This window comes from Thamnophis elegans, chromosome 8 (genome assembly GCF_009769535.1).
Source record: "Thamnophis elegans isolate rThaEle1 chromosome 8, rThaEle1.pri, whole genome shotgun sequence".
Taxonomy (NCBI): domain Eukaryota; kingdom Metazoa; phylum Chordata; class Lepidosauria; order Squamata; family Colubridae; genus Thamnophis; species Thamnophis elegans.
The window spans coordinates 74,765,048-74,837,136 of NC_045548.1; the positions used below are offsets into that span (position 1 = coordinate 74,765,048).

At 40.4% G+C, this 72,089-nt stretch overlaps 4 protein-coding genes and 1 pseudogene across 4 annotated transcripts; all 5 read left to right on the forward strand.

The window, feature by feature from the left end:
- Positions 1-8,035: 8,035 nt before the first annotated feature.
- On the forward strand, positions 8,036-20,805 carry LOC116512746 (mas-related G-protein coupled receptor member H-like). Its single transcript, XM_032223381.1, has 2 exons — positions 8,036-8,144; positions 18,609-20,805. Exon 2 carries the CDS (start codon positions 18,652-18,654, stop codon positions 19,594-19,596), a length of 945 nt encoding a protein of 314 aa, XP_032079272.1. The 5' UTR covers positions 8,036-8,144; positions 18,609-18,651; the 3' UTR covers positions 19,597-20,805.
- Positions 20,806-31,027: 10,222 nt separating this feature from the next.
- LOC116512034 lies at positions 31,028-33,353 on the forward strand (annotated as a pseudogene).
- Positions 33,354-44,194: 10,841 nt separating this feature from the next.
- On the forward strand, positions 44,195-45,112 carry LOC116511942 (proto-oncogene Mas-like). Its single transcript, XM_032222202.1, has one exon. It carries the CDS (start codon positions 44,195-44,197, stop codon positions 45,110-45,112), a length of 918 nt encoding a protein of 305 aa, XP_032078093.1.
- Positions 45,113-53,429: 8,317 nt separating this feature from the next.
- Positions 53,430-54,413, forward strand: LOC116512035 (mas-related G-protein coupled receptor member H-like). The gene has a single exon (XM_032222310.1). It carries the CDS (start codon positions 53,430-53,432, stop codon positions 54,411-54,413), a length of 984 nt encoding a protein of 327 aa, XP_032078201.1.
- Positions 54,414-67,387: 12,974 nt separating this feature from the next.
- Positions 67,388-68,326, forward strand: LOC116512036 (proto-oncogene Mas-like). The gene has a single exon (XM_032222311.1). The coding sequence runs from the start codon at positions 67,388-67,390 to the stop codon at positions 68,324-68,326; it is 939 nt and encodes a 312-aa protein (XP_032078202.1).
- Positions 68,327-72,089: the final 3,763 nt, after the last annotated feature.

A 72,089-nucleotide genomic window follows, 5' to 3' on the forward strand; every position in this document is an offset into this window, starting at 1 on the left:
GAAAAAGCACTTTTGGGCAGAAGTTACTTCTTTCTACTTTATTTCCCTTTCATTTCTGCACCTTTGTCTTGAATATTTTCTTCTTTCCTTATTCCTTTTTTCATTGTAAATATTAGTTCTTGTTAGTACTTATTACGTATTAAATTTTTAATAAAATTAATTTTATTTTTTAAAAAATAATTGTAATCCTAATAATAATTCTGTGGTCCTTTTTGTTCTAGGCAAATACTTTTTATTTGTTTAAAAAGTTTTTAAGGTTATTCTAAAGTCTGCAGAGGTTGGAAGTTTCAATTTTCTGTTAAGGATACTGTTTCATCATTGTATTTTAAATTGTCTTTCGTTTTCCATGGTTATGGAAATTCTTTAAATTCTACGAGAACTATATGAAGTGCATAATATATGTCTTGAGAATATGAACATCAATATACATATATAAATATATTGTTTCATAAATAAAAATGTAATGGTAAAAAAAATAGTTCTCTTCTCTGGTACCCTATTGAATTTTTATAGATCAGATCTAAATGAGGAGGTTTTGGAGATAGGTTTTAAATAGAAAATGAAATATAAATGTAAGAAGAAGTAATTTATGCTGGTTTATTAGATAAAGTTTGCCATGATTAGATTAGATTTGGGCATACTTACTTTGGAAGGGGACCAGTGAGTTGCAGTTCAAGAAGCAGGAAATTAGACACTATTATTTATAATATTTTTCTATCTATCTATCTATCTATCTATCTATCTATCTATCTATCTATCTATCTATCATCTATCTGTCTGTCTGTCTATCTGATCATCTATCTATCATCTATTTTTCTATCTATCTTCTATCCATATCTATCTATCTATCTATCTATCTATCTATCTATCTATCTATCTATCTATCTATCTATCTATCTATCTATCTATCTACCTACCTACCTACCTACCTACCTACCTACCTACCTACCTACCTATCTATCGTCTGTCTGTCTGTCTGTCTGTCTGTCTGTCTATCATCTATCTATCTATCTGTCTGTCTGTCTGTCTGTCTGTCTGATCATCTATCTATCATCTATTTTTCTATCTATCTTCTATCCATATCTATCTATCTGTCTGTCTGTCTGTCTATCTTTGATCATCTATCTATCATCTATTTTTCTATCTATCATCCATATCTATCTATCTATCTATCTATCTATCTATCTATCTATCTATCTATCTATCTATCTATCTATCTTCTGTCTGTCTATCTATCTATCATCTATCTATCTATCATCCATCTCTATCTATCTATCTATCATCTTTGATCATCTATCTATCATCTATTTTTCTATCTATCTTCTATCCATATCTATCTATCTATCTATCTATCTATCTATCTATCTATCTATCTATCTATCTATCTATCTATCTATCTATCATCTATCTATCTATCTTCTATCATCTATCATCTATTTTTTCTATCTATCTATCTATCTATCTATCTATCTTCTGTCTGTCTCTCTGTCTCTCTGTCTCTCTGTCTCTCTGTCTATCTATCATCTATCTGTCTGTCTGTCTGTCTGTCTGCCTGTCTTTGATCATCTCTCTATCATCTATTTTTCTATCTATCTTCTATCCATACCTATCTATCTATCTATCTATCTATCTATCTATCTATCTATCTATCTATCTATCTATCTATCTTCTGTCTGTCTGTCTGTCTATCTATTTATCTATCTATCATCTATCTATCTATCTTCTATCCATCCATATCTGTCTGTCTGTCTGTCTGTCTGTCTGTCTGTCTGTCTACCTACCTACCTATAATCTACCTTAGGGATGTCAAACTGGCAGCTGGCAGGCTGGATACGTCACATGCAGGCCGCACCCACCCCAACTCCACAAAGGGGGAAAATGTCGTGAAATATCACATGATGGCAACATTCCACAAGTTTGACACCCCTGATCTATCTCATATTCTTAACAAAGAGCGACAATTGTGGCACTTGACTCTGCGATTCAAATCCTTTCTAACATTGTTAAAATAGTTTAGAATTGCTTGTTATGGTTCATTTCTCATCAACAATGTACTATAGGAGTTTATTTTTATGTAACAACTGACAGCAGAAGTTAGAAAGAATAACAAGTAGAATTGATTTCATTTGGAGAAGTGAAAAAGAGAGAGACGGAGGAAGATGGAGACAGACAGAGACAGAGGCAGACAGGAACAGGGGCACCAAAAAAAAAAGGAAAAGAGAAGTTGCATCGAATAGCAGTTTCTGTATTACATTCTTGGTTATTACTGCATCAAACTATTTAAAATAATCTTTAAATACTACTTTAAATATGTTTAATCTAGTAAACAATGCTTGGTTAGTTTAAATGATGAAGAATACTGGCTAATTATAATAGGTGATCTCACTAGTTGATGGTATCTGATCTATATTTCAGTTTGAAAAAGCTGGAAGAAAGATACCCATCCAACCAAAGTGACTCCATTCTCATTTCTCAAACTAGTTCAGATGTCAAACATCTTCATTCTAAGTTGATTATACACCGCCCCCCCGCCCCAAAGTAGCAACTTTCCTCTGAGAATAGGATGAAGTCCCAAAAGCTTTTGTGCATACTCTCTTAAAAAAAAATTGGGGGACTATTTAATGAAAAGGATATTCATGGGTGGGTTTTAAAGTTTTGGACAAAAGGACAGCGTTAAAAGTTCCAATTGCTCACAGAAGCTGCTGCAACTTTTCCTAGACATTGTTCCTATCCTTGACCTTAAAAAATCCATAATATCCATTTCCTACCCCCACCATCTCAAAAAAAGAGGCTAAAGCCATATTGCTGAAATTAAGATATCCCTGATGATCTCAAGATATTTAGGACTAAATTGTCAACAAAGCACTGCGTGCATCTTGGCCAACCTATGATGAACAACGAAAGTTGGACAAGGAGATCCTCTCTATGTTTCAGAGAGGGGGAAAGCCACAAAAAGTGGAGTGATGCAAGGAGTCATGTTTTAGACATGTAATAAGCTATCTTTTCCTGGGATTTTTTAAAAAAAATCTGGATTGAGTGGGATTCTTTTCCATTGTTCATTAAACTCCATCAAACCTATTTTAAGGATTATATTAGTGAGGCCTTTGAACTATGATGCTGGAGAGGACTCCTGCGAGTCCCATGGACTGCAAGGCGATCAAACCTGACTGCTTTACAGTGGTAGAGACTAACTTGATTCTGCACCTAATAACGGCAGCAAGACTGTTGGTGGCGCAACACTGGAAGAAGGAAGACTTGCCTACAACTCAAGAATGGACATTGAAAGTCACAAATTTAGCCGAGATGGCTAAAATATCGGCATATCTTAAAGATCGCTCAAATGAGAGATATAAACGAGACTGGGAAAAAGTGGATTGATTATATACAAAATAAATATGGGACCAAGAAATTCCAGTTAGCCTATGCTTAAGATCAGAAATGATTTAAACTGTTTAAAGTTAGTTCAGCAAGAAGAAGCTAAGGTCAATGTAGAATGTCATTAATTTCTTTATTTCTTTTTTCTCAATAGATTTTAGACTGTGTTTGTTAAAAATCCATACCGTGTACGGATTCTGGGAAGTCGGGGGAGGAGGAGGAGAGGGGTTGGGGGGTGGAGGGAGGGAGGGGTATACATTAGGCTAGAAACTAGAACTACAGGGCGGGGCATAACCTTTTCCTAGGGGGTCACAGCAACACTTGTAATAACAACACAAATAATTCATACACCATTCGAAAGCCCATCAAAAACTGAGTTATTGACACGATTTAATAGTCAGTATGACCACCATTAGCCCTTCGAACAGCATTCAAACGAGGTGGATAAGAACACAACAAATCTTCAAACAGTTCCATTCGATTTTCCAGATTTTTCAACACAGTTTCCAAATTCATTCTCAAAGTTTCAACCGAATATCGATTTTGACCTTGCTCCTGAATCATCAGAGCTTCCACTTCATCCTTAATTATGGCCCCAATGTTCTCTGCTGGATTGAGATCTGGCGAATTTCCGGCCAGACGTCATTGCCCCAAAATTCGACATTGTTTTCCTTTAACAATTGCTGAGTCGCATTTGCACGCATGCAAGGAGCTTTGTCATGAAGAAAGACAGCCTCACCAACCACCAAGACATTGTCTGGATCACTGAGAAATGGAATGACATTCTCCAATAAAATTTTCTCACGGAAATAACTGCCATCCCAGGATTCCCTTTATCCTTCAAAACCCAATGCAGTTTCTTGGCTGTGAAAATGACGAAAATCCCGATGCAAGTCGGATTGCGAACGATTTGTCGATATCGTTCATGTTTGGCGATGTCGTCGACGTCTTTAGCCCAAATTCGATCGTTCTGGAAATTCGGTTTTCGAATGGCATAAACGAAGAATTCGTCAGATGGCGCCAAATGAAGAAAATCTTCCTCGGTCCATTCAGACAACCAATCGCACAACCAAAGCCGATCTTGAACGTGTGTTTTGAGTTTTCAATGGTTTGCAAATGACGTGGAATGGCTTCAAACCTTCTCGTTCTCGATATCGGCCGATTGTCCTTTGATCAACTCGTTTTCCACGAATTTGAAGGATTTCTTGGGCCACTTTTCGGTTTCCTTTTCGTTGTTTGCGACTGCCAGTTGCAATGATGGCTTTGCTTTCTTGGGGACAGTTGCAGAGGACGCCCTTCTCCAAATTTTGTGAAACATTCTTGGGCTGTTTGTTCCAATTATCAGTAACCCAATCCGGATGACGTTTCAATTTGTTTGCAATCCATTTTCGATTGATAAACGTCGCTCCAGCATCGCGAGCCTCTCGAAAGGCAATGCATTTTATTCTGTCAATGATCCTTTGTTCTTCCGAATCGAATTTTCCAGCCATTCTTAAAGCAAATTTAACATTTAATAGCTCATTCAATTCAGTTTTTTATGGGCTTTAAAATGAGGGTCGCGGGAAGTTGTAAACTGCTGTCGATCTTGCTGTGACCCCCTAGGAAAAGGTTATGCCCCGCCCTGTATCTTGACATACAAAAAATTGTACTTCGATGTTTTACTGATTGAGGAATGATGAAATGTTTGTTTTAAAAGAAATAAAACTTTTGAATTGAAACCTGACTGCTTTTTAGAAGGCCAGATCCTGAAGATGAAACGCAAATACTTTGGCCACCTAATGAGAAGGAAGGACTCACTGGAGAAGAGCCTCATGCTGGGAAAGATTGAGGGCAAAAGAAGGAGGGGACGACAGAGAATGAGGTGGAGTCCCTGAAGGAGTAGGCTTGAGCTTAAATGGACTCTGGGGGATAGTAGAGAACAGGAAGGTCTGGAAGAATGTCGTTCATGGTTTCTCAATGGGTCGGACACGACTTCACAACTAACAACATTACTGTTGCAATAATGAAAAGAAATTGCAGTTCTAGTTCTCGGGGCACTAAAGTTGGCGAAGCCTCTGGGGGGGGGACATCAAGAAATGTGAGGTCAAATTGGTAATAAGCAAACAGGGATTTCAATCTTGAGTTGATTCCTGTAAAAGCAGCAAATTTCCAATAAAGGAACTGATTCTGCATTTGTACACAACGTTTTGCCATGCTTCTTCTTTTACTCAAAGAGGTTGCATGAATTTGGGGAAAATGTACATTAGCTCAATATAAGGAATACTGTATAAATTTGTGTACATAACAAATTACGTAGTAATTCCAGAGAGATTTCTGGAGGGATCCATGAGATTGTTCATGATTTCCAAACCTATCAATATTAAGCATTTTTCATCCCTATTCAAGATGACAACCTATTTGTTAAATTGAGCTAGCCCTTTTTCACTCATTATCTTTAGTGAAGATCTGAGCTTTTTCAGTGTTAATTTGATTTCTCTCCAGGGATGGTCAGCAGGAGGTTCTTTAAAAGCAATTCTGCAATGCACTTTTCAAATCTATTTTTCAATTCCATCACACCAACATCTCCATTTTATGATTTTATCATATTAAGGAGCAATTCTGTTTTGCATTTGCTCAGAAGTGCTATTAGCTTTCTTATTGTTGTTGTTGTTATAACAGATTTAAGTACACGATGTACTGCCAGATTTAAAATCTCATTTCTGGGGTGGGGGGAGATAATGGAGAGGTAAACCAGCATATTATTTTCCAGCCCACCAAGTGAAGTTTTCCCCTCTCCCTCAAGGCACAGTTACAGTGTACAAGAAATCAGTGTCCATCCAAAATCCTGAACAAGGACAAAGAACTGAAGAAGCTCCTTGGATAAGAAGTGAAACATTTTCAAGGAAAAACCAAGAAAGTCCAGTTGCCTTTTGAAAAAAACACTTTTGGGGCAACTATGGCCTGAACAACTGAGAATCTCCATAAACACTTAATTTCATTGGCATCTTTTCTCCTAGGACATTGCAAAACTTGCCGTCAGTTCATTACAGTCCACCATCTTCCCTCAGTGGCACCAAAATTTAAGCTGAATTTTGTGCTTTTAATCAGAGTTTCAAAAATCTCCTCCAAAAGCCTGTGCTGTCCATAATAATTTCAGATTATTGATGTTTGCATAACTTTTCGAGCTTTAGGCACTCAATTATTTGATTATCGTATGCAGCTCATCCCATGCTTGAGTGTCTAATTGAAATCCTCCCCAACCTGGTATGTTCCATCTAGCTCTGTCTTTCACATTCTTATTATTGTTGCTTTGAACTTATTGTCTGTAGAGATTCTCCATCATCCAGGTCATGGTTATCCCAAAGGTGCTTTTTGTGGAAGCAACTGGACTTTCTCGTTTTTTTTTTCTTTTAAAGACATTTCACTTCTCATCCAAGAAGCTTCTTCAGCACTGACTGGATGGTGGGGAATGGAAGGGTTTATATTCCTTGCAGACAAAGCTGGTCATTTGCATCCTTTTAGAGGGTCGTTGAGGCCACTTGGAGGTTTATGTCTGCCCTCAGGGTCACCTGAGTAGTGCAAATGGTTCCTGCAGTCTGCAATTTTTCTTCTGGAAATCTATTCCTACTCCCACGCCGTTCAAAGGGTCTCCATCCCAAATTGTACAGCTGAAAGTCTGTAGAGATTGTCAACCACCAAGATCATGGTTGTCCCAAAGATGCTTTTTCAAGAGGCAACTGGACTTTCTTGGGGGATTTTTTCTCTTTTGAAGATGTTTTGCTTCTCATCCAAGAAACGTCTTCAGCTCTGGCAGCATGGTGAGGAATGGAAGGATTTATATTCCTTACAGACAGCTGGTCACCTTTATCCTTTTATCCGAGTCGTTGAAGCACTTGGAGGTTTATCTTTGAACTTATATTTATTGGTTCCACCACAAAACCGCGGACGACAAAATCGCGGACGACGAAAGCGCGTATGTGACGTCATCACAGCGCGACGAAAAAGATCGAAAATGTAAAAATAAAGCGAAAACCTTACCCTAACCCCCCCAAACCTAACCCTAAACCTAACCCTAAACCTAACCCTTAACCTAACCCTAAACCTAACCCTAAACCTAACCCTTAACCTAACGAAAAACCTAACGCTAACCCTTAACCTAACGCTAAACGTAACGCTAATGCTCTAAACCTAACCCTAACCCTTAACCTAACCCTTACCTTTATGTGAATCAGCTTGCTGTCATTTAATTTTTATTTCAATTTTTCGATCTTTTTCGTCGCGTTGTGATGACGTCACATACGCGATTTCGTCGACCGCGCTTTTGTGGAACGCGGTTTTGACGGGTCACGATATTTATTTATGTAACTTATTATATTTGAACTTATTATTGTTTGTTCTTATTATTCTGGTATTGGTGGCACCTGTCATTCCGATTTTTAAAAAAGTATATTGACAATTTCTTCTATTAGCACACTCAACCTGACAATATTCATTGCTTTTAAAAGCTCACTGAAAAAAAGAAGTTCTTCATTCCTGGCAGGAACTATTTCAAAAAAGGATGCACTCATTTCTTAAGAGTTGCCCCCCCCCACCTCCTAGATGTGGGTGTGTCTCTTGTGCGCCACCTCTCCCGAGCATACATAAAGCAGTTCTGTAACATTTTCTCCACAAGGATGAGAGAGTGGTCGTACTTTTTCTGAAGCCAGCGTTGAAAAACCTTGACATCTAGAAGACAATCTTACGGCAATCTAGAAGGAGACCTTTTTCTAGTTGTCTTCTTCAAAGAGAAGGTAAGACTTCCATAGAAACTTTTCGTATAGTTGCTTTTTACATCTTCTATCTGTAATAATTCATCATATACAACCTTTCTCCAAAGATTTGATGGCACTTCTGACCAAAAGGTGTCAAAATAACCCTAAATTCTTCTGTTCATATCGATTTATCTGTCTTTCTATTACCATTGCAATGATGCCCACTATGGAAATCTAAATATTACCTACTCATCCTGATAATGATATACTTCCATTGAATAAAGGTACTTAAGTGGAATAAATAATTAATAAACCCATTATAAGACGGCTTCCCTTATTTCCTAATATGCACGAGGGACATTTGGCTTTTTGTTTTAAAAAAAAAAAATCATATTGCTTTTTTTTCCACCTAAAGGTTTATCTCCCCCATTTCATATTCAGACTCAGATTATTTTAAACTATTGAAATCCATGTATCATCATTATCCATGCAAATAATTTTATAAGCTTTGAATGAGTTCCTGTTAATGTATACACTTTATACATTTCTCTTTATAAACATATTCATCCGTACTTTTTCCTGATGTAGGTATTCTTCCAGGCAGCACTTAATACATATTTTTTTAGCTTTTCCCTGCTGTGCACATTTACAAATTTCTGCAAACTGTACCACAACATTCAGAAAAGGGAAGCTTTTAATACATACATACATATATACATACACATACATAAACATGCACACACATATGCACATACATACATACATACATACATACATTTGCTGAATTGGCATTTTAATGGTAATGTACCCAAATGCCATCTCACAAGCTTTTTCTACTTCCTAACTTTGGAATCTTTGCCCTTGTTCTTAATTTCAGTTTTTTAGAAAAGACTATAAGCATTGTAAACACCCTTCATTTTTTTCCATGCTCTTCTATCACCAAGAAACTTGCCTATCTCACTAGAAGAGAAACCCTAATAGCAAAGGGTATTTTTCTTTGGGGGGGGGGGGGTTGTTATGAGCCAAAGAGCAAGAAGTTTCAGTCCACAGGTTGGGAAAGAGAAAGCATTTCAAGGTTGCATTCGGTTATTTAAAACATTTGTGGATGGGCAGATGGTTCCATGTCTTCTACTCCATCTGAACTCCTAGCCACTGCATGGGCAAATCCATGAAGCTTCCTTGCCATCAATCTCTGATTTGCCAGCCTTCCAAGGGCTGAGAGAGAGTGACTGGCCCAAGGTCACGCAATGCTTTAAGCCAGTGGTTCTCAACCTTCCTAATGCCATGACCCTTTAATACAGTTCCTCATGTTGTGATGACCCCCAACCATAAAATTATTTTATGTTTTCCATATCTTTTTGAAAATATGTGTTTTCCGATGGTCTTAGGTGACCCCTGTGAAAGGGTCATTCGACCCCCCAAAGGGGTCCTGACTCGCAGGTTGAGAACCACTGCTTTAAGCTTAAGAAAAACCTCATGGTTTTATGGTTTCTAGCCTGATGCCTTAATTACTCTACCAAGCAGGTTCTCAATATGTAAATATTATGCAAACTATAAGCCAATGTTTTGAATCAGAACTTTTGGGCACAGATCTCACTCTAAACTAACATGTAAGCTTAGACTGAATGGGAGAGAAACGTTGCATCATTTTGCCTAGAGAACTGAGTGGTGATGATGATGGACTTTGCTTAGCTAGGTGATCCAAAATTCTCCTGAAAATGAGTTCATTTAATCCAGAATGAGCACCACAACTCATACTTATAACAACGAGCAGAAAATATGACAGTCGTGGATTTTGCATGGTGCGTGAAATGGACATTTGCAAAAAGGGGAAGGGGACTTATAACATAGTTGTGAATAATGACAGTTTTTTTTGGGGCAGAAGCGTAAGAGTTGATTGAGAAATGCTCAGTGATTTGATATTGCTAAAAACATGTCATGTGTTAATGACGTGTGATAAGGAGCAAATGTTCTATCTGAGAACATTGTGTATTCTGATTTATTACATGTAAGAAACAGGAGGTTTGATGTTGCAAAGCAGGTATTTTGCAAGTTTAACATTTCCAGTTGGAGTGAATGAACTTTCAGCATCTGCAGTGCTGACAATGCTAGTATTAACTATTGAAAGTACTTCAGTGTTTATCAAAAAGCCACTGAAAAGAAAAAAAAATATTTCCCCAGATTTTAGTTGTTGCAAGGTTTCACTGCAGCAGAGGCTCCACCACCTGCCCAGACACTTATGCGCATGCGCAGAAGCATCACGTGAGCGTGTGCGCACAAGCAAACCGGTAGTAAATAAATTGAAAACCACCACTGCACTGCAGGATAACTAATTTGGATACAAAAGGTATCATTTTCAAGGTGACCACCCATGTCAGTACTTCTGTAGAGAGAAATGCAAATAGCTTGTCAAAATGTTATCCTTACTTTTTGTTTTTCCTACTGTGCAATTGTCAATATTCTAAAGCATTGGAGACATTTTTCCTCAGTATAGAACTTATAAATGTAGGAACTCTGGAAAAAGAAAAAAGAATTGGGAGTTCTCAATTAAAAAGTTTAAAGGGTTTCCGAAGTCAAGCAACTAGCATCAGATGTAAAGAGATGTGAAGTTGACGTCATAATTTCTGTTAAATTTCTAAGAAGTGAGGGGTAAGATTTTGACAACTAGGTGTTCAAGCTGGAATCTTGCAATTACTGAGCCTTTAAAAGGATTTTGTAATATGATACAAGGCACATTTCAATGAAGAATGTGGCATTGTGGTGAGTTGTTAGTTCTCAGTTGCTAGACAAACCAGAAGTGATATCGTGTGGGTGTGTGTGGTGTGTGTGGTGTGTGTGTGTGTGTGTTTTCCGAAGTGGTCCAGGATCCATTAGATTAGAGCTAAGGAGAAATTTCCTGACAGTGAGAATCATTAATCAGTGGAACAGAAGTTGCCTCCAGAAGTTGTGAATGCTCCAACACTGGAATTTTTTAGGAAGAGATTGGACAACCATCTATCTATCTGAAATGGTGTAGGGCTTCCTGCCTGATCAGGGGGTTGAACTAGAAGACCTTCAAGGTTCCTTCCAACTCGGTTATTCTGAGTTAAGATACACCATCTTCTACACCTATCTCAAATGGGCATTGACTTTTTGTAAGACTGCAAAGAGACATGTGGGGGGGAAAAGATCCCGGACCAAAGAAAACTAATATAGAGTATTAGGAAAGGCAAGAAACAGTAACTTGGATCTGGCAGGTTTGGTGCAACAATATCTAACTTTCATCTTTAATGTTCTTTGCTTTGTTACTGTTGCTCGTCATAGTGCATTCCATTGTAGAGAGACGAGTAAAAATACTGAGCATTACTACTTTCTTTCTTTCATCACAACTCCCTTTCACAGAGCATGTTAAGGGCCACCCTATCACCTGCCTGCTGCCATGCCTATTTCTTCTGCCCAGTTGCCTCCATTTCTTGCTCAACTAGCATCTGTGAAAGCCCTTTCTTTGTTTCTTGCACACAAAAACAGACAAGCACAAAGAATAAGGGAGATGCTATGAAAGAGGGCTGCCGAAGAGAGGGCGGGGGGAAACAGTTCTCCTTCGTCTATCCCATTTTGAACTGATAGTTTGAAATTTTCATTTTGCCGCGTTAAAGATGGAGAGCAAGTACACAGGGAAAGTGAAGGGCCCAATCCTGAGATGACATTTCTTAAATCAGCCCTGACAGTGAGCTCCCAGTACATGGTCCAATACATAAAAGCTGCAATTCCAGACAACCTTTTATTTTTCCTAGATTTTCTTGCATTTCTGAGGCAGTTCACTTCTTCTTTTTGGTTCCACCACAAATGCGCGAACGACAAAAGCGCGTCTGACTAAACCGCGGTGACAAAACCGCGCTGACAAAACCGCGCTGACGAATGAGCGCTGAAGCGCGCCGACAACAGCGCGCCGACAGAAGCGCGTTGTAACATAACCCTAAACCTAGCCCTAAACCTAACCCTAAACCTAACCCTAACCCTAACCCTAAACCTTACCCTAAACCTAACCCTAAACCTAACCCTAAACCTAACCCTAAACCTTACCTTAACTTAAATCGTGCTTCTGTCGGCACGCTGTTGTCGGCGCGCTTTTGACATCGCGGTTTTAGCGCCGCGGTTTTGTCGCGCGCTTTTGACGTTCGCGCTTTTGTCGTGCCACGCTTCTTTTTAGCATCCTAATTGGACAACAGATCAATGAATGCCATTGCCACTGGTTTTTGTGTATAGAGGAAATAATGTTGATTAAGTGAAGTTCTTAGGGTAAATAAAGTGCCCCATTGCCAAGATGAAGTGTTTTGCACTCTTTGCTAACTGCAACAATGAAAATTGCTAGAAATCTCTCGACTTTGCAGATAATGCACAGGAAACATATACTCAAATGATCTGCTCAGAAATTAGGTGGAGATTTTCAAAAGACCTCTACCTTATTTACTAATAGCTTTGCAATATTCATGGTTTATTGCATTACTCTACAAAAAAGAAAGCACACATTAGAAGGACATATATGGCAATCAGAAGAACTTTCCCATTATGTGCAGCATTGTTTACTTTTGAGTAAACCTGAATAGAATTGGAGAATGGGAAACTCTTACCATTAGATTTACACTGCATTCCCTATCAAGGATTTATCTGCTAAGCAACATTGAGAAATCAAACTCATTTACTAGCAGTTTTGCTGAGTTTTTGCTATTGTGACATGATTGTAACAAGAAATGCCCACCATACCTTTACAACATTTCATTTCATTCATTCATTTCCTTTATTGAATTTCTAGGCCGCCCAATCCTGAAGGACTCCGGGCGGCTTACAGAAATGAAATATTAAAAAGAATTAAAACAATAAGACACAACAAAATTAAGAAGAAGCACAACATACACCCAATCAAAGGGGGAGCTGGACCTCAATCAAGAGGTCAACAGCCCTAGGCCTGCCAGAAAAGCCAAGTTTCAACAGCTTTACGGAAGGCCATGAGAGTGGGTAGGGCCCGGATCTCTGGGGGTAGCTCATTCCATAGGGCCGGAGCGGCAACAGAGAAGGCCCTACTTCCGTGGTATTGCCAGCTGGCATTGTCCCGCTGAAGGCACACGGAGAAGGCCCATCCTGTGCGATCTTATTGGTCTTAGGGAGGTATGCAGCAGAAGACGGTCTTGCAGGTATTCAGGTCCTAGGTAAAGGTTCCCTCGCACATATGTGCTAGTTGTTCCTGACTCTAGGGGGCGGTGCTCATCTTCGTTTCAAAGCCAAAGAGCCAGTGCTGTCTGAAAATGAAGATGACTAAATGCCAAAAGTGCACGAAATGCTGTTACCTTCCCACCAAAGGTGTTCCCTATTTTTCTACTTGCATTTTATGTGCTTTCAAACTGCTAGGTTGGCAGAAGCTGGGACAAGTAACAGGAACTCACGCCGTTATGCAGTGCTAGGGATTCGAACTGCCAAACTGTTGACCTTTCTGATAGACAAGCTCAGCGTCTTAGCCACTGATCCACCACGTCCCTTTATATGGATATGGATCCAACCTTTATAAAGTGCCCAGTGTTCATATTGTTTCACCATCTTACTTCTTAAATAAAACTTGAATCAAGTTGATTAGTAAACCATTCTTCTTTTTTAAGAAGCCCAACTAGCTTTGGGTCATCTTGAAAAGCATGCAACACCAAATGTGAAGGGAGATTACAGGGAAATTAAAGACAACGGGCAGAAAGGCAGTGGTTATGTTGTTGCTATGAAAACGAGTCAATATCACCATGAAATCATCAAGGCATTAATTTGACTCAGAGAGGACTTAACCTTACACATAAGAACATATTTGGTTGGTGTTTTTTGTTGTTGTTCTAAGCAAATTAGTTAAATTTCCCCATTCTTAACTAATCTGGAGAGCTCTTCCTATTGTGCAATTCTCCAAATGTTGACTAATTTCAAAGACTGCATCCAGCAAAGCTTAATTTGGGGGAAGTTGCACATAAAATGCTTTATTTGCTGGGAAGTAGGGGACAACTAATGGTTGTTCTGGAAAACTGCTTATAAAAAATAAAGATGGATATTTCTGAGCTTAAATAGCCATAGATGTATAAGCCACACAAACATGGAGCTGATTTGAATAGATTTATGCATGAATAGCGATGAAACTTCAAACATGCTTCTTGCTCAAGATTAATTTAGTTCAAGGTTTATTCATTTTTAAGGTTGATTTGTTTATTTGGTTTGCATTCATTTCCCCCTCATTTGCATTTATTTAAATGGCAGCATACATTTGTCAGAGACAAAGCAAAGAGTTTCTCTGTGTCTATGCACTTATTATTTGTATGTTTGCTTTGTCTTAGTATATTGTTTTTTAAAAAAATCTGGGATTTGAGTTTCTGTAACTAATGTATTACAGTGCATGTGTGCATATTTCTTTGATGGCTCAATTCCCATACAAATATACAAAATATGGCAGTCAACAATGATACTAATCACAGGCTACAAAACATACTTTTTTTAAAATATATATATATTATTCATTTTCACATTCCATTTTACAATCACCTATATACAGGGCACCTGCTACAAGAAGAAAAATAAAAAATAAAAATAAATAAAATAAAAAGAAAACACACTCATCATTCACAACCCCACCTGACACTTCCATCCTCCATACACCCATCTGCCCCCTCCAACTTTCCTTTCCTCCCTCTAACGCTCCCCTCCTACTTCCCTTCCCCCTCAAACCTTCCTTCTCCCCTTACTCCCAACACGCCCTCCTTACATTCCCCTTACTCCTTCCTTACTCCTCCCTCCTCTTTCCCTCTACTCCCTCCTTGGTGTATTCCTTTATTCAAGTGTTGTTTATTATAATCTGATAAAAAGTAAAATAAACCAAGGAAAAAAAAATATAAAGAAAGAAAAGAGAAAAAAAAGGGAAAAAAAAAGAACAACCGTATAAGTGCATTCTTGTTCTTATTGAGACTATGTTAACACCCTCCCACCACCCCCCAAAAATCCCCATCCCTACTCCTCCCGACTTCCCAGGGCCCACACCTGGCACTGCCTTCCATCTAAAGCATCCTATGTTCGTATGGATTAAAAATAAAAGCAATATTTAAAAGAAAAAAAAAAACAAAAAAAAAAGGAAAAGAACAAAGAAAAAAGAAAAAAAAAGAAACTCTTTGTGTTAAGCTCAGCCCCCACCTTTATCCATGCCCAAACAGTATAAGTCATTCTATCTATATTTTATTCTCGTCTTGCTTCTTTGTTATCTACCCCGACCTCCTGTAGACTCTCCCATTCCTCCTCCCCAACCTTGTATTCAGATAAACATTTATCCAAATTTGTATAGACATCAATATACAATCTAGCCCAAAAATAATCCCTTCTAGTAAAATTTAAGCAGCGTGGGTCATTCCACATATTCAAATATTACTTTACAGAAGAATAATCAAACTTTCCCTTCTAATAGGATTCAAACAGCGTAAATAATCTTTCTTAACCTTAATTTCAAACAGTAATTCAAAATAATCTGACCAAACTTTCCCTTCTTAGTAAAATCCAAGCAGAGTGGATCAAGTATTACTTTACACAAAATCAATTGCATTCTATCTTAAAATGATCCGACCAGCTTTACCTTCTAATAGGATTTAAACAACGTAAATCATTCCGCATGCCTTTTGCCCTCATCCCTTGCTTCTCTGATATTTACCACTATCAAATTTATGCAGACATTAGTTAAAATTTAGCTCAAAATAATTTCACCAAGCTTTCCCTTCTAATAAAAATTAAATAGCATAGATCATTCCACATATTCAAATAATACTTTCAACAAGAATCAGTTTACCTTCTGTTTTAAAATAATCTCATCCAGCTTTCCCTTCTAACAGAATTTAAACAACATAAATCGTTCTGCATTTTTTACATATATACATTCAGTATCACCCCACCAATATACGTAAATCATTCCGCATGCATTTTACCTCATCCCTTGCTTCTCTGATATTTGCCACTATCAAATTTATGCAGACATTAGTTTAAAATCTAGCTCAAAATAATTTCACCAAGCTTTCCCTTCTAAAAAATTAGATAGCATAGATCATTCCACATATTCAAATAATAGTTTCAACAAGAATCAGTTTACCTTATTTTAAAATAATCTCTTCAAACTTTCCCTTCTAACAAGATTTAAACAGCGTAAATCATTCTGCATGCATTTTACATATATACATTCAGTATCACCCCACCAATAAATTCCGCTTTTTCTACCGGGGAGAGGTCGCAAACCCCCCTTCAATCCACAACTTTAGCGAATATTTACACGATCTTGAAAACCTGCGGGTTATTCGGTGGGCGGGTTATTTGTGGGCGGGTTATATGGGTGAAATATGATATATTCATGTATGGGTGGCTGTGAATTTGTGCATTGAAGTCAACCTTGAGTCCTGGGAAATACTTGGGAAAGTCCTTGCAGTTTTCTTGCCAACAGTTTGGAAATGATGTCTGTGTGTATCTGTTTGTGTCAGTGGTGGGTTTCCATTATTTTTACTACCAGTTCATTCGTGCGTGCTCACTCATGCGCGTGGTGCTTCTGATCGACCTTCCTGATCAACAAGCTGAGCGTCTTAGCCACTGAACCTCTGAGTGGGTTAGGAGATTGTAAACCCTAAGCACAATGCAGAGTTCATTGAAATTGTCAATAAACAGTCAAAAAAGTGATAGGTACACACAGTAAATTAATTTAAGGGAAAAAATGTTGGCTAATTTGTAAAAATACCATCATCCTCACTTCTGGAAGGAGAGTTTTCTATAGAATGAAAGCCACTACTAAGAAAGCCTGAAGCTTGGTCCACACCATGTGCTGGGGCAATTTGCAAACAGGCTTTTGCAGGCCAAAAATGTTATAAACCAAAATCCAAAAATGAAGAAGCAACAATAAATGCAAACAAGGGCATATTTATAGTACAATATTTAAATGCACCTTAACAGAAAGAAGACTGTCAGCAAACTGGCTTACTTCTTCCTCTATTCTTCTTAGATCCTCAACCTCATTGTTTGAGAAGACACCACTTAGTTTTTGTTATTTATTTTTAAAAGTGTAATTAGTAGATTGTAGGAGATGAAACAACTGGAAAGAGAATGTGGTGAGTGTAAAGGGGAAATGATCAGTGATTTGATATTGCTAAAAACTGGACATGTGTTAAGGACGTGTGTTAAGAGGCAAAAGTTCTATCTGAGACTACTCTGTATTCTGATTTATTAAATGTAAGAAACAGGATGTTTGATGTAGCAAAGCAGATACTGTGCAAGTTTAACATTTCCAATTTAGAGTTGAATAAACTTTCAGCATATGCAGTGGTTACAATGCTAGTATTAACTATGGAAGCTACTTCAGTGTTTATCAAAAAGCCATTCAAAAAAAAAACAATATTTCGCCAGAATTTGGTTGTCACAAGGTTACATTGCAGGACAACCTAATTTGGATGGAAAAGATATCATTTTCAAAATGCACCACCACAAATTCTTGTGTGTCCAATCACACTTGGCCACAATAAAGAATTCTCTTCTGTTCTGCTCTGCTCTCTTCATTCTATTCTATTCTATTCTATTCTGTTCTATTCTGAAGGGTTTAAAGGGTTAACCAAGTCAAGCAACTAGTTTGCAAGTAGACTTTTCAAAAGCTAAAATGGCCTGGCCAAAAACATTATCAACCGAAATCCAAAAATGAAGAAGCAAGAGAAAATGCAAACAAGGGCGTATTTGAGATGACACATCTGGAAAGAGAATGTAGGAAAAAGTGAACGGAGGCAGGATCCTTATTTTAATCCATCAGACCATTTTTATCTTGTACATTTTCCCCTTTCTTTTATCCCTCCCTCCCGCCCTTCTTCTTCCTTCCCCTTTCATCTTCCCTCCCTTCCATTTGTTAATCCATACTCCTTACTATTTACCACTCTTAATTTGAAGTCACAATCTTCTGTGTTCTGTGAATTCACCAGATGGGATCACATATACTAACTTCCACCACCCAACGTTGCTTTGATGAAGCAAGGTTTTCGCATAACCATTTCATTCAGACAAACAAGGCCAAATTATCGCCCTTCATTCCAACCATATAACCTAATGATGAGGATAGGATTGATCAGTTTTAGCAATTTTGGCCAGTTTACGACAAGTATAACTAGTGGTGGGATTCAGCCAGTTTGTACCACTTCGAGAGAACGGGTTGCTATCTTTCTGAGTAGCTTGGCGAACTGATTCTTGGAAGAAACCATTAGGGCAGAGAACCGGTTGTTAAATTACTTGAATCCCACCATTGACTATAACCAAAAACCAATTTGACTTGGTGTGCTCATTATCCAATTGTTAATACAGAGGTGATCTTGGAAACCAACTGCTGTTGCCACACCTCAGCAATTAGCCTATATGCAATCTTCTCACATACTCTGACATGCAATCAATATGCATTTTTAGGAATTACGCTAGAGCCTAACACCAACTGTTTCTCTTTTGTCCCAACAGGAGTATCTGCAGCCATAGAAGGAAGAGAAAAGAGTGGAGCATAATGGATATGGCATCCCCCACTCCTTTCATTGTCTTACCACAAATCAATGCAACATTCACTGGCAAAAACAGAACCTGTTATGATTCTGGCATAAACGAAGAAGTGCTTATTTTCGCAATCTTCACTATACTTTTCTGTGTGTTGGGAATGTTGGGCAACGGCCTCGTGATCTGGTTGCTGGGCTCCTCCGTTAAGAGGAACACTTTTGCCATTTATATTATCAACCTCTCTGTTGCAGACTTTGGTTTTCTCACCTTTGAGCTGATTATCGAAATCCACTGGCTTTTTACACATCTGTATTGTGACTTTCCCTACGAACTCTTCCAAACGGGCCTGCTGTTAATGTACAGCACGGGGCAATTTCTCCTGACAGTCATCAGCATCGACAGGTGTCTTTCGGTCCTCTTCCCAATTTGGTATCGATGCCACCGGCCAGTCCACATGTTCACGACCGTGTGTGCTGTCATCTGGGCCGTTTCCTTCATCCTCTCTTCAATTCACTTCACAATTATAGCAGTTGACGGATTTGGAAACAGTTATACGCTGATGTATCAGTTCATCGTTAACGCTGTGCTTTGTCTCCCACTGATGACCATCTCCAGTGTCACCTTATTTGTTAGAATCTGCTTCGTATCCAAAAGCCAAAGGCGGAGGAAGCTTTTGACAGCTATTTTGCTCACGCTTTTCTTCTTTTTAGTCTTGGCTTTTCCACTAAATGCCTTCTATTTTATCCTGTATGTTTTCAAATACATACATCCCAACCTTGTGCATTATGGCTACTTGTGCACCTGTATCAACAGCGGCATTAACCCCGTGATCTATTACCTGGTGGGGAGGCAGAGGGGTAAAGCTCGGAAAGGCATCAAAGAGTTGTTTCAGAAAGTTTTCAAGGAGGAGGAACTATCTACTGATGAACTGGAAACTTCGGAAGGTTCCAAGATCTGAATGCTTTGCTTTCACTCTTGTCAATCAAAAGACACATTTGTTCCTTTCCAAGAAAGCCCTTCTTTATTTAAAAGAAACTGGTTTTATGCTTATTAATTTCTGCACGTCCAGAATTTGTGCAGATAATTAACTTTGTGGAAAAGAAAACATTTCTCACGTTGGATTAATCTATTTACCAAGTATTAACTGAAGTCTAATTGACTTTCTCCAATTCAGCTGGGCCCGACTTGAGTGGCCTCCAATTCTGTGCATTTGAATTTCAATGTTCAGCTAGTGGGATCATTGCTGAGAATTTTCAAAGTGGTCATTCGCACTTTTGGAAGGTGTCCATCCAAAGATTCCAAAATCTGAACTTTAATGTCACCATTGTCATTCAAAAGATACATTCATTTTTTTCCAAGCAAGACCCTGATTTCCTCTCTTTTTATTTAAAAGAAACTGTTCGTATTCTGAATAATTTGTGCAGATAATTATCTTTGTGGAATTTCAAAATGTTTTTCGAACAACCTATTTACCTAATATCTACCCCCTGAAGATTAATTTGCTTTCTTTTGTTCAGCCTTTCCCGACTTCAGTGGTCTCCAATTCTGTGTGGTTGAACTTCAGTGTATAGCTAGTAGGACAAGTGTTGAGAATTTTCAAAGTTGACACCTTTGGAAGGTGTCAATCATAGAAAGGTGAAGCCACGGAGGCACACATGTGGCTTTTTAAATGTCCCAAGTTATATCAGGTACATGACCAACGGTGAAGGATAATGGAACTGTAGCTCTACACTAGTTGGAGAATCCTAAATCTGTATCTCCATGAGACCAGGATTTATCTACTCAATTGTATCAAAAGGTGGGCAACTGTTACAAGAAGAAAAACATGTTTAAATGAAAACATTTTTGGCTGATTCCAGAAGAAAAGAATCAGAGAAAGACTGAAACAATTTCAAGTGGAAATATCTACAAACTGATCTCTCCTACGTGTGGGGTGTGTGTGTGTGACCATTTGTTATAGCTTTATGGTCTGTGCATACACAAATGAGATTTAAAGGTTCATATTATTAGGACAGATACAGAAGCAACTGCAACTAAAACAATGCTGTACTTTTATAGAAGGTAAAAACAAAGAACATTATTTACTCAGTGTATTCCTTCTAAAGAGCAAGCAACAAAGCATGTCTGAACTTTTTTTTCTTGCTTTCTTGTGAAAGTGACTATTTTAGACAGAAAAAAAAATTATGTCTGGTTCATTTGCTGTGGCTCAATGTAGAGAAAATGAATCTTGCTATGCTAGAGTCACGTGAGGCTACCCATAAAGACATAACATTTTAAAAATTATGAGTGGCGCAGGGGGTGGGAGCAGCCACTTGGTGTTCTGATGTTGTTATATTTATTGTACCATGATGTCAACGGCTGCCTATTCAACTCGAGAGATAAGTTGTAGATATCAAATTACTAAATGGTTCTGGGTTATCATATATAAGAAAGCTTTTGCTTAAGAGCCGAGGTGGCACAGTGGTTAGGGTGCAGTACTGCAGGCCACTTCAGCTGACTGTTATCTGCAGTTCAAATCTCACCGGCTCAAGGTTGACTCAGCCTTCCATCCTTCCGAGGTGGGTAAAATGAGGACCCGGACTGTGGGGGCGATATGCTGACTCTGTAAACTGCTATTCTGCTCTCATACCAACAGAAGGCAATCTGCCTGCCTTGGGGAATAAAAGGAAACATTTTAAGCTTTGTGGTTTCATGTTCAAAATTTCACAAGCATCACAATTACAGAAATAAAGAGTTCTTTAAACATGGGCTTAGCGAAGTTATTTTAGCCTCAAGCAACTTCATTTGCACCAAGGGGATTTTTTTCTCTCCTTCCAGTAAAAGCTGATGATATCTTATCTTTATATTCTTTTATATTTTTATTTATAATCTTCTGGTATTGGATCTGGGTACTTGAGAGACCGCCTGCTGCCAATTACCTCCCACAGACCCATTAGATCTCACAGGGTTGGCCTCCTCCGGGTGCCATCTACCAGCCAATGCCATCTGGCTATTACCCGGGGGAGGGCCTTCTCTGTGGCAGCTCCGGCCCTCTGGAATGAACTCCCCGCAGGGATCTGGACCCTCACCTCTCTCCAGGCCTTCCGAAAAGCCGTCAAAACCTGGCTTTGCCGGCAGGCCTGGGAGTGATGAGTTCCCTCCCCTCTCGACATGTATGATTGTGGACTGTTGTTTACTTTTATTATTTGTATTTTGTTTTTATGTTCCCCTTTTTCCCCCTTGAATTGTTCGCCGCCCTGAGTCCTCCTGGAGAAGGGCGGCATACAAATAATAAAATTCCAATTCCAATATGGTTAAATAAAAGTTATACCTTCAGATGTATTAGTGTTAATGCAGCCCTACAATAAAGTAGATGTAGCTCATCAAGTCATGTTTCCTGTCTGGTTTACCCAGGACAGAGGAAACAGGACACCTGACCGATAGCTGAACATACAGCAATTGAATGCTAGATGAATTGAAGACAAGCCATGCCTGAAAAGAATGTGGTCTCTTTGCTTCTTTGTCCTATCTCCCCAAAATGGGTGTCAACAGGGGTGGGATTCTACCGGTTTGGACTGGTTTGGGTGAACCAGTAGCTCTGACGATCAGCTAGGAGCCAACTGGTTCACTCCAAGATCAACTCGCCCCATCCACCCGCCCATACTCTACCCTGTGCTTCGTTTCCTGCTTTCTAGCTCATCTCAATTGCTCAGCACAGCTGATTTTCCCCACCCAGCTGTTTTATTTACCATTGCTGACTTGGAAGGTAAGCAGCTGAGCTTCTAAATGCTCCATTTTCAGTGCTGTGCACGTAAAGTACACATACGCGCAACGCACATACTCATTGAATTGGTTGTTAAACTGGCAGCATCCTACCACGGGGGGGGGGGTCACCATGGCTGGTAACATTGCATTGGGGGCAGTTACAGGAGCTGCGGGAGGGGGGGCAGAGGAATTGCTGATAAGAGGAATACTTCAAATATCTGGGGCAGGCACAGTGCTGATCCCAACACAAAAACTCAAGTTGATTTCTTCCAAGGTGGACTTCACTCTCTTCCCAATTGGTATCTCCCAAGAATGGGGGAGATGCAATTAGTCACCGCAGGAGGGTATAGTGAACAGAGGAACTTGGCATAAATTGGGAACTGGAATTTTGCTAGGTGCAGCTTTCTTTAAGAGCCGAGGTGGCGCAGTGGTTAGGGCGCAGTACTGCAGGCCACTTCAGCTGACTGTTATCTACAGTTCAGCGGTTCTAATCTCACCGGCTCAAGGTTGACTCAGCCTTCCATCCTTCTGAGGTGGGTGAAATGAGGACCCAGACTGTGGGGGTGATATGCTGACTCTGTAAAGCGCTTAGAGAGGGCTGAAAGCCCTATGAAGCGGTATATAAGTCTAACAGCTATTGCTATTGCTATTTTGGACATTCACATTTATTTTGTGATTTGGAGACATTAAAATATGGTGAGTTTTGAGAGAACTGTCTTCTTTAAAGACAGTAAGTTGAGCTTTTGAATTTTTAGCTTTATTCAGAGCTTGCCATAGTTGTTTGTGACATATATACACATAGAATGGAATGGAATGGAATGGAATGAATAGAATAGAATAGAATAGAATAGAATAGAATAGAATAGAATAGAATAACAGAGTTGGAAGGGACCTTGGAGGTATTTTAGTCCAACCCCTTGTCTAGGCAGGAAACGCTACACCACTTCAGACAAATGGTTATACAACATCTTAAAGACTTCCAGTGTTGGAGCATTTACAACTTCTGGAGACAAGTTGTTCCACTAATTATTTCTTCAAACTGCCAGGAAACTTCTCCTCAGTTCTAGGTTGCTTATCTCCTTGATGAGTTTCCATCCATTGCTTCTTTTCTACCCTCAAGTGCTTTGAAGAATAGTTTGACTCCCTCTTCTTTGTGGCAGCCCCTGAGATTGGAAGACTGCTATCATGTCTCCCCTCGTTCTTTTCATTAAACTAGACATACCCAGTTCCTGCAACCTATCTTCATATGTTTTAGTCTCCAGTCCCCTAATCATCTTTGTTGCAGCATTGCAAGTGTGGACGTACCAAGGCATTATAAAGTGGTATTAATGCTTTATGTGATCTTGATTCTATCCCTCTGTTGATGCAGCCTAGAACTGTGTTGGCTTTTTTGGCAGCTGCTGCACATGGCTGGCTCATATTTAAATGGTTGTCTACTAGGATTCCAAGATCCCTCTCACAGTTAGAACTATCGAGCAAGGTATCACTACACTGTACCTGTGCATTTTGTTTTTCTTGCCTAAATGTACTTAAATTAACCTGAGAAGCATTGCAAGCTTGTTCCAACATCACAACTGATTGCTGTGCTAGTGAACTAGAGGGAGGACACTTCTCATGAGCCCAGCTTAAAGCTCATTCCTAAAACTTGGTTGCATAGATGTGTGGAAAAGTGGAAGTTAGGCCTTGGGCAAGACAAGTGGTTGTGTTCCCTTATATGGATGAATGTGTGAATGGTTTGAGAAATATAAAGTCTTGCCTCACCCAAACCCACTTTTAATTGCGTGGTGCAACAATTGGGCAACGATACAAGCTCTGGGTTGTGTTAAGAAATAGTTTTGAAATTCAAAATAAAAAAACCTCTAGGTAAAGAAAAACCAAAAGTTGAGAATTCAGAGGACTTTGCAAGGAGATTCAACTTGCAACAAGCTGAAGCACTTAAACTCCGTCTAGCCCAACAACATAAGGAGGTTTCATTCCCAGAGTGACGTATGAGAAAACATCCTTAACACCTTAATACCCTGTGAACCCTATGAAGGAAGAGTCAGAAAAGAAGATCAGTTACAGGAATTGGACTAGGAGTCACATGATAGCACTCTTCCAATATTAAGAGCCACGGTGGTGCAGTGATTAGAATGCAGTACTGCAGGCTACTTCTGCTGACTGCCAGCTGCCTGCAATTTGGCAGCTCAAATCTCCCCAGGGTCAAGGTTGACTCAGCCTTCCATCCTTCCAAGATGGGCAAAATGAGGACCCAGATTGTTGGGGGCAAGAGGCTGACCCTGTAAACTGCTTAGAGAGGGCTGTAAAAGCACCGTGAAATGGTACATGTCTAAGTGTTATTGCTATCTAAGGGGCTATCACAAAGAGGGGGTCAACTTATTCTCTAGCCCATCTCTCCCTGTTAAAGGCCGGCTCAGAGATAATACAGTGAAATGTAATCAAGTTCAATCCTTTACTTGCTTACCCCTAACGGTGCCATCCAAATACTGAGCAGATCTAATCCCGTTTAATCTTTTTTCAAGAACAGCTACTTAAGCACTGTGAAATGGTACATGTCTAAGTATTACCCACATTCTATGGCTTAGGACAGTGATGGCTAACCTTTTGTCATCGCATGCCGAAAGTGTGTGTATGTGCATGCAACACACCCACATGCCCACCATCACCCATAATGCAATGCACATGCAACCCCACATCCTTCACCCCGGGGCATGTGCAAGTGATTCCCATGCATGCATGCATAACCCCCTGTGCTCCCCCCTGCACATGCACCCCCCTTGCCCATTTTTGCTTCCAGGTTGGTGCAGGAGGCCTTCCAGGCTCAAAACAGGGGCACAGGGGCCCTTCTCTCTCTCCTCTCTCTCTCTCTCTCTCTCTCAATCTCTCTCTCAATCTATCTCTCTCTCCCCCCCCCCCCGGCTAAGCTAAATGAGTCATCAGCCTAGAATCGTTACATTCTCACAAATGGTCCAACCCCTCATAAATTCTATTAACCCATATCTGGTGCCAATTTAATATTCCTTAGTTCTTGTGCAAAAGCTTAAGCAATAAATTGCCTGCAACTTAACGTATGGTTCTGATTCTTTGTGCCTGACAAAGAATTATCTAAATGTCTTTTCTCTTCTGGATTGCACACCCTCCTCAGGGGAATCCAGACTACATTCCACCCCACTTCTAGCATTTCATAAGCTGGTCCTAAAGAATGCTAGAAAAATCTCTCTCTCTCTCTCTCTCTCTCTGTGTGTGTGTGTGTGTCTGTGTGTCTGTGTGTCTGTGCATGCACACAGGCAAGCACATGCATGTGTTGAATCATTCTTGCGGAATTGTCTTAAAAGAGCATATCTCAAGTTTCACCAATCCCAAGCTTGGTGAAAGTTTTCTTTCTAATAAGGCTGAAGCTTACTAGAACTGTGGCCCGAGCCTGCTCAATCTCTGAGCAAACTCCTTTTGGCAGAGATCCTGAAAGTAGATGTTTTCATAGTTATTGGTTGCTACAGGTAGAGATTGCGATCTCTGGGGTTTCCTGTAATTTTTATTTTTTTGTAATTTTATTAGAATTTGTAGGCCGCCCTTTTCCCTGAGGGGACTCAGGGCGGCTCACACAAAAACTGGGAAGGGGGGGAATACAGACAGTAGGACAACATGTAATAAAATAGCAAGCAACATACATTCATCATTCGGGAGGGGCAACTATCCTATCCCCAGGCCTGACGGGCGAGCCAGTTCTTCAAGGCTATGCGGAAGGCCTGGACGGTGGAGAGGGTACGAATCTCCACGGGGAGCTCGTTCCAAAGGGTCGGGGGGTTATCTGTGTATCTCTCGTGGTATCTCTGTAGTAACCATCTCCAACACAAGAAAATAATACAGTGGGGAAGTACACTGACAGATATCAAGACAGATGAAATAACTCATTTGCTTTCTCCCTTCTTGGTATCAATTTTGAATGAAACTGTATGTATATATTTATCTGGGCTTAAATGGAAATGTAAGAGTTTGAAACTTGGGTGTAATAACAAAGGTGCTAATAGCTACATTGTGTAATATTACTACTGTGTATTACAGGTAGCCCTCGACTTACAACCACAATTGAGTCCAGAATTTCTGTTGCTAAGTGCCCCATTTTATGACTTTTCTTGCTTCAGTTGTTAAGTGAATCACTGCTGTTGTTAAGTTAGTCACACAGTTGTTAGGTGAATCTGGCTTCCCCATTGCTTGTGAGAAGGTCACTAAAGGGGATCTCATGGTCTTGAGACACAGCAATGGTCATACATATGAACCAGTTGCTGAGCATCTGAACTTTGATCACATGTTCGGGGATGCGGCAAATGTCATAACTGTGAAAAACTGTCATAAGTCATTTTTCTCAGTGTCATTGTAACTTTGAACAATCACTAAATGAACTGTTCTAAATTGAAGACTAATAGCGTAGTGTGGTAGGGTAGGACAGAACAGGACAGGATAGTATTCAAATACTATACTGAATACTAAATGCTTTTTAACTTGCAACATATCAGTGGTGGGATTCAAATAATTTAACAACTGGTTCTCTGCCCTAATGACCAGCTGGGTAGGTGTGGCTCGATGGTCATGTGACTGTGTGGGCGTGGCCAACTCAATGTCACTCCGGTCGATATGGGTGCTTCATTAGCTGTTACAATGGTAATAAGGGTTAACCGGAGAGGCAGTTTCTGTAAGGAGGGCAATAAAGATTAGGCTAGAAACAACACCAGAATGTTTCCCTCCTGCCTTCCTTATAGGATTAGCCCTGTAAAGTGGGGAAAAACAAAAGATTTCTTCCAACAACCGGTTCTCCAAACTGCTTAGAAAGTTAACAACCGGTTCTCCCGGATAGGTGTGAACTGGCTGAATCCCACACTGCAACATATTTGAAAATTTTAATAAAACGTTTCATGGGTCAGCCACAGTTTGCATTCAATCCAGGGGTAACACCCTGATGTAGATGACAGAAGTTGGGACATCCAGTTGGATGGACTGGGATCTGGTCTGTTGTTTCCAGATGTGAAAAAAGAGCCTGGTTTGAGAATTGCAAACTTGGTGGAGAAGGCTGAAAGGGGAACGAATATAAGAAACTTAGAGATGATGGAATTGATGAGTTGATGGACTGCATTTTCTTGGGAAGATGGATGGACTTTGAAGGATGGACATTATATTTAACTAGAAAACAATTTCTTATAGGGAGACTTTCAAAGCAATGGGCGCTGCAGAGATATTTACAACAGAGGCTAATGATTCTGGAGAATGGGCAATTGTTGGGAAAGATCCAGTGGTGGGTTGCAGGCGGTAACCCCGGTACTGGAATACCAGAGCCTGCCCGGAGCCCCAGATACCATTCCAGTATTTGATTAATTTGATTTGATTGTATTTCTATGCCGCCCTATTCCCAGAGGGACTCAGGGCGGCTCACAAACCAAGTAAGGGGGGGGGGAATACAAAGAGGAAAAAAAAAGACAACGGACAAACAACACAACAATTTAAAAACAATCAACAGCCACACAATTCGAGCGGGGACGGGAACTCATCAGCCCCAGGCCTGTCGGAACAGCCAAGTTTTAAGGGCTTTGCGGAAAGCCTGAAGGGTGGTGAGGGTCCGAATCTCCACGGGGAGCGCATTCCAGAGGGCCGGCGCAGCCACAGAGAATAGCAGTAGACTTATAATCCAACTTCATAGGACTTTCAGCCTCTCTAAGCGGTTTACAGAGAGTCAGCATATTGCCCCAACAATCTGGGTCCTCATTTTACCCACCTCGGAAGGATGGAAGGCTGAGTCAACCCTGAGCCGGTGAGATTTGAACCGCTGAACTGCTGATCTAGCAGTAGCCTGCAGTGCTGCATTTAACCACTGCGCCACCTCGGCTCGGCCCTCCTCGGGTGGTAGCCAATCGGCATTGGCCGGTGGATGGAATTCGGAGGAGGCCTAGTCTGTGGGATCTAATCGGTCTATTGGAGGTAATTGGCAGCAGGCGGTCTCTCAAGTATGGTGCTCCGGAGGGCCCACTTGCCGCCCAAGCTCCTTACGGTCTTTTAAGTCTTTGGCACTTCCGCGCATGCACACAGCACATACAGTGCCTGCGCGACACTCCATTGAGCTACTGGAGCATCACGGAGTCTTGTGGAAGCGGTAAGACTCATGCGCACACTGCACATGTCCATGTGGACGCTGCCGGAACCCACCACTGGAAAGATCCCAATTAAAACATCAAGGAAAATATTCATTTTAAAGAATCAAATGAGAATATTTGATGCTGGATAGACCTTCTCTGTACAGACAGAGAGGTTGATTGCGGTGATTTGTGGTAACTGTTGTAGACTTTCTACGAGTTAAATACACTAATAGACTATTAACAGTGGAGTTTGAAGTTTAATTCTGCTGTTGATTCACCTATTAACCAGCCTTTTTTTATAAACAGTAGATAGATGAGGTGAGATAGGTTCACATTGAGACATAAAATTTTATAATGTTGGGAAGTTTCGTAAAGGAGCCACTATTATTGTGCAATACATTTAAGAGAACCAGCTAGGGCACAGGCGTCAAACTCAATGTGTCACATCATGCCTCATCATGTATTGCAACATGTTTTGGACTTTTTGGTGCGGGCTGAGCATGACCTCGCGCATGACCTCTAGACTGCCAGCCACCATTTAATACCCCTGATGTTGTGGAACAATACATCTACTCTTTAGGCACAGTCATCCTCACGAAGAGGTTTTCAGAGTTTACTGGAAGGAATGATTTTGAAAAATCTACACTTACTTCCAGTATATGCACCACCCTACAGCTGTGGGTGTCTCTTTCTGCACAAATACCATGAAGCAATTCTATATAATTTCTGCTGAATGAATAGTCACAGCTCCTCTGAAACCAGAACTGAACTGAGTTTAGGACGAAAAATCTTGTCATTTAGAAGAAGACTTGCCTTGATCCAGACGGAGATTTTCTAGTGCTCTTCTTCAAAGGGAAGTAAGATATTGTTAGAAAAAAAATTCTTGTTACTAAATTCTCTCCTATCTCTGATCCTTCTCATATGCAGCTTTCTTTCCAAAGAATTCGATGGAGCCTTCTTTGAATACCTAAATGTTCGAAAGTGTCAGAATAACTACTGTATATGCTTTTGTTGGTTACTGATCTGTCATCTTCCCTTTTTGTTAGCGCTGAAGTGATGCTGGTCATTGAAGTCAGAATATTACCCAGGAGTGAGCTTCAGAAATTTCAGCAATGGGTTCTCTGCCTGGTTGCTGGGTGGGCATGGCCTAGCTTTCCTCGAGCCTCTGGGAGGGCGAAAACTGCCTCCCCTGGGTTGCCAAGCTTCCCAGAGCCTCATTTTCACCCTCCCTGAGCCTCCATGCTGGCCCTGCCCTTACCTCACATCCAAAATGGACTGCATGAGATTCCTGGGGGGGAGGGATGAGGTGGGAGGGGTGGGGCAGTGTGAGTGGCGCCAGCAAGGGGTGGGATTTGGAGGTTCTCCGAACCAGCCCTAATGTTAGCTATGGAACGATCTCCCCGTAGAGATCCGGACCCTTACTACTCTTCCGGCCTTCCGTAAAGCTACTAACACCTGGCTGTTCGGCAGGCCTGGGGCTGTTGATTTATCCAGCCCCACTCTAAGCTGTATGCATGTTGTGTAATTTTAATGTTTGTATTCTATTTTAATTTTATATATATATGTCCCCTGTTTATCTGTGAGCCCCCAGAGTCCTTAGGGAGTGAGTGGCATACAAATGTTAATAAACCTGGCAAACCTAGCTCAGAGTTCTCCCAAACCTGGGGGGAAACCGTAGCAGCCGGACTCCTGATATTATCTGTTCATCTGGTAATATTTCATCTCTCCGCTGAATACAGATGCTTTATGGAATAATTAGCCTGATGAGATAAACCCTTACAAAAGTGCTTCCTGTTTCTAATATGCAGAGAGAGAATAGTTTTTCTTATTATTATTATTATTATTATTATTATTCTATTCTTATTATTATTTCCTGCCATTTCTTCTTTTTTCACCCTCAGATTCTATCACCCCATTTCATATTCAGACTGAGATTGCTTTTTTAACCCATGCCCTCCATGATGGTGATGATCATCATCATCCATGCAAATGATAGTACATGTTTTGAATGAGTGTCTGCTATGTACACATTCTGTATATGTCTCTCTTTTTTAAAGATGTTCATGCACACCTTTCCCCCAAAGTAGGTATTTGTAAGTACTGTTCCATAACAAGATATTTTTTTTCTCGTTTCTGTCTGCTGCACATATTTCTGCAAATTGTATACCGCATTCAGAAAAAGTAGCTTTAATGTAGAATGCAAAAAAAAGTGTATAGAGGGAAAACAAATGCCATAGACAACAGGGGTGTCAAACTCGTGGCCTGCGGGCTGGCCACCCCCACCTCCATTTTCCAAGACTTCTTGAAAGATATTCTTCTAAGCTAGGGCTGTTAAATCACAGCTCGCAGGCCGGATGCATCCCGTTCTGGCCACACCCACATCCGGTTTAGCCAAGGGGGAAAAGAGTTGTGATATGTCACATGACGCCGCCATGATGTTGTGAGTTTGGCACCCTTTGTTTCTGAGCTATCATGGTCTTCCATGATAAAAACTATTCTGGAAGGAAATTCAAAATATAGACAATGATCCTCAGTAGAGCATTATTAGTAGGAAGCCTCAGGAAAAGTAAGAAGGACGAGTGGGGAATAACCTCACTTTCATGTTCATTGGAATCACTGGTGAGACCAAGAATACTTGCCTTCTCGGGAAGGATAGAGTAAATTGACGGTGAATATAGTTTGAAAAAGTAAGCATATAAAAGGATTAAAGACAAGTGAAATTGAGTCTACCACATATGTTCCTGAAGACAAAGAACAACTTCACCGTGATTTAGATAGGACAGTGAAAATGTCCTTAAGAGATAAATGGGAGGTCCTGAAAATAAGATTGGAAAACGTTTGAAATATATTGAGAAATATTGATCATATTGATGCATGATTGGATGCGTGATCCATTTTAATTAGTAAAATGAACTACACTCTTCTTTGGTCCTAATCCCTGCATGTATACATCGACACCAGAAACTTAGAGCACCTTCATTTTTATCTTGTACATTCTTCCCCTTTCCTTTAGTTTAACAAAATCAAATTATCTCCTTCCTTCCTTCCTCCCCCACTCTCTCCCTTCCATCCCCATTTTTTCTTTCCTTCTTTCCTCCCTTCCTCCCATTCATAATCCATGTTGGTTACAATTTGCTACTCTTAGATTTGAAGTCACAACTGTGTGTGTTCCATGAGAACACCAAATGAACAAAGATGAAGACGACCCATCATTGCTTTGATGAATCAAAGTTTCACATGACCCTTTTTTTAATGAAGTAAGGAGGCCCAGATTATAACCCTTATTCCAACTCGTGACCCGACAAATGCGCGCCCGACAACAGGCGCACCGACAAAACCGCGGCAATAAAACCGCGATGTTGACAGCGCGCCCACAAAGGAGTGCGACAAAAGAGCACTGACAGAAGGGCGATTAGGGTTAAGGTAAGGTTAGGGTAAGGGTAAGGGTAAGGGTTGGGTTGGGGTTGGGGGTTGGGGTTGGGGTTGGGGTTAGGGTTAGGATTTGGGTGTTAAGTTTAGAACACGCTTTTGTCGGTGCGCTATTGTCAGTGCGCTTCTGCGCTCATTCGTCGGTGCAATTTTGAACTCGCAGTTTTTCTTGCCGCGGTTTTGTCGGTGCGCTTTTTGTCGACGGCGCATTGTCGTGTTGAACCATCTCAACTACACCAACCTGCATCATTCCACCGGTAATTGTGAGGACAGGATGCCTAATCTACCTGTAGAGGCTGCATTGAAATATGCATTTTTTAGGAACGTCGATAAGGCCAATGCCATCTGTTTCTGTTTTGTTCTAGCAGGAGCTAATCTGCAGCCACACGAGGACAAAAAAGGCTGAAGCATAATGAATATGGCATCCACCCCTCCATCAGTTATGCGGCACAAATCAATGCAACAACCAGCTGCAAAATCAGGACCTGTTTACATGGTTGAAAAGATGAGGAAGTGCGTGTTTTTGCAATCTTCACAATGCTTTTTTGGTGCGTTGGGAATGTTGGGCAATGGTCTTGTTATCTGGTTTGCTGCGGTCCTCTGTTAAGAGGAACACTTTTGCCATTATATTATTCAACCTCTCTGTTGCAGACTTTGGCCTGCTCACCACTCAGCTGATTATCGAAATCACTGGCTTTTTTACACATCTGTATTGTGCCTTTCCCTACGAACTCTTCCAAATGATCCTGCTGTTAATGTACAGCACGGGGCAATTTCTCCTGACAGTTCATCAGCATCGACAGGTGTCTTTCGGTCCTCTTCCCAATTGGTACGATGCCACCGGCCAGCACATCTGTTCAGTATTGTTTGTGCTGTCAACCTGGGTCACCTCCTTCATCCTCTCTTTCAATTCACTTCACCATTGTAGCTTTCTCGTGGATTTGGAAGGAATTATACTGTGATGTATCAGTTCATCGTTAACGCTGTGCTTTGTCTCCCACTGATGACCATCTCCAGTGTCACCTTATTATCAAATCTGCTTCGTATCCAAAAGCCAAAGGCGGAGGAAGCTTTTGACAGCTATTTTGCTCACGCTGTTCTTCTTTTAGTCTTGGCTTTCCACCTAAATGCCTTTTATTTTATCCTGTATTTTTTGGGATTGTATACATCCCAACTTTGTACATTTTGGCTACTTATGTACCTGTATCAACAGCAGCATTAACCCTTTGATCTATATCTAGTGGGGAGACAGAAAGGTAAAACTCAGGAGAAGCATCAAGAGTTGTTTCAGAAATTTTTCAAGGAGGAAGAAAATGGTAGTGATCAAATGGAAACTTCAGAAAATTTTAAGATGTCAACTCTTAATTTCAACTTTTGTCATTCATACGATACAATCATTTCTTTCCAAGCAAGCCCATAATTTCCTTTTTTTATTTAATGGAAACTGATCTCTATACCGATTAATCTGTGCATGAATCCACAATTTGTGCAGGCAATTACCTTTGCACAATATCCAAACTTTTCAAGTAACTTATTTAGCCACAATCTCCCACTGATGATTAATTAGCTTGCTATTTCAGCCTTCCTCCAACTTGAACTGGCCTTCAATTCAATCTTTGACCTTGGTACAAATTCACAGGAACAGTATAGGTGGTACCTTGCTCAATGTAGTAACTGTGAGAGGGATCTTGAAGTCCTAGTGTACAATCACTAAATATGAGCCAGCCTTGTGCAGCAGCTGCCAAAAAAGCCAACACAGTTCTAGGCTGCATAAACAGAGGGATAGAATCGAGATCACGTGAAGTGTTAATACCACTTTATAATGCCCTGGTAAGGCCACACTTGGAATATTGCATCCACTTTTGGTCACCATGATGTAACTAAGATGTGAGGACTCTAGAAAGAGGGCAGGAAAGAGCAACCATGATGATTAGAGGACTGGAGGCTAAAACATAGGAAGAATGGTTGCAGGAACTAGGTATGTCTAGTTTAATGAAAATAAGGACTAGGGGAGACAGGATAGCAGTGTTCTAATATGTCAGAGGCTGCCACCAAAGAAGTGGGAGGTCAAGCTATTCTCCAAAGCACCTGAGGGCAGGGACCAAGAAGCAATGGGTAGAAACTAATCAAGGAGAGAAACAACTTAGAACCAAGAAGAAATTCCCTGACAGTTTAATTAGTGGAACAACTTGCCTCCAGAAGCTGTGAATGCTCCAATGCTGGAAGATTTAAGAAGATATTGGATAACCATTTGCCTGAAGTGATGTAGGGTTTCCTGCCTAGAAGATGGGTTGGACTAGAAGATCTCCAAAGTCCCTTCCAACTCTCTTATTCTAAGTAATTTTGGTGTCTAGTAAGACCATTGTTGAGAATTTTCAAAGTGGACATTCATACCTTTGAAGGCATTCATCATAGAAAGGCCAAGCCAAGGATGGACACGTGTAGCCTTCAAAATGTTGGTTCTATCAGGCATATGACCAAAGGTGAAGGATAATGGAATTCTAGCTCAACACTATCTGGAGAATCCTATATCAGCAACACCATGAGACTAGGATTCATCAAAACTGTATCAAAAAGAGGACAACTTGATACAACAAGATCTTATGAAATCACATTTAAATGAAAAAAGTTGTATGATTCCAGTAGTAAAGAATAAGACTAAAAACATTTAAGTGGTAATATCTATAAACTGGCCTGTCTTCATGTGTGTGTGTGGGGTTTGTGTGTGTGTATTGATTGAAATGTGTTTGAATATTAATAGCTTGCATTGGTAGATGGGCTGTTGGTTTTTTTAAAATTTTATTTTATATATTTTATTTTTATATACAACAAGTGCCTAGTGAATAGCGTACTGTCTGAGTCAATTTGTTTACACAACAATATTAAACACCTAATTTCTACCTCTATTATCCAACCATTGATAAAACGAATCCCAATTCAAAAATATCTTTCATCTTCAGCGTAGTCTATCCATTCTGCCAGTCTAATAGTTTTTTTAAATTACTTCTTCGGTTGGTGTTTTCTCATTTTTCCAGTGTTGCACAAATACAATTCTTGCTGCTGTCAAAACATGTAATATTAAATATACATTCCCTTTATCATATTTCTCTGGCAATATGCCTAACAAAAAATAATTCTGGCTTATAGTCTATATGCTGCCAACATTTTTTCTAATCATGTATGTATTTTCATCCTTTTTTTTTTTTCCTTTTGGTCATGTCCACCACATGTGATAATATGTACCCAGAGTTTGGTTACATTTCCAACCTTTAGACGACCTGTTTTTAAACATTTTGGCTAATCTAGCCAGTGGTAAGTGCCACCTATAAAACATTTTGTATCATTTCCTATATATGGTTGCCATCATCAATTCTTTCTTTCCCAGAGCTTCTGCAATTATCTAATTCTATGATATATTCAAAATTTTGGGCCCAAACTATCATTGTCTCTTTTACCTGTTCATCTTCCATTTTTAGGCCTTAACAGAAGTTGAATAATTTAACACATTTAAACAGAATATTTAACAGTTAAATAACAGTTAATAGGATATTGCCAATAAAATAATCCTGTCATTTCCTTACAGCCCAAGAAACTAGGTAGGGTACTGTTTGAGCCTCTTGCCCTGTCCACTGTCTAGCTACAGACCAGTGGTGGGTTTCAAAAATTGTTTGAACCTACTCTGTGGGTGTGGCCTCCTTTGTGGGAGTGGCTTGCCGCCCATGTGACCGGATGGGAGTGGCTTGCCGCCATGTGACCGGATAGGAAGATGCCGACGACACTTGTCAGAACCACCTTAAATTCCCTCACACATAGCACTGGCATGCATAAGAATATGATGTAAACTTGTTTTTAAAAGGCATCTTTGGTTTGCGTTAAAACAACTTCAACACACGCAATGTTCTGATTGCCACCCCAACGCAGTAGTCATCCTTACCTTTCATAGAGGCACTGAGTTTTATAAATATGAGCATGATAGTGTAGAATAATCATATCCAAGGACCAGTGGTGGGTTTCAAAAAAATTTGGAACCTCTTCTGTAGGTGTGGCCTGCTTTCCGGGTCCACTGGTGGAACCTCTTCTAACCAGTTCGGTAGATTTGACGAATCAGTTCTACCGAATAGGTGCAAACTGGTAGGAACCCACCTCTGCTACAGACTATGTTGTCTCTCATATGATCATTTCCTAAATGGCATCTCTTGGCCTGGTCCCCCCAAATCTTTCCTACGTACCATGTACTATCCATCTTTCCTCATGTTGCAGTCCAAGAAGACATCCTGGAGAATTGGGGTAAACTGAAGGTCTCGGCTTCCCCATATGTGGTGCCACCAGGCCCACTTCAACCAATACAGGTGTCAAACAAGGGTGTAGATGACGGGACCACCGTGCCATGCCACTGCCCTTTTGTAAGAGCAAGCAAATTGTAAGTGAACAATGAACTTCTTCCAAGTAGACTGTCTGCCTTCTCATACCCCCGCCTTCAGGAAAGAAGCTGCAGTTGAGCATGTTCATGTGGAAGAGGACTGATGCAATGCCCAAAGTGTTCTCAATTGCTGGAAGTATCCTGCCCTCTGCTCTTTATCTCTGATTCTGACCATGCCCCTGACCTCAGCTTGCTCCTGACCACTCATCTCCCCTGGACTTTCTGACCATCTGACCGTGCTTTTGGTTTCTTTCTTGGTTCTTAGCAAACTCGGAAGGAAAGAAACTAAAGAAGGAAATCCACTTAAACAAAGAGGAAACCATTTGACAAGAACACGTATATTTGTCCATAAGATAATTAACACCAGGCTGAATCTAACAGACCTCTGTTTCTCTTAAAGAATTGTAAACCAAATCAAACAAATCCTTTAAGCTCTAAGAGCACAAAGAAAGGATGCCCCAAAATCCACACATACAATATGTGAAAGCTAACTTGAAAGATTTAGAAAAGATCATCTCCCAACCACCGAAGTTGTACACTTATGAAGAGATAAAACTTTATGACACATTCATACAAAGAATCATTTTTCCTATAAATACCATATTTTTCGGAGTATAAGACACTCCGAAGTATAAGACGCACCTAGCTTTTGGGGAGGAAAACAAGGGGAAAATATCTGCCTCTGCCTCCCAGCATTTTGCCTCCTTGCAACAAACAGCAAACAATACAGACAATATACACTGTGTCTAGTGTTACATTTCAGACTATACTTGTGCAGATGCTGTTAAAATTGATATGCTTTCTGGAAGTATAGTTATTATCAGTTATTCAAAAGAAGATACAATAGCACTGGGGCCTCTTCAGATAATGCATTTATTTTAAAAAGCTTCTTCATTTTGTTAAGTTGTCTAGAACAATAATAAAGCAGTCTTTAAAAAGAAAGTCTAATAATTCGAACATTCTATAGGCATTTATAGTTATTGGCAAACCTTCTAGCAGCAAACAGCCTGATTAGCACAAGGGGAAAAAAAATCTGCCTCTGCCTCCCAGCAATTTGCCTCCTGGAGCAAACTGCAAGTTTCACTTTCAATTTATCCCGATCATCAGCTGTTTCAGGCTGCAGGGATTGCTATAGTCTATTGCAGCCTCAGCAAGCCCCTGTTCGCTGCAAGGAGGGAAATTGCTGGGAGGCAGAGGCCAAAGTATTGGGGCCCGTAGGGCTACATTCAGTGTATAAGACACACCCAAATTTTCACCCTCTTTTAGGGAGGAAAAAGGTGCGTCTTATACTCCGAAAAATACAGTACCCCCTACCTCAGGGGTGTCAAATGCGCCACGTCACAGTGGTGTCACGTGACGTATCAGGACTTTCCCCCCCTTCACTAAACGAGGCAGGGGTGGGGCCAGCACATGACACATCTGGCCTGTGGACCATGAATTTGATACATCTGCCCTATCTGGAAACCTCAAAGTAGTCTGCCTTTGAGCTCTGTATTTATGCTCTCAAATAAACATTCAACCTTTTCCAGCAGCAGCCTCAGTACTATTCTTACATGATCCCGATTTGGAAAGTGGACCAGAGTTTATCCATCTTCAATAAATAAATAAATAAATGGTAAAAAAACAGAACAGAATGATATTTGGGAAATGAGGGTTTTCCCCCGCAATTGAGTTATATCAAATTTGTCATAATTTTTCTATTATTCGTTCAGAAATTAGAGGCGGCACCAGGATATTTTGAGTTAGACTTTTAGATTGTTCCTCCTTTCAAGATATAATCCAGTCTTTAATCATTCCTTTGCTTTCCTTTTCTGAAAACATTTAATCTTGCAGAGTCTGGAAAGAAATATTACACAAGTTTCTCCTTCTGTGAGTGCATAGTTTCTATCTGCGGACTTTACCAACTATACATGGCAGGAAGGCAAACAATGAAATGGAATTCATTAAAAGAAATCTAACTTTCTGGATATCCTTGGCTTTCAGAAAGCATGACTGATACTTCTTGGAGTTTTTGATTCCCATCACCAAGCTGTGTTGCTTCTGCCTTAAGATTTTTCATCTGCAAATAACCCATTTTTGCTTTTGGGTCTCAGGGTGGGCCATAAGCTTCCATGATTTCCTCCAAATCCTCAAGAACATCATACCTCTACATTGGTCAGAGTGTAAGGGACACAGGTACTTTGAAAATTAGATGGATGGATGGGAGGATGGATGGATGGATGGGAGGATGGATGGAGACATACATACATCTGTTGTCGCGCTGTTCTCGCGCCGGTGATGACGTCGCGGCTTTAGCGACGCGCTTATGTCTCCACGGATAAGGGCTTCGCGGTTTGTCATGCCACGGCCATGCATAGCTTGTAGGAGGCTTTCAGAGAGCTCCTAAGGCTGGGGAGGGCAGAAAATGAGCAAAACCTGGGGTGTTTTTTGCTCAATTTTCCCCCGATCCCCCGATCCCAGGAGCACTCTATAAGCTTCTAAATGCCCTTTTTTTGACAAAAATGGACGCATTTTTGTGAAAAATATGCTGTTTTTTTACTCGTTTTTGCCCCCCCCTCCCCAGGAACCATCTTCAAGCCTCCTAAGCGCTATTCATGCTTTTCTTTTCTTTTTTTGGAAAAAAAACCTGGCCCATTTTTGCAAAAAGTGGGCCATTTGGGGGGGATTTGCAGAGTGCAATTTTTTTTTTAATTTGCCTCTTCAAAACTTTGGTGTGTCTTATACTCCGAAAAATACAATGATAGATGATAGATGATAGATAGATAGATAGATAGATAGATAGATAGATAGATAGATAGATAGATAGATAGATAGATAGATAGATAGATAGATGAGGTAGGTAGGTAGGTAGGTAGGTAGGTAGGTAGGTAGATAGATAGATAGATAGATAGATAGATAGATAGATAGATAGATAGATAGATAGATAGATAGATAGATAGATAGATAGATAGATAGATAGATAGATGAGGTAGGTAGGTAGGTAGGTAGGTAGGTAGGTAGGTAGGTAGGTAGGTAGGTAGGTAGATAGATAGATAGATAGATAGATAGATAGATAGATAGATAGATAGATAGATAGATAGATAGATAGATAGATAGATAGATAGATAGATAGATAGATGAGGTAGGTAGGTAGGTAGGTAGGTAGGTAGGTAGGTAGGTAGGTAGGTAGATAGATAGATAGATAGATAGATGATAGATAGATAGATAGATAGATAGATAGATAGATAGATAGATAGATAGATAGATAGATAGGTAGGTAGGTAGGTAGGTAGGTAGGTAGGTAGGTAGGTAGGTAGGTAGGTAGGTAGATAGATAGATAGATAGATAGATAGATAGATAGATAGATAGAGATAGAGATAGAGATAGAGATAGAGATAGAGATAGAGATAGAGATAGAGATAGAGATAGAGATAGAGATAGATATAGAGATAGATATAGATATAGATGATATAGATGATATAGATATAGATATAGATATAGATGATATAGATATAGAGATAGAGATAGAGATAGAGATAGGTAGGTAGGTAGGTAGATAGATAGATAGATAGAGATAGGTAGGTAGGTAGGTAGGTAGGTAGGTAGGTAGGTAGGTAGGTAGGTAGGTAGATAGATAGATAGATAGATAGATAGATAGATAGATAGATAGATAGATAGATAGATAGATAGATAGATAGATAGATAGATAGACAGACAGACAGACAGACAGACAGACAGACAGACAGTTCACTCAAACATGACATCACAGTACTAAGCAAGGAGAGAAGGAGAGGCCAAAACTAGAGTAACCCCATGTCCTTAATTACAAAATAAAGTTCTTTTTTTCCCAGACAGCTGCCTTTTATCAGAATATGTGTTCTAGTGAAGATTGTCCAGGTTTTCCTCTTGAATTTCCTTTTGTAAAGCAAAATTATCAACAATTAAAATGTGTTGTCCTTATGAACTGCTTTCAGAGTTATCCTTTTTTCAGGTTTATCCTTTTTACCAAGAAAATTACTGTAGTAATAAGGGACGGAGCCTTCAGGATTCAACTTCCTATGAGGTCCTTCAGTTTTGTTTTTGTTTTTTTATAAATTTATTTATAGGCCGCCCTTTTCCCTGAGGGGACTCAGGGCGGCTTACAACATAAAGGGACAGGAGTACACACAATGACATATAAAAACAGTACGTAATTAAAAATAGAAGCAACATTCATTCATCATTCGGGAGGGGACGGATTATAATCTTTAACCCCAGGCCTGACGGGATAGCCAGATCTTGAGGGCTGTGCGGAAGGTCTGGAGGGTGGTGAGGGTACGAATCTCCACGGGGAGATCGTTCCAAAGGGTCGGAGCTACTACTGAAAAGGCTCTCCTCCGCGTAGTCACCAGTCGACACTGACTGGCGGATGGAACTCGGAGGAGGCCTAATCTGTGTGATCTAATAGGTCGTAAGGAGGTAATTGGCAGGAGGCGGTCTCTCAAGTACCCAGAAAAGTTCTGGGTAACTTCATTCTCTCTCAGCCCAGCAGAATAACAGAGTAATAGAGTTGGAAGGGGCCTTGGAGGTCTCCTAGTCCTACCCCTGCTAAAGCAGGAGACCCTATACCATTCCATAGAAGTGACTGTCAAGTCTCTTCTTAAAAACCTCCAATGATGGAGTACCCACAATTTCCAAAAGCAACCTTTGCTGAAGCAAAATAGCCAGATAATGATTTCCACAGAATTGTCCTATTAGTCATCAGATTCTTCTTCATCTTGGTGACTTAAAATCAATCTTGGTTCCTAGAAATAGCCTAGACAAGTCTATGTAATTTTCTTGGAAAGGTTTTTGGAAATCGTTTGCCCATATTTTCTTCATGGGGTTGAGAAGAAGTTGATGGCCAAGATCATCCAAGTAGATTCAAGAAAAGGCAGGGCTAGAACTCATAGTCTCCAGCCCAGTGCCTTCAACTACTACATCAAACAGGCTATTTCACACATTCAGTTCTAGGTTTTTTAAGGGGAACTTTGAATGAATGTGGTGTGATACAGCTCAAGAATGTCCTATCTTGCTGATAGTTGTTTATTATTTGATAAAGAGCACAGAGATAAAGTATTACCACATCTGGGGAAAAATATGCCTTCCTGTTTTTGAGGTTGAGTAAAAAAGTGATAGAAGAATTTCAAAGAAAAAGCAAAACAATTCAAAGTGTAAAGTGTAATAAACTATACTGTGCTATGCTGTGCTACGCTACGCTACATTACACTACAGATAGATGGGTGGATTAATGGATGGATGGATGGATGGATGGATGGATGGATGGATGGATGGATAGATAGATAGATAGATAGATAGATAGATAGATAGATAGATAGATAGATAGATAGATAGATAGATACAAACAATTGTTACAAAAAGAGAAAAACTGTTTGGGAAGTCTTTGAAAAAATGCTTCTTAACTTTCAAGATCTATCTGAAAAGTTTAATGAAAGATTTGGCGGTTCAGGACAGTTTGGAATCAATCCAGAGATACTACCTTCACTTGGATGGACTGGGATTTTGTCCATTGCTGCCAGATTTGAAAAAAAGAGACTGGTCTGAGAATTGTGAGCTTGATGGAGAAGGCTAAAAGGGGAACAAATGCAAGAAGCTTAAAGATAATGGAATTGATGAGTGATGGACTGAATTTTCTTGGGAAGTTGGATGGACTTTGAAGAATGAATTTATTATATCTAACCAGAAAAAATTAACAAGAGATGCTGTGTTTTTCTTATGGGGAAACTTTCAAAACAATGGGTGCTGCAGAGATTTACAGAGGAGAATGATTCTAGAGAATGATCAATTGTTGGAAAAGATCCCAATTAAAACATCAAGGAAAATATTCATCTTTAAGAATCAAATGAGAATATTTAATCCTGGACAGACCCTCTCTGTACAGACTAGAGAGAATGATTGTGGTTATTTGTGCTAACTGTTTTAGGTAGCTCTTATAGACTTTTTACAAGTTAAATACACTAATAGATCATTAACAGAGGTTAATGAAGTTTAATTCTGCTGTTGGTTCACCTGTTAACTACCCTTTTTTATAAACAGTAGATTAATGAGGTCAAATTGGTTCAAATAGACACATAGAATTTTATACATTGTGGTCCTGCTACATGATGGAGCAACTATTATTCTTGCAACACATTTAACAGGATTCAGCTAGGGGGACGATATATCTACTCGTCCCTATATTAGCACAGTCAACCTCATAACCATCTTATCAGAGTTTGCTATCAGAAGTTCCTCGTTTCCTGGCAAGGATGATTTTGAAAAAAGATATTTTATTTCCTAACCAGCTGTGGGTGTGTCACTTTTGCACCACTCTTCTGAACATATATAAAGCAATTCTGTAGAATTTTCTACTGAGTGAACCCAGCTCCTCTGAAACCAGAACTGAGATTAGGAAGAAAAACCTTACCACTTAGAATAAGACTTGCATTGATCTAGAAAGAGATTTTCTAGTAGTCTTCTTCAAAGAGAAGGTAAGACATTCATAGAAAAAAGTCTTGTTATTAAATTCTCTTCTATCTATGATCCTTCATCATATGCAGCTTTGTTTCTGAAAAAATTGAATACCTTCTGATTAAAACGTATCAAAATAACTAATTGTGTTTTTTTTTTGTATTGCATCTTCCCTTTGTATTAGCTCTTTAGAGATGCTGGTTATTGAACTCTGAATATTACCTGTTGACCCTGGTAATATTTCCATGCTTCCACTGAATATAGGTGCTTTATGGAATAATTAGCCTGATGAGGTATCTCTCTACACAATTGCTGCCTTGTTTCCTAATATGTAGAGAGAGAATTATTTTTCTTTATTGTTTCTTGCCATTTCTTCTTTTTCCCACCTCAGATTCTATCAACCCCATTTCATATTCAGATTGAGATTGTTATTTAACCCATGCAATCCATGATGCAATAATTTTACATGCTTTGAGTGAGCTTCTGCTAATGTACACATTCTGTATAGGATCCATTTTTATTAGTAAAATATAATAAGCTCTTTTTTTTGGTCCTGTCCCATACATCAACTCCAGAAGATTAGAGCAGGGCTCTCCAATCCTGACAACTTTAAGACTTGTGGACTTCAACTCCCAGAAGACTTCATCTCCCAGAAGACTTCAACTCCCAGAAGACTTCAACTCCCAGAAAGCTTTAACTCCCAGAAGACTTCAACTCCTGACAACTTTAAGACTTGTGGACTTCAACTCCCAGAAGACTTCAACTCCCAGAAGACTTCAACTCCCAGAAGACTTCAACTCCCAGAAGACTTCAACTCCCAGAAGGCTTTAACTCCCAGAAGACTTCAACTCCCATCTTCGCTGGCTGTGGAAGTCTGGGAGTTGAAGTCCACAAGTCTTCAAGTTGCCAAGGTTGGAGACCCCCAGATTGGAGCATCTTCATTTTTATTTTGTACATTCTTTCCCTTCCTTTTAGTTTAACAAAATCAAATTCCCTCCCTTCCCATTAATTAATCCATGTTGCTTACCATTTGAAGTCACAATCTGCCGTATTCCATGAGTGCATCAGATAGGACCAGAGATGATCCATAGATAGAAGGTGACCTCCACTACCCATCATTGCCATGATGAATCCTAAGATGTTCATATAACACTTTTTAATCAGATAAGCAAGGCCAGATCATCACCCTTATTTGAACCATACAAAGAGCGTCCTTGCATGCATAATTATGAGGACAGGACTGCTAATCTAGAGATTACCTTGTAATATGCGGTTTTAAGAATAAGACTGAGTCTAAGACTAAGACTAATGCAAAATTGTTTCTCTTTTGTTCCAAAATGAGCCATAGAAGGAAGAGAAAAGACTGAATCATAATGGATATGGCATCCCCTTCTCCTTTCACTGTCTTATCACAAATCAATGCAACATCCAATGGCAAAAACAGAGCCTGTAATGATTCTGGCAAAGAAGAAGAAGTGCTTATTTTTGCAATCTTCACTATACTTTTCTGTGTGTTGGGAATGTTGGCCAACGGCCTCGTGATCTGGTTGCTGGGCTCCTCCGTTAAGAGGAACACTTTTGCCATTTATATTATCAACCTTTCTGTTGCAGACTTTGGTTTTCTCACCTTTGAGCTGATTATCGAAATCCACTGGCTTTTTACACGTCTGTATTGTAACTTTCCCTACGAACTCTTCCAAATGATCCTGCGGTTAATGTACAGTGCGGGACAATTTCTCCTGACAGTCATCAGCATCGACAGGTGTCTTTCGGTCCTCTTCCCAATTTGGTATCGATGCCACCGGCCGGTGCACATGTTTACGACCGTGTGTGCTGTCATCTGTGCCGTTTCCTTCATCCTCTCTTCAATTCTCTTCACAATTATAACAGTTCTTAGATTTGGAAACAGTTGGGTGATATATCAGTTCATCGTTAACATTGTGCTTTGTCTCCCACTGATGACCATCTCCAGTGTCACCTTATTTATCAAAATCTGCTTCGTATCCAAAAGCCAAAGGCGGAGGAAGCTTTTGACAGCTATTTTGCTCACGCTTTTCTTCTTTTTAGTCTTGGCTTTTCCACTAAATGCCTTTTATTTTATCCGGTATGTTTTCGAACACGTACATCCCAACCTTGTGCATTATGGCTACTTATGTGCCTGCATCAATAGCAGCATTAACCCCATGATCTATTACCTGGTGGGGAGACAGAAGGATAAAACTCAGAGAAGCATGAAAGAAGTGCTTCAGAGAGTTTTCAAGGAGGAAGAAAATTGTACTGATCAAATGTAAACTGAAGAAAGTTCCAAGATCTCAACTCTTTAATTTCACCATTGTCATTCCTAAAATACAATCATTTCTTTCCAAGCAAGCCCATAATTTGCTTTTTTATTTAATGGGAACTGATCTCTATACTGATTAATTTGTGCATGAATCCACCATTTGTGCAGACCATTTATCTTTGTGCAATATCAAAACATTTTTCAAATAACCTATTTACCTAGCATGCCCAACCTGATGATTAATTAGCTTGCTTTAGTTCTGCCTTCCCCTACTTGAATGGCCTACAATTCTATTTTTGAACTTCGATGTCAAGTCAGTAGGACCATTGTTGAGAATTTTCAAAGTGGACATTCACAACTTTCAAGGCATTCATCATAGAAAGGCCAAGGCAAGGATGGACACATGTAGCTTTCAAAACGTCCTAGATTATATCAGGCATATGACCAATAGTGAAGGATAATGGAATTCTAGCTCAACAATATCTGGAGAATCCTATATCTGCAACTCCACCAAACAAGGATTCATCAAATCAACTGTATCAAAACGAAGACAACTGATATAACAAGACCTTATGAAATCACATTTAAATGAAAAAAATTAAATGATTCCAGCAGAAAAGAATCAGACTGAAGACATTTAAAGTGGTAATATTTATAAACTGGCTTCTCTTCCTACATACAGATTGTGTATCTATTGTATTAGAGCAATTACGTCTAAATCATTTCTTATAGCTTTATTGCCTGTAATTAAGTAGAATTTCATATTACTGAGGACAGACACAGAAGCAACTGAAACTAAAACAATGTTATATAATTTTTATGGAAGGGAAAAAAAAACATTATTTATTCAATGTACTTTCCCTAAAGAGCTAATGACAAATCATGGAGGAACTCTGAACCTTTTTGGCTTCCTTATGAAACTGCAAGGGACTATTTTAGACAATAATGATTTGTATGGTTCTCTGGCTGTGGCTTAATCCAGAGAAAGTGAATCTTTCTTCTGCAACTATGCTATAACTGTCCATAAAGACAATTTGAAAACTTCAAGTAGTGCAGAAAGAGTGGTGACAGCCAGTATGCATTCTGATTTTATTATGTTTATTGTGTCATAATTTCAACATCTGTCTGCATAGTTTAAGAGAAAATTTCTAAATGTTAAATGACTAAATGATTCTGGGTTTGAATGTCTAAGAAAGCCTCTGCCCTCACATCTACAAGAGAAGGCAGTTTGCCTCTCTTGGGAAATAAACAAAATATTCTGAGCTGTGTGGTTTCATATTTTAAATTTATTTAAAACCTCTTGGAGTTTCTGGCTACCATCACAGATTTGGTGCTGCTTCTGCTTTGAGAATTGTTATCTGAAAATATTCCTTTTTTTGCTTCGATGTGAGTCTCAGGATGAGGTCATAAGATTCCATGATTGCCTACAAATCAGAAGCAATTCAGCAATTCTGAAGTTTACCAGCTGGTAAATGCATATAAATTGCAGGGCTGTCAGTCATACTGAGAGGCTGAAACACAGAATTCTGACCCGTTTATCAACTTATGTGAACTAAGCCACAAAATGATCATAATCATAATCCTCATTTGAAATAAGAGTGGATGCCTGGCTGCAAATCACTACATGAATTTCCATGGTATCTTTGTCCTTCATGGCATTTCTTGGTCTGGGTTAAAATGATGCACCAATATTGAAGAAGAGAGACACGAAAATTCAGCTTTACAGATTAATGTTTTTCCCCATTACACAATTTAAATGTTCGAAACCCCAACACAATTGGGACTGCAGTGGAATAACACAATTTCATACCTTGATTGAGGTAACTCCTTATCCAGGACTCCACCTCACTCTCTCACCAAAGTCACTCTAAAGTTTTCCTGCCAAAAATCTGACAGAACTTTCCCCTTCTTTTCCCTGGGCACATTAGGCAGGCTGATTATTTAAAGGGTCAGCTGCAATCTGCTACAAGTGGACAAAGAATGGGGTTCAAGGATAGATAGATAGATAGATAGATAGATAGATAGATAGATGGATGGATGGATGGATGGATGGATGGATGGATGGATGGATGTAGATGTAGATGTAGATGTAGATGTAGATGTAGATGTAGATGTAGATGTAGATGTAGATGTAGATGTATGGATGTATGGATGGATGGATGGATGGATGGATGGATGTAGATGTAGATGTAGATGTAGATGTAGATGTAGATGTAGATGTAGATGTAGATGTAGATGTAGATGTAGATAGATAGATAGATAGATAGATAGATAGATAGATAGATAGATAGATAGATATAGAGGTAGGTAGGCAGGCAGGCAGGCAGGCAGGCAGGCAGACAGACAGACAGACAGACAGACAGACAGATAGATAGATAGATGATAGATGATTAGGTGGGTAAGTCAGTAGTTAGGCAGGTAGGCAGGTTAGATGGATAATACAAAGAATGAGAGAGCATGATGGATGATAGATGAAGGACAATAGGCAGGTAGGCAGGTAGGTAGGTAGGTAGGCAGGCAAGCACACAGGCAGACAGACAGATAGATAACAGATGACAGATGATTTAGTAGGCAGGTAGGCAGGTGGGTAGGTCGACACGTCTGAAAACTGTTAAGGAGTATAAGAAACTCTTCTTTAGAAGATCGCTCATTGTGTATTAGGTAGGAACAGCATTTGTATCCTTATGTGGGATATTCCATGGTTTGGTGAGTAGCTTTCGTTGGTTTTAGGCCCAGGAGGTTATTAATGTTTTTATTAGGATTTTCCTTATGTTTGAATGGTTTTTTTTTCTTGTCTCATTTAAAAAGAAGACAATGGGATTCTGTTTGCTGAAATATAGTTGAACCAGTTTTCATTAACTTCAACTATTCTGGGCCAGGTCTGGGGAAGAAATCTCATCTCAGTTTTCCTTCCAGATTGGAAGCAACAGGCCAGTGCCATTCCAGTCCATCTCTGTCCAAAATATATGTACGAGGTTCCTCTCCATTGTCTCATATGTTAAGAACTTCAAGGAAATGAAGTAAGTGACACAAAAAATAACATCACTGCTATATTTCACTGTGAGAATCAAATGGGTGGGCAAGGATAGTTGATGCGCAATATACATTGCAACGCTTATTGCAAAGCCTCTCAGCTATCAAATGACAACCCGGCCTTCACGTGGTGCCCCCCGTTCCCACCAATCGGGCTCTGTCGACCCTTGGGACTGGCGTCCCCTTGGGTATATCCAGCCGAAACAGCTTCCATGGATCGCCATATCCATTCCAAACAGCCTGGTCTGACCTGGAAACAGCCAAAAGGAGGTGTTCGTCTAACCACTCTGCGTCACTTCAAACGGAAAGCCGAAGATGTGGTCATGCGCCCATTCACTTAGCCGAAAATCATATGATAGCGACTGGCTGCACCACCTAACAACCCTACCCCAGGACCGAAGGCAGTGGCGTCAAATTTCCATGGAAGTCGCCTATACCCACGATGGGTGAAGAGGCGTCAAGTGAAAGTGAAGTGAAGTGAGAATCAAATTGGCAAAGCAGCTTTGAGATCCCTTGAACCTTTGCTGAAGGACATATATGGAGATTCTCAATTTTGTTTCTCATCCAAGGTGCTTCTTCAGTTCTGAAACAAAACAACCAGATAAACATTTCCCCAGAACTGTCCTATTAGTCATCAGATTTCATGTCCCCTTCTTCCTCTTAGTGATGTCAAGCTAATCTTGCCTTCTGGCAACTGAACAAGTCTTTGTAATTTTCTTGGCAAGGGTTTCAGAAGTGGTTTGCACATCCTTTCTTAATGTGCCTGAGAGAAAGTGATGGACTCACAACTTCTGGAAGCAAGATGTTCCACTGATTAATTGTTCTAATTGTCAGAAAATGTCACCTTATATCTAAGTTCCATCCATGGTTTCTTGTTCTGCCTTGCTTCAGATGCTTTATAGAATACAGTAGGTTTACCCCATATTCCAGTGTTTCTCAACCTTGGCAACTTGAAGATGTCCGGACTTCAACTCCCAGAATTCCCCAGCCAGCAAATGCTGGCTAGGGAATTCTGGGAGTTGAAGTCCAGACATCTTCAAGTTGCCAAGGTTGAGAAACACTGCCCTATTCTATCTTGCAGCCTTTAGATATTGGAACACTGCTATCATATGACTCCTCGTTCTTCTTTTCATTAGACTAGATATAACCAATTCCTGCAGCCCTTCTTCATCTGTTTTAGCCTCCAATCCCAGTATAGACTTTGGAAAGAGTGCAGAAAAGAGCAACAAAGATGATTAGGGGGCTTGGGGTTATCATACGAAGAATAGGTGCATGTGTAGAATCTCAGGCTCTCAGTTCCAGATTTTGTACGGCATCTTTGAATAGGTGTGATATCCCCAGGAAGTCCAATCTTGCTGATTGTTGTTAGAGTTAGATCCTGAAAGGGCTCAAGGTTGACTCAGCCTACCATTCTTCTGAGATTGAGTTCAGTCAAATAAGGATCCAGATTGTTGGGGTCAACATGCAGACCATATGCCCAGAGACTGCTGTAAAGCACTACGGAGCAGTATATAAGTCTAAGTGCTATTGCTATTGTTATTTATTTGTTAACAAGGACAGAGATGAAGTGATACTACACACAGAACAAAGTTCTTACTAAATTCCTGTTTTTTTTTCTTGCTTCCACCTTATGCAAGTGGAAATCTTTGAAGGTGAGTAAAAGAGTGACAGGAGACTTTCAAAGAAAAAGCACAGTAATTCAGTGTGATGACGTGACACTTTTCCATTATAAATGTTGGAATTTTAAAGTTGGCTAATAGGATTAATGTATAAAGTAACTTGTAACATATATGTTGCCCTATTAGCCAACATTACAATATTATTAACTCCAACACCAATTAAAATGAACCATTACTTTTAAGAAATAAGCACAGCCTTAATGTTTAATTGTAAATTCAATTGTAAATTGAAATGTGTCCCAAAGGATTATCACACAAGCAGAAGAACATTATTCCTATGCAGAGTTAAAAGGAATAAAATAGAATAGAATAAAATAACAGAGTTGGAGGGGACTTTGCAGGTCATCCAATCCAACCCCCTTCTCAAGCAGGAGACCCTACACCAGATGGCAGTTCAGTGTCTTCTTCAAAGCTTCCAGTGATGAAGCTCCCACAACTTCTGAAGGCAAACTGTTGATTGGTTAATTGTCCTCACTGTCAGATAATTTCTCTTTATTTCTAGGTTGAATCTCTCCTTGTTCAGTTTCCATCCATTATTCCCTGCCTGGTGCTTTGGAAAATAGCTTGACCCCCTCATCCCAGTGGTAGCCCCTCAAATATTGAACACTGCTAACTTGTCTCCCCTGGTTCTTCTTTTCACTGGCCTATCCATGTCTAGTTCCTGTAACCATTTTCCATAGGTTTTAGCCTCCAGTTCCTTAATTGCTCTTCTCTGTACTCTTTCTAGAGTTTCAACATCCTTTTTGTAGTGTGGTAATCAAAACTGGATGCAGTAATCTAGATGTGGTCTTATTAAAGCTTTATAAAGTAGTATTAGTACCTCCCTTGATCTTGATTGTTAATGCATGGCTGGGCATGGCTAGTCTAGTGAAGAGAAGGACCAGGGGGGACATGATAGCAGTCTTCCAATATTTGAGTGGCTGCCACAGAGAGGAGGGGATCAAGCTGTTTTCCAAAGCCCCCGAAGGCCAAAGAAGGAATAATGGATGAAAAAAAATGAATAAGGAGAAATTCAACCTAGAAATAAGGATAAATTTTCTGACGGTGAGAACAATCAACCCATGGAACAGAAGTTGCCTTCAGAAGTTGTGGGAGCTTCATCACTGGAGGCTTTCAAGAAGAGATTGGACTGCCGTTTGTCAGAAATGGTGTAGGGGCTTCTACTTCATCTGGGGTTGGACTAGATGACCTACAAGCTCCCTTACAACTCTGTTAATCTGTAATCCTCTGTATCTGCAATATGCAGCTCATCTCACACGAGGGATAGTAGAGATCATCTTTAAGCTCATATATTTGGATCACCCTTTCACTATTATTACTTTGTTGTTGATATGGTTTGTTCTAACTAATATTCTAACCAGCATTGAAAGTGTTGGCATTCTAGTAAAAAGAAACATATTTCTGGGCTTTGTAAAGATCTTTTCCTGTATTAGCTCATTCATCCTTATAATGATGCTTTCAGAGTTCTCTAGAAAGAAAACAGTTCCTCATTTTCTAGGAAATGTGATTTCAGAGTAAAAGATACACTTATTTCCTAATAGTTATGCTCCTATCCCTACCTGTATGTGCCCAAACATATATAAAGCAATTCTGTAATATATTCTGCTGAGGGATGAGTGAGTGGTCCCAGCTCTTCTGAAGTCAGAATTGAGGTCAGGAAGAAAAACCTTGACATCTGGAAGAAGACCTAGCAGAGACCTAGAAGGAGACCTTCTTTCGGTGGTCTTCTTAAAAAAATAGGTAAGACATTCATCGATACCTTTTTTTTTTGTTACTAATGTCTCCTCTTCTATCTATCATCCTTCATCATATACAGCCTTGTCTCCAAAGGAGTTGATGGGTAAAATTGCTTCCTTGCTTCCTAATATGCAGATATTTGTATTGTTATTATTTCAGTGTGTGTGTGTGTGTGTGTGTGTGTGTGTGTGTGTGTTGTAGCCAAATCTGGGCTCTTGCTTGGTATCAAAGCCAATAAGTCACCGGACACAAGGTGTGATACAGAATTATACTTTTATTTTGGTACCAAGATATAAGGACCCCGGTTTGAAAAACTAACCAAGGGCCAAGATTAGGATCTTATGGCAGTTTTTATAGTCAAGGGGTGGTTGCATTCAACGCTTTGCCCTTTCCCTAATAATGCATGCATAACAGATAATATTGATTGGCTATTTGGATTTCAGCCCTCCTAAACCTTTACGCTTATAATGTTTTTTTTTAATTAATTTTTTTTAATTTTTAATTTAAAACAAATACAACATCTTTCTTTACATGCTATAGAAAGTGTATCAGTTGGTTACAAATAGACTTTTGTGCATCTCTTCCACAGTCAACAAACATAATTAATGTTAACTCAAGCATTTTAACTCAAATATTCATACATATCACCATCATCATATATTCATTTTCATTTGACTATAATTATTATTATTTTTTAAAAAAATTATAATGTTAAATAGCTAAATGTTCCATCACCTGTTTGCCATCCCAAGTCACGGGTATCTCACAAATGTGCTGGCTTTGTGGGTTTGGGGTTTTTTTTTCTTATAAGTGAGCTATTCTTGTTCCTAATATCCTGTCTAGTGGCTTTAAGATGCTAACTTCTGTCTTGCTGTTAATGTGCAGTCCCCCACTTCCTATTGCAGAGCAGAATAAAAGAGCAAACAGTTTTATCTGAGGCAGGTCCCCTGGGACCCCCCTCCTTTTGCATAGAAAAGTAAAAACAGTTTAAAACTTTTGTCTGAGGCAGCAAACCCCACCCCACCCCACCCCACACCCTGCCTCCCTCTTCAGTGAGAGAGACAGGAAAGGAGCAAAGGTCTTAATTGTCAAGGCAAAGAAATGAAGACAAGAGAAAATGTTTCATCAGAATTCATATTCCTCACTCTCATGTCCATTCCATCCACTCCTGGGTCCTATCTCCATATATGACCCTTCTTCTAATCCACAGGGCCTCATTCCATCATCTGATTGTATGTTTGTATATATGTAGATGATGTAAATACAGACATATATCCATACATGTAGAGTAGAGTAGAGTAGAGTAGAGTAGAGTAGAGTAGAGTAGAGTAGAATAGAATAGAATAGAATAGAATAGAATAGAATAGAATAGAATAGAATTCTTTATTGGTCAAGTGTGATTGAACACACAAGGAATTTGTCTTTGGTGCATATGCTCTCTGTGTACATAATGTAATGTATATGTCACTGCTTAAACCCCACTCTGAGACAGATGGTCAGTTTAAAAAAAAAATGATGTATAAATAAATAAGTATGCAAAAAATATCAAAAAATGGACTTTAACTCCATTTTTTAAAGGAGAAATTTCCTGACAGTTAGAACAAATAATCAGTGGAACATCTTGCCTCCAGAAGTTGTGGGTTGCTCTAACACTGAAGGTCGCACACACATTACATTATGGGTGTGTGTGGCACGCACACTTTTGCAAGATTTTGCACATGCTTTCCGCACTCTGTGCCAAAAAGGTTAGCCAGTACTGATCTAGAGACTATCTTGTAATATCTATTTAGGAACTGTGACTGGAGCTAGTGCCATTTTTCTTTGTTTCAGGAGGAGTATCTGAAGCCACAGAAGCCAAAATAAAAAGACTGGCGCATAATGGATATGGCATCCCCCGCTGCATTCAATGTCTTAGCACAAATCAATGCCACACCCAGGAGCAAAAACAGAACCTGTCATGTTATCAACATAAATGAAGAAGTGCTTATTTTTGCAATCTTCACTATGCTTTTCTGTGTGTTGGGAATGTTGGGCAACGGGCTCATGTTCTGGTTGCTGGGCTCCTCCGTTAAGAGGAACACTTTTGCCATTTATATTGTCAACCTCTCTGTTGCAGACTTTGGTTTTCTCACCTTTGAGCTGATTATCGAAATCCATGGGCTTGCTACCCATTTCTATTGTGGCTTTCCCTACGAACTCTTCCAAACGGGCCTGCTGTTAATGTACAGCGCGGGGCAATTTCTCCTGACAGTCATCAGCATCGACAGGTGTCTTTCGGTCCTCTTCCCAATTTGGTATCGATGCCACCGTCCGGTGCACCTGTTCACTATTGTGTGTGCTGTCATCTGGACCACTTCCTTCATCCTCTCTTCAATTTACTTCACAATTATAGCCATGGCTAAATTTGAAGTGGAAAATGTCATTGTGTATCCATTCATCGTTAACGCTGTGCTTTGTCTCCCACTGATGACCATCTCCAGTGTCACCTTATTTGTCAAAATCTGCTTCGTATCCAAAAGCCAAAGGCGGAGGAAGCTTTTGACAGCTATTTTGCTCACGCTTTTCTTCTTTTTAGTCTTGGCTTTTCCACTAAATGTTTTTTATTTGATTTGGTATATTATACCGTCTAAACATATTGTACATTATGGCTACTTATTTGCCTGCATCAACAGCAGCATTAACCCTCTGATCTATTGCCTGGTGGGGAGACCGAAGAGTATAACTCGGAGAAGCATCAAAGACTTGCTTCAGAAAGTTTTCAAGGAGGAAGAATATAGTACTGATAACATGGAAATTTCAGAAGGTTCCAAGGTCTGTTGTCATTCAAAAGATATATTCATTTCTTCCCAAGCAAGCCCATAATTTCCTTTTTTTATTTAAAAGGCACTGATCTCTATACTGATTAATTTCTGCATGAATCAAGAATGTATGCAGATAATTATCTTTGTGGACTATCGAAACATTTGTCAAGTTGGACTAACTATTTTATCAAGCTTGTCCTCCTGAAGATGAATTATCTTATTTTAATTCAGCCTTCCTCAACTTTAGTTGCCTCCAATTTTGTGTGTTTGAACTTCAGAGTTTAGACGGGAAGGTTATTGAGAATTTTCAGAGTTGACGTTCATACTACTGGAAAGGGTCCGTCATTGGAAGGCCAAGCCAAAATGTCCTAAATTTTATCAACTACATGGCCAAATGAAGAAGAATGGAACTTTGAGGAATTTCTAGCCTTGGATTATTATTTATTTGAGGATGCTAATTGGAACTCTGTCTCATATAAGACAGTACATTCCAGTATGGTAATCCAATTCAAGATGATTAAGGCACAAGGGCCCATAGTTTAGTTTATTAGTTTATTAGTTTTGTATGCCGCCCACTCCCGAAGGACTCTGGGTGGCTTACAATAAAAAGGTGAAGGGGGATAAATAAGACAATACAAAATTTAAAATACAACAACATTCATAATTAAAGTGGGGCTGGATACTTCAACGGCCCCAGGCCTGCCAGAACAGCCAGGACTTAGTAGCTTTACGGAAGGCCGGGAGGGTAGTAAGGGTCTGGATCTCGACGGGGAGGTCGTTCCAGAGGGCCGGAGCTGCAACAGAGAAGGCCCTCCCCTGGGGGATCGCCAGCCGGCATTGGCTGGCAGATGGAATCCGGAGAAGGCCTAGTCTGTGCGATCGAATTGGTCTTTGGGAGGTAATTGGCAGGAGGCGGTCTCTCGGGTAATCAGGTCCAATGCCATGTAGGGCTTTAAAAGTAACGACTAGCACCTTGAAGCGTGTCCGGAGACCATTCGAAAGACTTTCCAATGAGGAAAAGCGTAATGATGTTTATACTTTGTTGTCCCTCTGGACTCTTGGCTCTTGATGAAAGAGCAAATCTGATTTGAGACTGTTACCGTTCTGATCTTCATTTAGAATAAAGATTCCAAAATTGATCAAGTTTCTCAATGTTTTTAAAATTTAGGATTTGGGCTGTTAAGTGATGCTTAGTAGTTTGCTTGCAATTCCTTTTTTCTTTATACCTTCTACTGATGATTCACTGTAGCTCCACCTGCAATCCATTCCAAGAAGAGGTCATCGGTCTGTTCCTGTTGAGGGTCCCTGGTGTCTGATAAGCACACATGGTCCTTTTTAGCAGTGTAAATCCATTCATGTACTCAATAAACCATGACCTGATTCAAGCTGATAAAAAAAAGTAGAAGGCAGTGATTGCAATTTATGAAGGATCTGGGATACTCATGTTGACCACTTTCAATTCAACCAGATTCGATTCGATCAGCATGTTAGCTTTACATTGGAAAACATTAGTCTGTATGATTTGCCAATTGCACAGTGGCAGATAGGACAGCGCTCCAGAGGGTCGACGTCATTGCCCAGAGGATCATGGGTTGCCCTCTCCCCTCTTTGGAAGAGCTTTATAGCTCCCGCTGCATTAAGAAAATTCAAAACATTCTTAAAGATCCATCTCATCCTGGGCACCTGTTGGTTTTTTTTGAACTATTACCATCTGGCAAACGGTACAGGACAATAAAAAGGACAAACAGGCTGAAAAACAGCTTCTATCCCAGGGCAATAACCATATGAGCCAAGGTGGCGCAGTGGTTAAATGCAGCACTGCAGGCTGACTGCTAGATCAGCAGTTCAGCGGTTCAAATCTCACCGGCTCAGGGTTGACTCAGCCTTCCATCCTTCCGAGGTGGGTAAAATGAGGACCCGGATTGTTGTTGGGGGCAATATGCTGACTCTGTAAACCGCTTAGAGAGGGCTGAAAGCCCTATGAAGCGGTATATAAGTCTACTGTTATTATTATTATATTATATTGAATTCTATGGTATAGTGCAATATCGAGTTTTCAATTTCGATTATATAGAATGTAAAGGATGTATGTTTGTGTTTTTATTTTTATAATTGTCATGTACACTGAAGACAGCATTTAATTTCATTGTACCATGTGCAATGACAATAAAGTTAACTAAACTAAACTTCTGGGGAATAATGGAGCTGAAGCATGGCAATCCGCTCTGCTGCATGAATCAGCTGAGAGGATATAGGTAAGTAAAGTGGAAGGGCCACCTGATTGTCGGAACTACTGGTTCAGAGGTGGTATTCAGCCAGTTCTGACAGGTTCTGGAGAACCAGTAGCAGAAATTTTGAGTAGTTTGGGGAACCGGCAAATGCCCCACTGCCTCCCAGCCTCCCAGCTGATCTTCTTTCGTTGTGCTGAACAGGAGAATGGAACCGGAAAGCAGGTTAGTGAGGTGGGGAGGAAATGGGGATTTTGAAGTAACCGTCCCCCAGGAATGGGGAGGGAATGGAAATTTTGCAGTATCCTTCCCCTGATATGCCCACAAAGCCACGCCCACAGAACCGATAGTAAAAAAATAAATAAATCCCACCACTGTACTGATTCACTCGAACTGGTCCGAACCAGCTGACTCCCACTCCTGCATGATCTGCATTGCTCTGATCTCTGTAGGTAGAGACACATCACAGCATTTGAATATCTTTTTCAAGACTTTCATAGACACTCTAAAAGTGGTAGGCTGTGAAAGATCAACTGCTAATTCCTTTCATTCTTAAAGGCAGAAGCTATTCATCCATTCAGTGTCTTCATTGTCACTTCTGAGAATGGTTGTCCTGTTATTAGTCTGGTATAGTTAATCTTAGTTCCATTTTTTCCCCCACTGTGCTCTGCCTATACTAGGATTTGCAGATCCTTTTCAGTAACCATCATAGTATTCGCAATACAGCTTAGGTTATTGATGTTTCTTTCTTCAGTTTAAACCCATTTTCATCTTTTCCTAATCCTCTTAAAATCTTACTAAAAGATGTTGAGACTCTAGCAAGAGTCTAGAGAAGAGGAACAAAGATGATTAGGGGACTGGAGGCTAAAACATAGATAGAAAGAACAGTTGCAGGAACTGGGTATGTCTAAGTTTAATGAAAAAGAGGACTAGGGGAGATGTGGTAACAGTGCTCCGAGGAATTGCCACAAAGAAGAGGAAGTCAACTGATTATCCATTGCACCAGAAGGCAGGTCAAAAAGCAATGGATGGAACTAATCAAGGAGAGAATCAACCTTTAATTGAGAGTTTTCATGACAGTTAGGAAGAAAAGAAAGATTTGTTTGTTTGTTTGTTTGTTTGTTTGTTTGTTTGTTTATTTATTTATTTATTTATTTATTTATTTATTTATTTGTATGCTGCCCACTCCCGGAGGAGCGGCTCACAAAAGACAAGGGAAAGGGGGAAAACGAGACAAAAACAACATATTAAAAACAAAACCAACATTCACAATTTCCGTGGAGGTAAATGCTTCTCAGCACACACACACACACACACCCAGCCTGCTGGAACAGCCAGGACTTGGTGGCTTTGCGGAAGGCCGGGAGGGTAGTAAGGGTCCGTATCTCAACAGGGAGCTCGTTCCAGAGGGCTGGAGCTGCAACAGAGAAGGCTCTCCCCTGGGGAGTCGCCAGCCGACATTGGCTGGCAGATGGAATCCGGAGGAGACTTAACCTGTGCGATCTAATTGGTCTGAGAGAGGTAATCGCCAGGAGGCGGTATCTCTGGTACCCAGGTCCGATGCCATGTAGGGCTTTATAGGTAGCGACCAGCACCTTGAAGCGGATTCGGAGACTAATGGGTAGCCAGTGCAGCTCACGGAGGATAGGTGTAACGTGGGTGTACCTTGGTGCACCCACAATCGCTCATGCGGCTGCATTCTGGACTAATTGGAGTCTTTGAACACTCTTCAAGGGCAGCCCCATGTAGAGCGCATTACAATAATCCAGTCCAAGAAAGAAAGAAAGAAAGAAAGAAAGAAAGAAAGAAAGAAAGAAAGAAAGAAAGAAAGAAAGAAAGAAAGAAAGAAGTTCTCTTTAGTTGTGGATAGGCTGAAGGAAGGGTTGGGATGAGTGTGTAAGGTACCATGATTTCATCCAATAGGCTCATTTTAAGAAATCAGTAAGAAATCAATAGTTCAGATCTGACTGACAAAGTGGTTTGATTCTGTGAACCTTCCAACCTTGATTCTGTGAACCTAGTTCCCCGATTGTCGGAAGGTATGGCTACCTTTTCTAGTGCCCGTCATTGCCACTTGAAAGCAAAGCTGCATTGAAACCCACAGAGAGATGCTACATTTGTTGCTGTGTGTGTTGAATTGCGGCAACTTTTGGTAGAAAGCCGGGGCATCAATGACCTGATCAGGAGTGGGTTGCTCCTGGCATTACTGCCAGTTCAATGCACTCAAAAATTTTGCATGTGTGCACGTCTGCGCATTTGCTCAAAAACAGGTCTGCGCATACACAAAACATTAAAAAAGGGGGAAAATACATTTGTGCAATTACAATTGTTCTGCACGTGCACAGAACTGAAAATCAAGATGGTGGCCCCGTAGGAGAACCAGTTCAGGGGCATGGCAGGCCTGGGTCGCTGCCGATTCCAGCGACACAGGCCGCCAAAACACTACCAGTTCGTCTGAACCACTCTGAACTGGTAAGAACCCACCTCTGGATCTGATGTTGTCCAAATTTGAGGATTCCAAAGTTTGGCATCAGCCAGAATGGGAAATAATAAGAACTGTTGGGAATTATGACGAAAAACATCTAGAGGATTTACGGATAAAAACCTTGGTTTTATGATCACTACAGCAATTCTCCAGCTACACAAGCAGAGAGAAATTGGATTGCTGAAATTACCTTTTAATTGTCAAACAAATTGCCAAAAAAAGTACAATACAGTACAATACAATAGCAGATCTGTTTTTGACACACCCATGTTGGCTTTTGGCTATTACTTTGTTTACATCTAGGTGTTCGCTAATTCGTTGCTTGATTATCTTTTCCAGGATCTTTCCTGGTATTGAGGTCAGGCTGATAGGTCTGTAGTTTCCTACAGAGCCAAGGTGGCGCAGTGGTTAAATGCAGCACTGCAGGCTACTGCTAGATCAGCAGGTCAGCGGTTCAAATCTCACCGGCTCAGGGTTGACTCAGCCTTCCATCCTTCCGAGGTGGGTAAAATGAGGACCCAGATTGTTGGGGGCAATATGCTGACTCTCTGTAAACCGCTTAGAGAGGCCTGAAAGGCCTATGAAGCGGTATATAAGTCCACTGCTATTGCTATTGCTATTGCTATTCCTGGATCTATTTTTTTTCTCCTTTTTTGAAGATGGGAACCACATCAGCTCTTTCCCAGTCCTCCGGCAGTTCCCCGGTGCTCCAGGATCTCTGAAAGATATAGTTCAGCGGTTCTGAGATCTCGTCTGCCAGTTCCTTTAGAACCCTGGGGTGTAATCCATCCGGTCCTGGTGATTTGAACTCGTCTAGGGTAGACAGGTGCTCACTTACCATTTTCTTCCCTATTTCAATTTGTGTTCCTAATCTGATTTTTGTGGTGCTGTTTTTGGTAGGTTGGACTGTTTTACCCCTTTGTGTAAAGACAGATGCAAAAAGAGAAGTTCCACAGAAATATCTCTGTTGCTGTAATAAGAACTGTCTTCTTCTCATTTTGTGAGCAGGTACCGTATATACTCGAGTATAGGCCGACCCGAATATAAGCCGAGGCACCTAATTTTACCACAAAAAACTGGAAAAGTTATTGACTCGAGTATAAGCCTAGGGTGGGAAATGCAGCAGCTACCGGTAAATTTCAAAAATAAAAATAGATACCAATAATGTTTTTGAATATTTATTTCAAAGAAAAACAGTAAACTAGCGGTGTATTCAATGAAATACTTCACTCACCTCATGATGCTGATGTCCCGCTGTGATGATGATGTCCCGTGCAGCCGCGGGAGCAATGTCCCGCCTCCTATGACACACGGCACAGTGATTCCTATCATTGGATCACTGTACCAGAGGAGGTGGGACATCGCTATGTGGCTGCTTGCCATAACAAGGAGGAGGTGGGACATCGTTGCAGAGCGGCAGGAGGGGGAGGAAGGGGAATCGTAAGACAGCCCTGCATTACATTAGAACGTGAGGAGGGGGGATGGTGCGGTGCGCGCTGCACGGCAAACTGACACAGAGGGAGGGGAAACTCACAGGGGCACTGGGCCATTCATGAGTGTCACCCAGCGGCATGGCCCCGCCCCTTTTTCTCCTCCATTTCGGGCAAATTTTTCACTGACTCGAGTATAAGCCGAGGCGGCTTTTTTCAGCCCAAAAAGTGGGCTGAAAAACTAGGCTTATACTCGAGTATATACAGTACTTTCCACCATCCCTTCCAATTCTCGTAGCGTGCGACGCTCAATCTGGGTTGCCTTCATGCAGATCTGACTCTGGGGGAATTTATGCTCTTGAGGGCGGTTAGAAATGTTGAAAGTACCCTGAGGCCCACAAGTTCCACATTTGAACTCCAAATGAATCAAAAATCCTTTACATTTCAGCATTTTAAAAAAAATTAAACAGATACATCTAAAACCGTGGGGGCTAACCTTTTTGTCATTGTGTGCACACAAAACAGCACATACACGCTCTTGCACACATAATGCAATGCATGCATGACCCCCTCCCATGCTCCCACATGTATGCATGCATGACCCCCCTGCTCTCCCCCATCCCCCCCACACCTGAGTGCCCCCTGCGCCCCATTGGCCTCCCTGCAGCTTTCTGTGAGCAAAAACAGGCTGCAGGGGGGGGGGCATGCCATGCAACCATAAAAATCAGCTGGTCAGCAGAAGGCGCATGCACATGCCTGGTGGAGCTGAGCTGGGACAATGGCATGCCTGCAGAGAAGGCTCTGTGTGCCACCAATGGCATGTGTGCCCTGGCAGAAGGCTCTTTCCCTATTTCTGAGTGAAGGGATGTTTGAAATGCTCACAAAACACAGGTAGCATTGATTCTTCATCATTGATTGCCTTTGGTTGCCCTGGCCTTTATACCCTACGTTTAAAATTATCCATTACGTTAGTGGCAATCAGGATGCTTTAAAATTATGGTAACCATTTTTAAATATTAAAGTTATGCACTGTGTGAGTAGTTGTCTTTTGACCGTCTTACATCCAGTCAGCTTCCTTGGATGATTACTGATATTCATGTGAGAAAGAAGAACTCCTTTCTGATGATTTTATATACCCACTAGTTGATAACTTGGTGTTGCCCAGGTATTTATTTATTTCTAAGGGGACAATGTCGAACCAAATGCAATTTCACCTTTACCAGAAGGAGCCACCTTGTGGGGTACTGTGAAGCAGTTACCATGGCAACTCCACTGTGCTGTATAGTAGAATCCATTTTACAGCAGTACAGTAGAAGCCATGTTAAGGCACAACAGGCTGTATCTTAACAGAACACACACCCCAAGGGGTGTTAGGGGTATCTTATCCCCACAGTATTTGTTTCTAGAGAGTAAGTCATCTGTGTACCAAGTTTGGTTGAAATTGTTCAAGGCATTCCAGAGTTATGCTGGAACATACATACACACGTATCCATTTATAGAGGATGCTTCTCCATAAACAGGGAAATTTGGCCAGGATCAGACCTAACATTCATGAGGAGGAATGTGAATATAAAAAGAGATCATAGTTTAGAAGTTAAAGGGTTGGCCTTCAACTGCAGAGATTCATCCTTAGAACCTTGTAATGATATACAGACATGCAACGGTATGTGTGAATGACCTTGGCAAAGAGGAGGAAGAGCTACAGCCTTGACAAACATTGTGCAAAATAGCAACAGCAATAGCACTCAGACTTACATACCGCTTCACAGTGCTTTACAGCCCTCTCTAAGTGGTTTACAGAGTCAACATATTGCCCCTGACAATCTGGGTCCTCATTTTACCCGCCTTGGAAGGATGGAAGGCTGAATCAACCTTGATCCAACCAGGATCGAACTCCAGGCAATTGGCAGAATTGGCCTGTAATACTCTATTCTAATCACTGCACTACTATGGCTCCAGAATATATCTTAGCCCACAGAGAGGGTGAAAAAAAATTGACTTTTAATTTTCATGCCAACATTTCAAAAGTTACTAATGTTGGCAAGCAAAGGAAGAAACTGACCTTGGATTCAATGTGTTTTCTCAGTCTTACAGATATTATAAACAGGGATGATATTAGACTGATTTTCAAGCTGCTATTTGTTTCTCATAGGGACGTGGTGGCTCAGTGGCTAAGACACTGAGCTTGCCGATCAGAAAGGTCAGCAGTTCAGTGGTTCAAATCCCTAGTGCCACATAACTGAATGAGCTCCCATTACTTGTCCCAGCTTCTGCCAACCTAGCAGTTCGAAAGCACGTAAAAATGCAAGTAGAAAAATAGGAACCACCTTTGGTAGGAAACGAACAGCATTCCATGCACCTTCAGCATTTAGTCATGCCAGCCACATGAGCATGGAACATCTTTGGACAGCGCTGGCTTCTTGGCTTTCAACTGGAGATGAGCACCACTCCCTAGAGTTGGGAACAACTAGCACATATGTGTGAGGGGAACCTTTAACTTTACCTTATTTGTTTCTACTTCAACGTTACAATGAATTCTCTAAAAATAAGACACACACCCCCGCAAATTTGTAGAAACTTCTCTTTCACTTTTCAGTTTTACAGCAAAATGTAAAGGAAGTTCCTCTTCAGCATAGATATTTGTTCCTGTTGCTGAATACACTCTTCTTTCTCACAGCAGCCACATCGACTGCAGACAAAACTGGGTTCATCAATGAAATCTAGTTTTCTGGATTTCCTTGGATTCTCAAAGAGATCTGTTGGTCCTCACCAGGGATTATTGAATATCATCACCAGGTATGTCCACAGTTAAAATAGAGCTTTCATCATGGTGACTGTTATATTAAAACTCGTAGTTCAGAGTCTTGGAAACTGCTAGAATGTGATTATTTGATATTCATCTCTTTCAGAAAAATATCCATCACAGATGATTAGTTACTTCAAAAGATCAGTTAAACAGTTAAGTGGAGGAGATATATCATGTGGTCCCACAACCCATTTGTAGTGACCACTATTCTGCTCTAGCTGTTTGGGGAAAATGTGGTTTATTGCATTGCATTGCATTGCATTGCATTGCATTGCATTGCATTTAGTTAGTTAGTTAGTTAGTTAGTTAGTTAGTTAGTTAGTTAGTTAGTTAGTTAGTTAGTTAGTCAAACATGTATGAGATAACAGGCATAATATAAACATGGATGTGAACACAGGAAATGGGTACGAATAAATGGGGACAGTAGGACAGGGACGATAAGCACGCTGGTGCGCTTATGCATGCCCCCTTAAAGACCTCTTAGGAAAGGGGTGAGGTCCATGCTAGACAGTTTAAGGTTAAAGTTATGGGGCTTTGAAGAGGTAACAACAGAGTTGGGTAGTGCATTCCAGGCATTGACCACTCTGTTGCCAAAGTCCTATGTACTGCAATCGAGTTTGGAGCAATTTACCTTGAGTTTGTACCTATTGTTTGCCAGTGTATTATTGCGGTTGAAGCTGAAGTAGTCATTGATAGGTAGGATGTTGTGTACTACAATTTTGTGTACTTATCAGACCTTAGCCAGCATAGGTTCTAGGTTGTCCAAGTCCAAAATTTCAAGCCTGCTGGCATAAGGGATTCTATTTTGAGCAAAGGAGTGGAGTACTCTTCTCGTGAAATTCTCGTGATTACTCATCAAGAATATCCTTTCCTTTGAAATGTTTGTCAGAAAGTTTACTGCTTTTACTGCAAGTAGGCTGGTGTGAAGTTATGCATGGTTATCTTGGCTAGGAACTCTTAGTTCAGGGTGAGTCTCAGAAACTGCTAGAATATGATTATTTGATATCACATCTCTTTCAGAAAGATATCCATCCCAGATTATTAGTTAGTGTACTGTTGTGACCCAGCAGGATCCGGTTGAGCTGCTGTTGCACTTGGATAGCGAGGAACTATATGAGTCTTCCAGGAAAGATGTGGAGGACCCTGGGGAGGGTTCATACTCAGAGCAGGGACCAGAGAGGCTGGTTGTTCCACCAGGAGGCGCCTGAGCCACTGGAGCAGTGGGGAGGATTCAAGGCAGTTTGTTCCTGACGCAAGACAAAGAAGGGCAGAGAAACGGAAGCAGCAGCTGCGGAGGCAGACTCAGAGACAATAATTAAGCCCAGGTGGTTGTGGCTTGGCCCCTCCCAAGAGAGTATATAAGTGATGAAGTGGGGAGGGATCATTTGCAAGATACAACCGTTTGAAACAGTATTGGAATACTCTGTCTTGTATCGCTGCCTGTTGGATTTTGGTTTGCTGCCAACTAGTCTTGCATGTGAGTCGTGTCTGGACCTTCAGCCAAAGGAGTTGATAAAGCCGTAATTAAAGAGTGGCAAACAGCCAAGCCTGTGTCTGGGTGATTTTCAGGTCGGGGGGGGGAGGGTCAGAACAGTGTACTAAAAAATCAGTTAAACAGTTGAATGGAGGAGATATATCATATCTACATATACTTCCACAGCACTGGAACCAAATTTCCAGATGATACTAAGCTGGCAAGAATAGCCAACATCTTAGAACATAGGCTCAAGATCCAGATAGATCTTGACAGACTTGAACACTGGGCCCTATCTAACAAAATGAAATTAAATGTAGAGAAAAGTAAAGTCTTACACTAAGGCAAGAAAAACCAAAAGTACAAATATAGATTGGATGAAACCAGGCTTAATAGCCTGGTGAGAGGGATCTTGGAATCTTAGTGGACAACCAGCTAAATATGAGCCAGCAGTGTGCAGCGACAGCCCAAAAAGCCAATGCAGTCCTAAGTTTCATTAACAGAGGGATACAATGAAGATCAAGTGAGGTACTAATACCACTCTATAAAGCCCTAGTAAGGTCACACCTAGAATACTGCATCCCGTTTTGATCACCATGCTATAAAAAATATGTTGAGGCTCTAGAAAGAGTGCAGAGAAGAGCAGCCAGGATGATTAGGACACTGCAAACTAAAACATATGAAGAACAGTTACAGGAACTGGGCATGGCTAGTCTAGTGAAGAGAAGGACAAGAGGAGACATGATAGCAGTCTTCCAATATTTGTGGAGCTGCCACAGAGAGGAGGGAATCAAGCTATTTTCCAAGGCCAGACAAGGAATAATGGGTGGAAACTGACCAAGGAGAGATTCAACCTAGAAATAAGGAGGAACTTTTTGACAGTGTGAGCAATCAACCCATGGAACAGAAGTTGCCTTTGGAAGTTGTGGGGGCTTCATCGCTTGAGACTTTCAAGAAGAGATTGGACTGCTATTTGTCAGAAATGGTGTAGGGTCTCCTGCCTAAATGAGGGGTTGGGCTTGATGACCTATAAGATCCCTTCCAACTCTGTTAATCTATTATCTGTTATCTTCCTACCAACCTGCTTGCAGTAGAAGCGGTAACAGCCCTGAGTTTTTATATCTGGTTGGAGATTCTGAGGACAATTCTGATGCATCCACTATAGCAGGGGTGTCAAACTTAATTTCACTGAGGGCCACATCAGGGTTGTGTTTGACTTCCAGGGGCCGGGGTGGCTGGAGCCAGCTTGATGTCAGGGGTACCTATGGTGGCCTGAGTGCTCTGCCAGAGAAAACAGGCTCCCACATTCTGTTTTCAGCTGTGACGGCCTCCTCCAACCCTCTGCCAGTGAAAACAGAGTTCGGGAGGGTCACATATGATTCTCCCAAGCTCCATTTTCACTGGCAGAAGCACCACAGGCTGATCCTTCTATGTTTTCAGGGCAGCCCCGCGGGCCACATCTAAACACCACGTGGGCCAGATCTGGCCCCTGGGCCTTAAATTTGACACCAGTGCACTGTAGGGTGATTTAGAGGGTTTCCATTTTTACTACTGTGAATTATGAGCACAGGCCCAATTTTTTAGGGAAGTCGCAGCATTGACCATGTAGTCCCACAGCCCATCTGCAGTGACCCACTATTCTGCTCTTGCTGTTTGGGACAAATGTGGTTAACAACAACATCCTTTCCTTTCAAATGTTTGTTTGAAAGTTTGTGAAGATGTGCTTTTTCAGGTCCTCTTCTCTTACTGAATTTTCCCCCCTACCCATGACCCAACTCTAAGCTTCTTACTTTCATTCTGAAGAACTTTCTCAAAATGCCTTCAAAGAAAAAAAAACAAGGAAGTCCAGTTGCCTCCTGAAAAACACTTTTGGGACATATTACTAGAAATATTAAGTAGGTCACGAGTTAATCAGTTAGTGATTCCAAAGGATTACATTTTCTTCTCTTATGGTATTCTGATGGTAATCAGTGAACTGCTTAAAAGGTTAACAACCAGTTCTCCCAAATAGGTGCCAATTGGCTGAATTCCACCACTGGTTGTATGCCATTAAAACAATCCTATCACCATTGTTTTCTTTTCATTTTAGATACTATACATTTCTTGTGAAGAACCGGAGGAAATAAGCTCACCACAGAACTGGAAAAAAAATCTTCTTTTATATGACCAAGTGATCAAATAAACTGTCCTCCATGAGATGTTTCCCCCTTGCTTGTACGGAGAGGCATTGAGGTGAAATGAGTATTTTGAGATATTTAAGTTTTTCATGAGTTCTGAAGAATTATATATGTCAGATGCTGAATTAACCCCTATGGCTGGAAGGAGAAACTGAAAGGAGAAAATAGACATCGATGTTGCCACGCTGGCATCCTTGAGCAAGAAGAAATGCACAAAAGCATAACTCAAGTGACTTATTCTGACGATCTTCTGTGAAATTGTCCTCATCCTCTGCCATTCTTCTTAGAAAAAAAATCAGAACAGACGCAAATGTCATTTGGTGTCTGTTGACTAAACTAAAGGTAAATGGTTCATCCTTCAGCTTTCTGGATCCCTCGTTAATCCTCAACAAGAAACAGAAATTAAATTTTAAAAAAGATTCAACGCCACAGAACATGACAACCACCTTTTCTGGAATGATGGATTCTAAGATGGGAAACCTGACCTTCAATGATACTGAACACAATGACAATGATGCCATACATTTGAAGAGCAAAATGTATCTGCCTGGATTTCTTGGGACCGTAATCTACTCTTCAATCATTTTAATCTGTATTCCTGGGATTATTGGAAATGGAGCTGTCATCCACTTTTTGCGTTGCCAGATTAAGAGGAGCCATTTCACTGTGTACATCCTTAATTTGGCCGTGGCGGACAGCGTGACACTCCTATTCCTATTTATCTCCGCAATTCTGTACATGACGATCAAAGATACTCTGATAGAAATCACAGAAGTTTTAGTATTCACTTATTGCACTGGTCAACTTCTACTGACTATCATCAGCATTGACCGGTGTTTGGCTCTCTTCTTCCCAATTTGGCATCGATGCCATCAGCCCCCATACCTGTCCACCATCATCTGTGTCATTACCTGGATAGTCTCCATCCTCTTCTGTGGAATTCATTACACTCTGATTTTGGTGAAACGCCGTCGAAAGTTCAGCCAATTTTATCACGTGTTCATCTATATCGCAGCTTGCATTCCACTCATGATTGTCTCCACACTGGCCCTCCTCATCAAAGGCTATGTGAAATCACAGATGCAGAAACGAAGGAAGCTCCTCATAGTCACCTTATTGTCCATGTTTTTCTTCTTCATCTTTTCTTTCCCACCAATTGCCATTTACGTTGTCAATGTTATTTCCAGTAACCAATATTTCAATTTAATTACACTGGACTACTTATGTGCCTGTCTAAACAGCAGCGTTAATCCGTTGATCTATTTTCTACTGGGGAGAAGGAAGGAACATCATTCTATATACAACCTAAAAGGAAATCTCCAAACACTTTTCAAGGAGGAAGAAGAGAGCGAAGAGAAATCAGAGGTCCCCTAGCACCCCAAATCCTAAATTTTATATAGATTAATAAACTTGATCAATTTTTGAATAATTATTATAAATGTAGATTATCATGATAATAATCTCCAATAGTATTACAAGGAGCTATTTTGTCACAAATTAAATGTAAAAATTGCACACTTTGATCGGTCCAGGTATCTTGGAAAAAGCCATCATGATCATAATTTGTCAGCCAGTTGCAAATCCATCTAGTGGTCTTGCTGTTTATCCCACATTTTTCTAGTTTATCAAAAAGTAGGTTGCAGTCTACTTTATCAAATGCCTTACTCAAGTCTAAGTATACTATGTCCACAACATTTCACTTCTGCTGACTAATTTAGTCAGTGTGTCAAAGAGTGAAATAAGATTTGTTTGGCATGATTTGTTTTTGATGAATCCATGTTGGCTTTTAGTTATAACTTTGTTTGCTTGAACATGTTCCCAGATTTCTTGCTTATCTCTTCCAAGAACTTCCCAAGTGTTGATGTCAGGCTGATTGGTCTGTAATTTCATATTCTCATATAGAAGCAAAGATAAATTATTTGTAGTTAGCTATTCTCAAACCAGAAGCAACACCCAAGGTTTTAAATGACTTTAAAATATAAAACCACAAAGCTCAGAACATTTCCTTTATTTCCCAAGGTTGACAACATATCCACTTTTGTTTTTTATATGAGAGAAGAGGCTTTCATTAGGTACTTGTTGTGGCCCAGCAGGAGCCGTTAAAGCTGCCACCAGACTCCGACAGTGATGGACCCTATGAGTTGGTTCTGGAGGTTGTGGAGGACCCTGGACAGGGTTCCACCTCTGAGCAGGCACAGAGAGGCTGGTTGGCCACCAGGAGGCACCTGAGCCTTGGAGCAGTGGGGAAGAGACAAGGGAGTGTGATCCTGATGTCATGCATTGGAGCAGTGGGGAGGAGACAAGGGAGTTGGTTCTGGATGCCCAGCAACGGAGGGCTAATAGGCGTAAAGAACAGTTATGCAGTTACAGGAGATAATTGAACTCAGCTGGTGGTAATTAGGCTCCTTCAAGACTATAAAAGGAATGACTTTCCACACGCTTGTCGCAGGAATCAACGTATTTACTAGAGCTGGAGAAGCTATCGTGGCTAGCTTGGCAGGCTGGATTGCTGCCAAAGTTAGTCTGTGCTGGATTGCTGCCAATGTCTAATCTGTGTTGGATTGCTGCCAAGGTCTGGTCTGTGTGTTAATAAATCCTTGAAGTATCTTTGTCCCAGCATGCTTTGATGTAGGAAGAGGGGGGTCAGAACAGGTACTCTAATTCAGAAACACTTAAGAATTTAACATCTACAAGTAGCCTCTTAAACTGAATAGGCAGCTGTTGAAATTATGACACAATAAATGTAACAAAAACAAAATGCAAAGTGGTTGTTACTAACCTTCTTGGTACCACTTGAAAATTTCAAACTATGAGCAACCCTGCATGATTATGGCTCAGTTGCAGAAGAAAGATACACTTTCTCTGGTTTGAGCAACAACAAGTGAACCCCATGGCAGAATGGGACAACTCACCACAGCCAACTCACCATGCTCAACTCGCCACAACCAATTTTCTATGGCCAACTCACCACTGCTAACATATCATGGGACAACCTGCCATGGCCAACTCGCCACAGGACAACCCAATGTGGGACTATTCAACAATTCAATTTAATTATTTAAAATAATTAAATATTATCTTCCTATGGCAAGATAGCCTTGGTTAGTTGGCTGTGGTGAGTTGGCCACAACAAGTTGGCTACGATGAGTTGGCTGTGCAAGTTGTCATAGACCCACCACATGTCGGGAAGAGCCAAGGTGGCACAGTGGTTAGAGTGCTGTACTGCAGCCACTTCATCTGGCTGTTATCTGCAGTTCGGCGGTTCAAATCTCACCGGCTCAGGGTTGACTCAGCCTTCCATCCTTCCGAGGTGGGTAAAATGAGGACCCAGACTGTGGGGCGATATGCTGACTCTTTAAACCGCTTAGAGAGGGCTGAAAGCCCTATGAAGCGGTATATAAGTCTAACTGCTATTGCTATGTCAAAAATGGGAACCCAGAAACATCACAGCGAGACCAGCTGGGAAAAAAAACAGGCTCTGCTGAGCCTCGCAGAAATCCAGCCAGACAAACCGCTGTCAGGAGGTCTTCAGACTGAAAACCCCTCCTGGAGGGACAGGGGAGAAGAAGGGACGGCTCTGATGTCTTAGAGCAGTGGTTCCCAAACTTGGCAACTTTAAGACTTGTGGACTTCAACTCCCAGAATTCTGGGAGTTGAAATCCACAAGTCTTAAAGGTGCCAAGTTTGGGAGCAACTGTCTTAGAGGAACCAGCAATTTCTTGGGAAGTTGGAGAAAAACCCTTCAAACTGGCAGTGGGGGTGGCGGCCATAACTGAATGGCCGCTATAAAGCTGGGGCACCTGGACTAAGTTATTGGGCAGGAGTAGTGTCTGGAGCAGAGTGTTGGAACCAGGTGAGTGATTAACCAACTCCCAGAAAAAGAAAAAGCTGATCTTAATCTTAAAAAGAATCCCGAAGTGAAATTAGTGGCTATCTAAATGCCTTTTGGGGAATATTATTGAAAAAAGGTGGCAGGGGAGGCTGAGCACCAAAGCCTCAGAGGATTGTGTCTTTCACAATGTGGAAGGAAAAATTAACAATGAAAAGGAAGAGCCTCTTTTCTCCTTATCTGATTCTAGTCTCTGTGGATTAAAAGCATTTTTTGAAGGCTATTGACAGCTAGCTGTAGGATTGTATTGCAGTTTGGAGAGAGCATTTACCTGTGAAAAGACTACGCTGGCTACTGAAGATAATAATAATAATAATAATAATAATAATAATAATAATAAAAACAACAACAACAACAGCAACAACAACAGCAACAACAGCAACAACAACAGCAACAACAACAGCAACAACAGAGGGAAATCCTTCTCATTTAAATTTTATTTTTTCTGGATTTAAAGCACTTTGAAACCACAAAATAGTAAGGAAAGAAGAACAGGGAAAACCCTGGGGAAAGTTACTAGAATAATAAAAAATAAATACGCTGAAGAAAAGATACAATAACCATAAAAATAGGGGAAAGAAAAAGAAGAAATTAGGAGAAAAGGGGAGAAGAAAGAAAAGAATTAAAACTGGGATTTTAGGGACCCCAAGAGAAAATAGTTAAAAGAAGAAAGGGAAAAAAAAGTTATATTAGTAGGCTAAAAAAGTTATGTTAGTAGGCTAAAAAAAATAGTAGTAAGATTGTTATTGTGATGTAACTAATTAAGAAATAAAGAAATGACAGTATATTTTTAATGGTAGAAAAAATGTGAAAGAGATGCTCTCTATGCTTAAATTGAATTGGAGGATGTATGCTGTTTATAGCAAAATATACCAATGGAGAAAATAAGAAATGAAAATTTGGTGTAATTGTGAAGGAGCAACTGACGATATTGTTCATGTATTAAATAAAAATAACTATAAAGGTGAAAAATAATGGAAAAGATTAATTTGGCTGAAAGTGAAAACAAAACTATGATGTAAAAAGGACTATATAATTGAGAGGATGTAAAAGAAAAGACCTGGACAACTCTTTGTTTCTATAATATGTATAATTTGTATTAAAAAATAGAAAACCTTGAGAATCTGTCAAAAATAGTCGTTTGCAGGAAGATGGAAAGTTGGAGGGGGGCGAAAGAAAGGGTGTATGGAGGGTCGAAGAGGTACATTGGGTTTCTATTTTGGGGGTTACTGCTGATAAGAGGAATGG

Coding starts and splice junctions, on each gene's coding strand:
- LOC116512746 (XM_032223381.1), top strand. CDS start 18,652: ATGGATATGGCATCCCCCACTCCTTTCATTGTCTTACCACAAATCAAT.
- LOC116511942 (XM_032222202.1), top strand. CDS start 44,195: ATGGATATGGCATCCCCTTCTCCTTTCACTGTCTTATCACAAATCAAT.
- LOC116512035 (XM_032222310.1), top strand. CDS start 53,430: ATGGATATGGCATCCCCCGCTGCATTCAATGTCTTAGCACAAATCAAT.
- LOC116512036 (XM_032222311.1), top strand. CDS start 67,388: ATGACAACCACCTTTTCTGGAATGATGGATTCTAAGATGGGAAACCTG.